Source organism: Somniosus microcephalus, chromosome 22 (assembly GCF_052327205.1).
Source record: "Somniosus microcephalus isolate GS21.2 chromosome 22, FLI_Smic_1.0, whole genome shotgun sequence".
Classification (NCBI taxonomy): Eukaryota; Metazoa; Chordata; class Chondrichthyes; order Squaliformes; family Somniosidae; genus Somniosus; species Somniosus microcephalus.
Window position 1 is genome coordinate 2,354,721 of NC_141008.1, and position 71,732 is coordinate 2,426,452.

Genomic DNA, 71,732 nt, shown 5'->3' on the forward strand with positions numbered 1-71,732 from the left:
GGCTTCCAGGGATCCGGTGAGTGATTTGGAGTCTCTTTTTGATATCTCCGTTCGTGTGGATAATCGTCTCCGGGAGAGGCGAAGAGAACGCCACTCCTTTTGCACTCCGTTTCCAAAGACCAGAGCTTTTTCTGCTTTGAAGCCATCTGAGAACCTCTGAGTCATCCCGAGTCCATCTTCGACCGATCCAGAGAAGCCCATGCGAGTGGGAGTAACCCGCCTCTCACAGCCCGACCCCACTGTTTCTAGGGTTTTGCTGGCATCCTCCCTTTTCTGGGACAATCAACAATATGACCTTAAGGCCATGGTGGATTCGGGGTCTGATGGTAACTTCCTTAATCTGGGGTTAGCTAAACAGCTCAAGATTCCCCTGACTCATCCTGATCACCCCCTCACTGTTGTTGCCCTGGATGGAAGACCCCTGGACTCTGGAACTGTTCATCATTATACTGCCCCTCTGTGTTTGGGCGTGGAAGGACAACATTTTGAGACCATCCAATTCTCCCTTATCCACTCTTCCCAGTTTCCATTAATTCTGGGTTACCCTTGGTTGGCCTGCCATAATCCTCGCTTAGATTGGGCCACCGGCCGGCTTACAGAATGGGGCTCCGCCTGCCATACTACCTGTCTTCGCGCAAAGTCTCCTTCCCAGCCCCAGGAGTTCCCATCACATTCTGAACTGTTCCGAGTGCCACCCGAGTATGAGGATCTAAAAGAGGTCTTCAGTAAGGTTCGAGCCACATCACTTCCCCCTCATAGGCCATATGACTGTGCCGTTGACCTCCTGCCTGGGACATGCCCACCTAGGGGTAGGATTTTTTCCCTTTCTGCTCCTGAGACCGCCGCCGTGGAGGAGTGCATCCATGATGCCCTCGCCGCTGGCTTCATCCGTCCGTCCACCTCTCCTGCTGGTGCCGGTTTTTTCTTCGTGAGTAAGAAAGATGGAGGTCTCCGTCCCTGCATCGACTACCATGGCCTTAACCGGATTACCATAAAGAACCGTTATCCTCTTCCACTCATGTCTACGGCCTTCGAGCTACTTCAGGGAGCCACGATCTTCACTAAATTGGACCTCCGCAATGCCTACAACCTCATCCGCAACCGCGAAGGGGACGAGTGGAAGACGGCATTCAACACACCCACTGGGCACTATGAGTACCTGGTCATGCCTTTTGGATTGACCAACGCCCCTGCTGTGTTCCAGGCGCTCATCAACGACGTTCTCCGAGACATGCTGAATCGCTTTGTTTTTGTCTACCTGGATGACATTCTCATATTCTCCAAAACTCGTCGCGATCATGTCCAGCATGTAAGACAAGTCCTGCAACTTTTGTTTAACAACCTCTTGTTTGTCAAGGCGGAGAAGTGTGAATTTCACGTTTCCACAGTTTCATTTCTGGGCTTCATCATCTCCAGCGGCAACATCCAAATGGACCCTGGCAAGACCCAAGCCGTCCGAGATTGGCCACCACCCACCTCTCTCAAACAGGTGCAACGTTTCTTGGGGTTTGCTAACTTCTATCGAAGATTCATCAGAAACTTTGGCACCATTGCTGCCCCTCTTAACGCCCTCACCAGGATCGCCTCTACCCGGTTCACCTGGTCCGCTGAGGCTGCGCAGGCTTTCGAGGATCTCAAGCGGCGCTTCACGTCTGCTCCTGTCCTCGTTATTCCGGATCCCTCACTCCCCTTCATTGTTGAGGTGGATGCCTCGGATATAGGAGTGGGCGCCGTTTTATCCCAATGGTCTAACGACAACAAACTGCACCCTTGCGCCTTTTTCTCTCGCCGACTCACTCCCGCTGAACGAAACTACGATATTGGGAATAGGGAGTTACTGGCAGTCAAGTTGGCACTCGAGGAATGGAGACATTGGTTGGAGGGGTCTAAACACCCGTTCATTGTCTGGACTGACCATAAGAATCTGGCCTATATCCAGGGGGCCAAACGACTTAACTCTCGTCAAGCTCGCTGGGCACTGGTTTTTAATCGGTTTGACTTTGTCCTGTCATATCGTCCAGGTTCCAAGAATCTCAAGCCTGATGCTCTCTCCAGGCAATTTGATCCACCCGAGCGGGAGGGACAACCAGAACCTATTATTTCTACTTCCCAAATTGTAGCACCGGTTTGCTGGGGAATCGAGACGCTAGTCAGAAAGGCGCAACAGAGGGAGGCAGACCCTGGCAACGGCCCACCCGGTCGCCTTTTTGTCCCCAACACGACTCGCTCACAAGTCCTGCAGTGGGGGCATTCGTAGCGACTCACCGGTCATCCAGGCACATCCAGGACACTGGAGTTCCTTCGCAGAAGGTTCTGGTGGCCCACCATGGAGAAGGACGTAAAGGCGTTTGTGGCAGCTTGTGCCATTTGTGCTCGAAACAAGAACCCTCGATCTCACCCCCAGGGTTTGCTGCATCCTCTCCCCATTCCCACTCGCCCCTGGTCCCACCTCTCGGTGGATTTCATCACAGGCCTTCCACCATCTCAAGGCAACACTGTCATCCTGGTCATCATAGATCGCTTCTCCAAAGCCTGTCGTTTTCTGCCCTTGCCCAAGCTTCCCTCAGCCCAAGAGACAGCCGAGCTCATGGTCCAGCATGTTTTCAGGTTATTCGGTTTGCCCCTTGATATCGTTTCTGACCATGGTCCACAATTCGCCTCCCGGTTTTGGAAAGCCTTCTACAAACTCATTGGAGCTACTGTCAGTCTTTCCTCGGGTTTCCACCCTCAGTCGAACGGTCAAACAGAAAGGATCAACCATGACCTGGAGACAACCCTGAGGTGTCTCGTGTCCGCTAACCCTGCAACCTGGAGTCGTCACATTGTCTGGGCGGAGTACGCTCACAACACGTTGCGCTGCTCCCCCACAGGACTGTCGCCGTTCGAGTGCCAGTTCGGTTTTCAACCTCCTCTATTCCAGGAGCAGGAACTCGAGGTGGGGGTTCCGTCCGTGGAGAAGTTTGTCCAACGTTGTCGGCGGACCTGGAGGAGAGCGCGTCAGGCCTTGCAACGAGCTTCTCGACAACGGCAGATCCAGGCCAACAAGCGGCGCAGACCGGCTCCTTCATTCCGTCCTGGTCAGAGGGTCTGGCTTTCTACGCAGGATCTTCCGCTGTGAGTGGAGTCCCGCAAGCTGGCACCCCGTTTCATCGGTCCCTTCATGGTGTTGAGGAAGGTCAACCCGGTGTCCTACCGTCTACAGCTACCCCGCTCCATGCGGATTCATCCTACCTTCCATGTCTCCCGGCTTCGACCAGTGGCCAGCAGTTCCCTGGTTCCCGCTACGAGGCCTCCTCCTGCTCCCCGCATCATCGACGGCCAGCCTGCTTACACGGTCCGTCGCCTGATGGACTCTCGCCGGGTTCGCGGGGGCCTCCAGTTCCTGGTGGACTGGGAGGGATATGGTCCGGAGGAACGCTCTTCGGTCCCGGACCGGGACATCCTAGATCGCGATTTAGTACGGAACTTTTTTCGTCGTCACCATGGACCTTCTGGGGGAACGTCAGGGGCCGTTCCTAGCGGGGGGGGGTCCTGTAAGGAATGACTCTGCCTCGCCTCGCCACCAGGGGGCTCCATGAACTCTCTTAATTGTGTTCTGCTTTATTCATTATTGTATTCACCTGTGCATTGTTAGATGCTTACTATTTAAGTGGTGTTCACCTTATGTTCTTTGCTCAGTCTTGAGTTGCACTGCCTGGAGATACCTCTTGCTGGTTTGCTTGCCTGTACTCTGTACTGTTTGTTATTTTGTTTATGTCAAGTAAAGTCTACCTTTATTGTGCAACCTTACCTCTGTCTCAGTTTGCCTTACTGCAGTTGGGTCCACCGAGTTCCGATCCTTACACTTTGTTGCACTTGGTTCTTACAGCAACGGGCATAATGGTTGTTTTTGTTGCAACTATTGCATGTTTTACCATATGCTGGACACTTTGTTGGTGGATGCTGTGTACTGCATCGACTACATGACTTTCGATTGCCCCTTTCATTTTTGTTCGCTGGCCACGCCTCTTTCTTCACATTGGCGCTCTTTTTGTTAAATGGTTTGTGTCCGTTCTTTCTCACTGCATCCACGTTGCAGCTATTGTCACTGAACAGCTCCTTTACCTGCAACTTCACAGTCTCTGTAGCCCTACACAGTGCTATGGCTTTTCCCAGGTCTAGATCTTGCTCTCTTAGCAGTCTTTCCCTTAGACCATTATCTGGAATACCACACACCAGTCTGTCTTTTATCAGCGAGTCTGTCAGTCCCCCAAATTCACATGTTTTGCTTCGGTTTCTCAGTTCAGTCACATACTGATCAATAGTCTCACCCATTTTCTGTACACATGTGAAAAATCTGTGCCTCTCAAATGTTACGTTTAGGTATGCAGTAGGCCTCAAACTGTTCCATTATTTTATCTAACTTCATTTTGTCTCCATCAGCAGCGAATGTGAAGTTATTATACACCTCCAGCGCTTCATCACCCACGACATGTAAGAACAGTGACGATTTCTTTTTATTACTTTTCTCGTCAGCTCCGATTGCTGATAAATACAACCCCAAACGTTGTTTGAACCTCCTCCAATTTTCAGCCACATTACCTGTCAACTGAAGCGTCGCCGGTGGGTGTAAACCTTCCATTTTTTCACTTCGTTAGCTATTCTCTAATGGTAAGTAACGATGTTCTCTTTTGGCTTGCTAATTTGTGGAGAGCTGATTTAACTTCAGATTTTTTCTCTTCATCTCTTTCAATCACTTCTGACACCATGTATTGATTTCTTTGTGGGTTCAATGACGAGACATTTATGAAAGAGAATGTCTTTTAATCTAAAGTCTGTTCAACTCTTTATACAGCATTTTAGGAGACACCGTGCTAGTGATGCCTCTAAAGCGAAACTGAAACTAAACTCCTTTCTGCCTCTGTCACATGTCCTCTGCTGGTCAGGCATAAGTAATCAATCAAACAAACATGCTGGTAAGGCATGATAATCAAACAGGCAAATAACATCACTATTTGCTGATATCATTACAGTCACTGCCGGCACTACAGTATACAGGAGCTGTAAAAAGTAATTCTGACTTAACGCACATACACTACAATTCCTCCCTTTTTAGATTAATAATACCCACTTAATATTCAAATAACAATTACATTTTTACATGTATATTCAATATCAAAAGTCCATTTATAGATTCAGTCTTTGGGGTGGCTTCCTGACCCTTTCGGGATAGTGCCTTTCCGGAGGTTCTTGTTCTTGGTGCAGAGGCAATTCTGACCCCCTTTCATCAGGTAGTTCATCGGGTTCCACTGCTACTGGGTCTGAAGTAGATGCTAACGGTATGTCGGGTTCATCCCCAGGTACTCGAGACATGGGGTTGATGCATTCCTGTGATGCTAAGATCTGATCGACGTGGCATCTCACAATGTTCTCCCCGACATCCACTGTGTACATTAATGGCCCCTGCCTTGTACATATCATTCCGGGTTGCCACGTCTCTGTTCGATAGTCCCGGGCCAAGACTGGTTGCCCTACATTGAAGCTCCTTGTCGGCTTCTCGTTGATGTGCTGGAATTGTTTGTCCTCAACATTTCTTCGCACATTTGGTCTGAGCAAGTGCAGACGAGATCTCAACCTTCGGTTAAAGAACATCATGGCCGGGGTCTGGTTGGTAACTGCATGTGTCGCATTTCAGTAGGCTAATAAGAAATTGTCCATCTTATGCTGTAGTGGAATTTCCTCGTCGCATATGGCCTTTATCGCCTTCTTAAAGGTTTGTACGAACCTCTCAGCCAATCCATTGGTGGCTGGATGATACGGGGCGGATGTGTAATGCCTTACCCCATTCCTTTTCATGAATTTTTGGAACTCATCGGACACAAACTTTGGTCCATTATCAGAGCAGATCTGCTCTGGCAAACCGTTTCTGGCAAATATGGTCCGTAGGACTGCAATCATTTTCTCTGTAGTGGTTGAAGACATTTTTATCACCTCAGGCCACTTTGAATGAGCATCCACTGCTCTTAAGAACATTGAATCCATGAATGGACCAGCGAATTCAATGTGCACCCATTGCCATGGAGAGGAGGGCCACTCCCATAGGTGTAGAGGGGCATGTGGTGGTGCATTTTGGACCTTCTGGCATCCTAAGCAGCTCTTAGTTAGGTCTTCGATTTGTTGTCGATTCCCGGCCACCGCACATAAGCCCTAGCTAGGCTTTTCATTTTCACTCCCCCCAGATGACCTTCATGTAGCTCATTTAGCACTCTCTCCCTTAACTTGGGTGGAATCACCACTCTGGATCCACACATCACTGTCCCCTGGCATACTGACAGCTGTTCTCTTCTAGATGAGAATGCTGGCAACAGTGAGTCGCCATGTGTTGGCCATCCCCTCACCGTCAATTCATATACCCGTGACAGTGTCGGATCATTGCGGGTCTCCTTCTCTATATAAGAACATAAGAACATAAGAAATAGGAGCAGGAGTAGGCCAATCGGCCCCTCGAGCCTGCTCCACCATTCAATAAGATCATGGCTGATCTGATCCTAACCTCAAATCTTCTATCACTCTGCATCCACCCGAACCCATGTGATCTCCCGGGAGAGGCGAAAAACCAGATAAAGACCCAATGGCCAATTTGGGAGAAAAAAATCTGGGAAATTCCTCTCCGACCCATCTAGGCGATCGAAATTCTTCCAGGAGATCACTCTGTCCCTATATTTTCTACAGTACTTACCTTCTGTAAAGGCGATCTCCACCCCAGCCAGGAACAGGAATAAAACCATCTCCTGAAATCTAACACAGAATTAGAACACAGTAGGAGCAGAACAAGGCTACACGGCCCCTGGGCCCACTCCGCTACCCACAGGGCCATGACCATTCCGAACCTAGACTCATGTCCAATTTCCTGCCCGCTCCCCGTAACCCTTAATTCCCTTTACTTCTAGGAAACTATCTATTTCTGTTTTAAATTTATTTAATGATGCAGCTTCCACAGCTTTCTGGGGCAGCAAATTCCACAAACCTACCACCCTCTGAGTGAAGAAGTTTCTCCTCATCTCAGTTTTGAATGAGCAGCCCCTTATTTTAAGATTGTGCCCCCTAGTTCTAGTTTCACCCATCATTGGGAACATCCTCACCGCATCCACCCGATCAAGCCCCTTCACAATCTTATATGTTTCAATAAGATCGCCTCTCATTCTTCTGAACTCCAATGAGTAGAGTCCCAATCTACTCAACCTCTCCTCATATGTCCATCCCCTCATCCCCGGGATTAACCGAGTGAACCTTCTTTGTACTGACTCGAGAGCAAGTATGTCTTTTCTTAAGTATGGACACCAAAACTGTATGCAGTATTCCAGGTGCGGTCTCACCAATACCTTGTACAACTGCAGCAATACCTCCCTGTTTTTATATTCCATCCCCCTAGCAATAAAAGCCAACATTCCATTGGCCTTCTTAATCACTTGCTGCACCTGCATACTAACTTTTTGGGTTTCGTGCACCAGGACCCCCAGATCCCTTTGTACTACAGTACTTTCCAGTTTCTTGCCATTAAGATAATAACTTGCTCTATGATTTTTCCTGCCAAAGTGCATAACCTCACACTTTCCAGTATTGTATTCCATCTGCCAAATCTCTGCCCACTTACTTAGCCTGTCTATATCCCTTTGCAGGTTTTTTATGTCCACCTCACTCACTACTTTCCGTCCCATCTTTGTATCATCTGCAAACTTTGATATGTTACACTCGGTCCCCTCCTCCAAATCGTTAATATAGATTGTAAAGAGTTGGGGACCCAGCACTGACCCCTGCGGAACACCACTAGTTACTGGTTGCCAATCTGAGAACGAACCATTTATCCCAACTCTCTGCTTTCTGTTAGAGAGCCAATCCTCCACCCACGCCAGAATATTACCCCCAATCCCGTGATTTTTTATCTTGAGCAATAATCTTTTGTGTGGCACCTTGTCAAATGCCTTCTGGAAGTCAAAATACACTACGTCCACTGGTTCCCCTTTATCCACCCTGTATGTTACTTCCTCAAAAAACTCAAGCAAATTTGTCAAACATGACTTCCCCTTCATGAAACCATGCTGAGTTTGTCCTATTAAATTATGTTTATCCAAATGTCCCGTTACTGTCTCCTTAATAATGGACTCTAACATTTTACCAACCACAGATGTTAGGCTAACAGGTCTATAGTTTCCAGCCTTCTGCCTACTACCCTTTTTAAATAAGGGTGTTACATTAGCAGTTTTCCAATCTGCTGGGACCTTTGCTGAGTCCAGTGAGTTTTGGAAAATTATTACCAATGCATCCACAATCCCTACTGCTACTTCCCTCAAGACCCTAGGATGCAAGCCATCAGGTCCAGGGGATTTATCCGGCTTAAGTCCCATTATTTTACCAAGTACCACTTCCTTAGTGATTTTAATCGTATTTAGTTCCTCCCCCCCTAGAACCCCCTATTTGTCCAGTGTTGGGATATTCTTAGTGTCCTCCACTGTAAAGACTGATACAAAATAATTGTTCAGTGTTTTTGCCATCTCCATGTTTCCCACCATTAATTTCCCAGTCTCATCCTCTAAGGGACCAACATTTACTTTAGCCACCCTTTTTCTTTTTATATAACTATAGAAACTTTTACTGTCTGTTTTTATATTTTTTGCTAATTTACTTTCATAATCTATCTTCCCTTTCTTAATCAATCTTTTAGTTATTTTTTGCTGTCTTTTAAAGACTTCCCAATCTTCCATCCTCCCACTAGATTTGGCTACCTTATATGCCCTTGTTTTTAGTCGGATACTATCCTTAATTACTTTACTTAGCCACGGATGGCTATCTTTTCTTTTACATACTTTTTTCCTCAGTGGAATATATTTTTTTTGGAAGTTGTAAAATAACTCCTTAAATGTACACCACTGGTCATGTACCGTCTTACCCTTTAATCTATTTTCCCAGTCCACTCTAATTAAATCCGCTCTCATACCTTCATAGTCTCCTTTATTCAAGCTTAGCACGCTTGTTTGAGATCCAACCTTCTCACCCTCCAATTGAATATGGAATTCAACCATGTTATGGTCACTCATTCCAAGGGGATCCTTTACTAGGACATTTTTAATTAATCCTGTCTCATTACACAGGACCAAATCTAAGGTTGCTTGCCCCCTGGTCGGTTCAGTTACATACTGCTCAAGAAACCCATCCCTAATACACTCAATGAACTCATCCTCAAGGCTGCTCTGCCCAATATGATTTGTCCAGTTAATATGATAATTAAAATCCCCCATAATTATAGCTGTTCCCTTATTACAAGCCTCAACTATTTCCTGATTAATACTCCGTCCAACAGAGTTGCAACTGTTCGGAGGCCTATAGACTACACCCACTAGTGTTTTTTTCCCCTTATTATTCCTTATCTCCACCCAAACTGTTTCACTATCCTGCTCCTTTGACCCAATATCATTTCTCTGTATTATAGTGATTCCTTCCTTTATTAACATAGCCACCCCACCACCTCTCCCTTCCTGCCTGTCCTTCCTGATTGTTAAATAACCTGGTATGTTTAATTCCCAGTCATGGTCACCCTGCAGCCATGTTTCTGTAATGGCCACAAGATCATACCCATATGTCATTATTTGTGCCGTTAACTCATTCATTTTGTTACGAATGCTACGTGCATTCAGATAAAGAACTTTCAAATATGTTTTGTAACACTTAGTTCCTGTTTTTTCCCTTTTTAGTACTTTACTTTTTACTCCATACTTTCTGTCCCTTCCTGACACGTTCTGTTTTTTAATTCCCCCACTGCTACCTAAGTCTATGACCTTCTCTGTTGTCATTTCTATTATTTGCTCTCTTGAAACCTCCCCCCCACTGATAAGTTTAAAGCCCTCTCTACAGCCCTAGTTATATGATTCGCCAGGACTCTAGTCCCAGCACTGGCCAAGTGGAGTCCGTCCCAACAGAACAGCTCCCTCCTGTCCCAGTACTGGTGCCAGTGTCCTAAGAAGCAAAACCCATTTCTCCCACACCAGTCTTTGAGCCACGCATTTAACTCTTTAATTTTATTTATCCTAGCCAAATTCGCTCGTGGCTCAGGTAATAATCCAGAGATTATTACCCTTGAGGTTCTGTTTTTTAATTTGACCCCTAGCTGCTCATACTCCTTTAACAGAACCGTCTTCCTTGTCCTATCTATGTCGTTTGTACCAACATGGACCACGACAACTGGATCCTCCCCCTCCCACTCCAAGTTTCTTTCCAGCCCAGAAGAGATGTCCTTAACCCTGGCACCAGGCAGGCAACACAGCCTTCGGGACTCCCGCTCTTGACTGCAGAGAACCCTATCTATCCCCCTAATGATACTATACCCTACCACTACAACATTTCGTTTTACTCCCTCCACTTGAATGGCCCCCTGTACCATGGTGCTGTGGCCAGGTTGCTCATCCTCCCTGCAGTCCCCACTCCCGCCCTCACAGGGAGTAAGAACCTCGATCCTGCTGGACAAGAACAAGGGCTGCGTCTCCTTCAACACTACATCCTGGATCCCTGTACCTTCCTCACTCGTAGTCACACCGTCCTGTCCCTGACCACGGACTACATCTGCAGTAATTAACTTCATAGGTGTGACCATCTCCTGAAACATAGAGTCCAGGAACTTCTCCCCCTCCCTGATGTGTCGCAGTGTCTGAAGCTCGGTCTCAAGCTCCATAACATGGACCTTGAGTTCCTCTAGCAGCAAACACTTGTCGCAGATGTAATCACCGTGAGCCTCAATGGGGTTCAGCGGCTCCCACATCTCGCAACAGTAACACATCACCTGCCCCATTCTATATAATTAATTAAATTTCTTATTGCTAGTTATGAAGACCCTACCCAGATATATATGATAATATCACACCACTATTCAATAGGACTTACCAATTTAAAGGTATAAAAGAGAAGAGAAGGAAGAAAACCAACCAACCAGCTGATCACCAACCTCCTCCTTGAATACTGTCTGTGGGGCTTGTTGGTTGACTCGTCTCGCTGCTCCGCCTCCGCAGTGCTGTCTAAGCCTGGGAGTGGGGAACAAAACAGAGCAAAAAACACACCCTCACCTCCCACTTATCCGAACTCTCCCACTTAACAAAACTCCAACAGCACTCAATGCACAAATCACTCCGTGCACTGCACTAGCCCCTCCCCTTTTATACCCGGATTCTACTTCCTGTTTAAACTGCCCAAGAGTTTAAAAAACCCTTAAAAAATTAAACTTACTTCAAATAATTGACTTCTTAACACACTAAAATTCATAAAATACACTTAAATGATTTTTCTCCCACTTAGCAAAACTCCAACAGCACACAAATCACTCCGTGCACTGCACTAGCCCCTCCCCTTTTATACCCGGATTCTACTTCCTGTTTAAACTGCCCAAGAGTTTAAAAAACCCTTAAAAAATTAAACTTACTTCAAATAATTGACTTCTTAACACACTAAAATTCACAAAATACACTTAAATGATTTTTCTCCCACTTAGCAAAACTCCAACAGCACACAAATCTGCGCTTGTTACTGGCAATCGTTCAATTATCGACGAATAAAATATCTCGATAGGATCCACTGCTGGTGCTTCCTCCACAGTAGGCAGTGGCAGGCGCGATAGCCCATCAGCATTCCCATGCTGTCTCATGCCTTTATATTCTATTTCATATTGATTCGCCCCTAGAAGCAGGGATCATCTTTGTAACCGCTGTGCAGTCATTAATGGCACGCCCTTCTTAGGATTAAAGATGGAGACATGTGGTTGGTGGTCAGTCAGCAAGGTGAACTTCTGTCCATGCAGATAGTGGTTGAATTTTTTACTCCCCATACTAGGCTCAGGGCCTCCCTGTCAATCTGGGCATAGTTGCGCTCGGCTGAGGTTAGTGACCGAGACGCAAAGGCTTCTGGCCTCTCCAACCCATCTGGGAATTTGTGCGACATCACCGCTCCAATGCCGTAGGGTGATGTATCACATGCCAAATGAATTGCTAGTGCTGGGTTGAAATGGGCCAACACCTCTTTTGATGTGATCAATTCTTTACACTTCTGGAAAGCTCATCTACGTTCGTCATCCCACTTCCAAGGTACCCCTGTTTGCAGTAGGAAGGTCAGTGGGTGTAATACCGTAGACAAATTTGGTAAGAACTTGTGGTAATAGTTTACCAGCCCGAGGAACGACCTCAGTTGTGATACATTTTCCGGTGCTGGAGCCTTGACTACTGCCTCAATCTTGTCAGGGTACTTATGTAACCCCTCTTCATCGATGACGTGGTCGCAATACGAGATCTATTTCTGGAAAAACTCGCACGTGTGGCGATTAGCTCGTAGCCCATATTCCTTTAATCTGGCGAGCACCTTCTCCAAGTTAGCGAGGTGATCACCGTCATTTTCGCCCGTGACCAAGATGTCGTCCAAATAACACTGGGTCCCTGGAATCCCTTGCAGGACCTGATCCATCGCACTTTGCCAGATAGCCGGAGCCGAGGCTACTCCAAATACCAGCCGGTTGTATTGATAGAGACCTTTACGGGTGTTGATCATAAGGTAATTTTTCGAAGCTTCTTCTACCTCCATTTGCAAGTACGCCTGGGCTAGATCAATTTTGGTGAAGCGTTTACCACCAGATAGCGAGGTGAAAATATCCTCAATTCGTGGAAGCGGATATTGCACCGTGTGAAGGACTGGGTTCACTGTCACCTTAAAATCCCCACAGATGCGGACCTTCTTTAGTTCCCCAGGCGTATTACTCAACGACCTCTTCATTACAGGAACGATGGGTGTAGCCCACTCACTCCAGTCCACTTTGGACAGTACTCCTGAACGTTCCAACCCTTCCAGCTCTGCTTCAACCGCTGGTCTGATCGCATAAGGCACTGGTCTGGCCTTCAGAAACTTTGGGCTTGCATTATCCTCTATTTTAATTGTTGCTGTTATTCCTTTTAGTGTTCCTAGTCCCTCCTGGAACACTTCTTTTGCTTCAGTTAACATTTTTGACGGTCATCCAGGTGTGACGTCGTCATCCTTTTTGGCCTCCACCTTCAGTGCCTGTATGGAATGCCAATCTAAATGTATCTTCCGGATCCATTCACATCCTAGCAGTGGTGGTCCTCCATTTGGCAATACGTATATATCCATTTTAGGTATTTCCTGACCTTGATATGTCACCTTCGCCCTTATTTTCCCTTTGGGGTAGACTTTTTGCCCCGTATACGTCTTCAAGACAATCTCTGTAGCTTTCAAGGGTATGTGTGAAAATAGCCGCTTGTAGTGTCTTTGATTTATGACTGTTAGAGCTGACCCTGTGTCCAATTCCATTTCCACTTGGACTCCGTCTATCTTGAGTTTAACCCAGATAGTCTGGTGATCCTCCATTTCAGTTACATTATGTAGTTTCAGACAACCCAGCTCCTTGCTTTCGGAGTCTGTGTCACTTTTCTGTTCGTCTGAACCACTGTCCATCACCTGGTGTACCTTTTTGTACTTCTCCTGTGGAGATTTCTTACTGTTGGTTTTCTTCCCAGACCTGCAGACTCTTGCTATGTGTCCTGCTTTCCCACACTGTCTGCACACTTGGTCCTTGAACCAACAATCTTTCTGGTCATGCGTTGTTCTGCCGCAGCGATAGCACTTCCCTGTTCCATAGGTCATTTCGTTGGTGCCATATTATTGCGGTCTCCATTGTATCTCTGCAGCGCCCCTTGCGGCTGCTTCGTGTGATACTGCCATACTGAAAGCTTTGTCCAGCGTAAGGTCCTTTTCTGACAGAAGCTGTTTCTGGGTTCCTTCACTTTGTAGCCCATACACAATCTTGTCCCTTAACGTGTCTGCTAGTCCCGCTCCAAACTGGCAGTATTTCGATAGCTTGTGCAGTTCCGTTAGGTACTCAGCATTGCTTTCGTCTTTGTGTTGGTTCCTTTTATAGAACTTAAATCGTTCTGCTATCAGCAGCGGTATGGGGTTTAAGTGGTCCTGTAGGATTTCTACTATGCTTTCAAAATTCTTGTTTACCGGCTTCTCTGGGGTTATTAGAATTTGCAGTAACCCATAAGTTTTTGCACCCATGGAATTTAACAGAACCAGTGCTTTATTAGCATCTGGCACTTCATTCGCCCTGCAGTACACCTCAATACGTTCCACATATGTCGCTAAATCTTCGACGTCATTGTCGAACGTAGAGATACTGCCACTCTTCTGCATCCTTGGTTGTGCGTTAACTATCACCAATGGCGCCTCCCGCGCTTCCCCTTCTTCTCCGCTGGCACAAAATGGCGTCTCCCGCGCTTTCCTTCCTTCCCGCGCTAACCCGTCTTCTCCGCTGCGGCTTCGCAAAATGGCGTCTCCCGCGCTCTTCCTTCTTCTCCGCGGCTCAATGGCACCTCCCGCGCTCTCCCTGCTTCTCTGTGGCTCAATCGCATCTCACGTACTCTCCCTGCTTCTCCGCGGCTCAATGGCATCTCCCCTTGCTTCGCCCCACGGACCCTGATCAGCCCGTGATCCCTGCCTGTGCTCTGCGCATTCCTCTCTTGATATTTGTGGACGCCGCTCAGTCTAGAACCCGGCTGTTTCTTACCCTCTCTCTCTCCGGTTTGCAGTATTTTTCCTCGATGCCGCTCGATGATCAACCCCCGGCTGCGCCCTGCGCTCTTCACCCTCTTTCTTACCCCATCGACGCTGCTCGGCTCTCTCTCTCTGCCGTCGGTCGGCTCCAGCCGCCGCTGCTCGGGAAGGGTCTACTCTGGACCTGTCGTCGGTCTCTTACTGCTCGTTGTGGCTGGGGAACCAAGCCTGGCTCTCCACAGCCTCCCCAGCGAAGTTGGATCTCTGCCTGACTGCTGGGTGGTTGCTCGCGGTCGACGCCCGTGTTCCTGGACTTGACTTTTTTTTTTTATGTTGCAGGTAGATTTGCATCGACACTCGTCGCCACTGTCAGATCCGTGGTTCAGTGGATAAATAATTACACGGATGCTGTACATAAACAAATAACAGGTCTTTACTGGAGGAGGGTAATCTCTAGACTGGGGTACAGAGGCATGCGCACAGCTTATATACCGGTGTGGTCACTGCCGGTACTACAATATACAGGAGCTGAAAAAGTAGTTCTGACTTAAAGCACATACACTACAGTTCTGGTGTCTGGGGCGGGTGGGGACTCCGAACCGCCGCCGTCTTCTGGCCCGGCGCCCCTAGCAGAGCCCAGGGAGGAATCCTCTGCCGCCGATCCTGGGGGTGGGATCTGGGCGGAGGCGGGGCCGGCTGGTGTGGCCGAGCCATTCGCTGCGCACTGCGCGACGGACGGGTCGGTTGATGGTGACAACCCCCTGGAGGAGGATGGGGACTCGGTGATGGGCACGGAGGGCGATTTGGACTCCACCACCGATGAGGCACTGGATGACCTTGCGCCCCTCGCCGAGTCTCCCCTCATTCCCGTAAGGGAACTCCGGGACTTTATAGCCACGTGCCTGGGTCGGCACAATAAGATCCGGCTGGCCCTCGACAGGTGGTCGGAGCAGGCGCTGCTCGTCGTATCCGTCCGCGCCACCATTAAAATCATGGGCGCGGACGAGGGCGTGGACCCGTTCGAGCTGCGTCGGCTCAGAGCGTTCCTCACTGAGCTGCTGAGGGAGTGGCGGCTGACCAGCGGCTGCGCTCCCTCCCCCCGTTAGGTGTAGGTAGAGGTTGCACTATGCTTCTGACATGAAGATAACCATAGCCAGCCTCAACATCAACGGCAGCAGGGAGGCACGCCGCAGATTCAATGACTTCTCGGTCCTTCAGGACGGGAAGTATACGGTGTGCTTCCTGCAAGAAACCCACACCGTTCCGGGAGACAAAGCCACATGGCTCCTGGAGTGGCAAGGAGGGGTCAGCATGAGTCACCTCTCCAACAATTACAGCGGGGTGGCTATCTTGGTGGCCCCGCATTTTCAGCCGGAGTTCTTGGGGGTCAAGGAGCACGTGCCGGGCTGCTTGCTCCAGGTCACTGTTCGCCTGGGGGGTGTGCCGCTCCATCTAGTGAACGTGTACGCCCCTCAGACCGGTGCGCAGCAAGTGCGCTTCTTCGAAGAAGTGTCCGCTCTTTTTGGCTCCGTCGACGCGGGTGAGTGCGTCATCATCGGGGGGGATTTTAACTGCACCCTCGAGGGGAGGGAATGTTCGGGTCCCCGAGAAGCCCGGCGGCGTTGGAGAAGTTGAGGGACCTGGTCGGGTCCTTCGACTTGGTGGACGTCTGGCGAAATCTCCACCCCGACTCCAGCGCCTTCACTAGCGTGAGGTCTGGGGGAGGAAGGTCCAGAATTGACCGCCTCTCCATTTCCCGGGCGTACGTCTCCTGCATTCCGGTGGCTTCCATACGGCCGGTGCCGTGCACGGACCACCACCTGGTGTGGGCGGAGCTTGCTCCGCTGCGCGCGCGGGGGTGGTCCGCATACTGGCATTTTAACAACCTGCTGCTGGAGGATGCGTGGTACCGGGAGTCATTTCGTCGGTTCTGGGCCGACTGGAGTAGGAAGCGGGGGGGCTTCCCCTCCTTGAGGCTATGGTGGGATGTGGGCAAGGCTCACGTCCGTCTCTTCTGTCAGGAGTACGTGAAGGGGTCGACCAAGAGGTGGGAGGCCCGGGTCGGGCGGTTGGAGAAGGAGGTGTTCGACCAGGAGTCCCGTCTCGGTCAGGTCGTCGAGGACCCGGCCCTGTGGAAGGTGTACGAAGAGAAGAAGGGTGCGCTGAAGGACCTGCAGCTCATCGGGTCCTGAGACGTGCACATGAGGTCGCGGATCCAGCTCCTGCGGGACCTGGACCGCGGCTCCCCCTTCTTCTACTCGCTGGAAAAAAGACGGGGGTCCGCAAGCAGCTCTTCGGGCTGTTGGCCGATGACGGATCTCTGGTCTCGGTTCCGGAGGGAATCAGCGCGGAGAACCGTGCCTATTACGGGGCTCTGTTCTCTCCGGATCCGTCCAGCGAGGATGCACGCAGAGTTTTGTGGGAGGACCTGCCGAAGGTCAGCCCGGAGGGCACTGAAAAATTGGACGCTCCGCTAAGCCTGGCGGAGCTGACCGGCGCCCTCCGCCAGCTCTCCGGGGGATAGTCCCCGGGGCTGGACGGGCTGACCGTGGAGTTCCACAGGGCATTCTGGGATGTCTTGGGGGGCGACTATGCGCGGGTCGTGGGGGAATGTTTGGCGACCGGGGAGATGCCCCTCTCTTGGCGCAGGGCGGTCATTGTCCTGCTGCCTAAGAAGGGCGATCTCCACCTCCTTAAGAACTGGCGCCCGGTCTCCCTCCTCAGCACGGACTACAAAATCTTTGCCAGGGCCATGGCTGCTCGCCTTGGCACCGTGCTGGCCCACATGATCCACCCCGACCAGTCCTACACGGTCCCGGGCCGGACCATCCACGATAACATCCATCTGGTCTGGGACCTTGTCCACCACTCCCAGAGGGCTGGTCTGTCGGTCGCCTTCCTTTCCCTGGATCAGGAGAAGGCGTTCGACAGGGTGGATCACGAGTATCTCTTCGGGACTCTGCGCGCATTCGGGTTCGGGACGCATTTCGTCGCCCGGATCTGACTTCTGTACACCGCCGCGGAGTGTCTGATTAAAGTTAACTGGTCCTTGACAGCACCCCTTCGCTTCGGGAGGGGGGTGCGTCAGGGATGCCCCATATCCGGTCAGTTATACGCCGTTTGCGTTGAGCCTTTCCTGCGCCTCCTGCAGAAGAGGTTGACGGGACTGGCTCTGCAAGGGCCGGGCATGGAGGTGGTCCTCTCGGCTTACGCTGATGATGTGCTCCTCACGGTCACGGATCCCGCTGACTTGCGGACGATGCGGGAATGCCAGCAGATTTACTCGGACGCATCCTCCGCCAAGATCAACTGGGAGAAATGTTCCGGACTCCTGGTGGGTCAGTGGCGGGTGGACTCCCTGCCGGAGGAGTTCAGGGCCTTCGCCTGGAGCACCACGCACCTCCTCTATTTGGGAGTCTACCTTAGCCCTGCCGAGTCACCGCTCACCTAGGACGCTGGACAGGACTGCTCCGAGTGTTGTCCTACAGGGGTCGAGCGCTGGTCTTAAACCAGCTGGTGGCCGCCACGTTGTGGTACTGGTTGGTCACTTTGATCCCTCCCCCTGCGTTTGTCACCAAGATGCAGAAGAAGCTCATCGACTTCTTCTGGGTCAAAAGGAAGCACTGGGTCTCTGCCGCGTTTCTGAGTCTCCCGCTTAGGGAGGGCGGTCAGGCGCTGGTGTGCCTTCGCACACAGGCTGCGACTTTCCATCTTCAGACGCTGCAGAGATACCTGTACGTCGAGAATCCTCCGAGATGGTGTGCGCTGGCGACGTATTTCTTCCGCCAGCTGCACGGCCTCAATTACGACACGCAGCTCCTGTTTGTGAAAGTGGGCGGCAGGCATGCCGGCCTGCGGGAGCTGCCTGTCTTCTACCAGGAACTGCTATGGGTTTGGAACTACATCGCTTCCAGGCGGAGCTCTCCCCAGTCAGGAGCGGTGGCTCTCCTTCGGGAGCCGCTGCTCAGGAATCTGCACCTCTATGACCGCGGGTTTGGGCGGCTGGCGGAGGGCAGGGCCGTGCCTGGCAAGGTGACCAGAGTCGGGGACCTGCTTGATGGCGGAGGAGCGGGCTGGATGGCGCCGGAGGAGCTGGCGCGGCGCATGTCTAGGTCCAACGTGCAGCTCGCGGTCAATGCCATCGAGTCGATGAAAGCGACACTGGGCCCCGGCTCCACTCGGTGTATCAAGGTGACTCAAGCATGTGGGGCGATCCCACCCGAGCTTTCCCCCGTTTGGAAGGAATTCCTCATAGACGCCTTGCCCCGAAACTCCCCTTGCAAGCTGGCACCTCACAACTTGAGCCGTCTCGGGGAAATACCCTCCGTGCCTTTTCATTCCGCACGGAGGTGAATCCTGTACGGGCTGCTCCTGCACACTCTCCACTTTGCCATCTTCACCTGCCGTCCGGACACGCCTTGGCGTGCCGTCTTGCCTTCCGGCGGAGGTGGAGGTCCCCATTGGAGGGCTCTCTATGCGGAAGTCTTCCCTTGTTCTATTGGGGACTTGGCCTGGTGGGTGTTGCACGGAGCAGTCCCGTGCAATATATTTTTAAGTAGGTTCACGGACTCCCAGGCCACCTGTCTTTTCTGCGGCCTGGAGGAGTCCGTGGTTCATATATATACGGAGTGTGAGAGGTTGCAGCCCCTCTTCCATTATTTGAAGGGGCTGCTCCTCGATTTTTGGTTGCACTTCAGTCCCACGCTCTTGATCTACAGTCAGCCGGTGCGGAGGGGAGCGGGCAGGTTGGAGGACCTCCTTGTGTGTCTGCTCCTGGGCCTGGTTAAAAAAGCCATCAATTGGTCGAGGCAGCGGGCGGTCGAGGGGGTCGTCCAGCCAGATTGCCTCCCTCTCTTCCGCGGCCATGTCGCGCCCGGGTGGCCCTGGAGATGGAGCATGCAGTGTCCGCCGGCTCGCTCGAGTACTTCCGCGACCGGTGGGCGCCACGGGGACTGGAGTGCATAATTGATTTGGACAACCAAATTTTAATTTGATTTGTTAAGGTTTACTTAATGTTTAATTAGTTACAGTCTATTTGTTTACGTTTGGTTGGTTCAACCAAAAGAGTGCCGTTGGAGAGGAGCTCCCTTAGTGTGTTAGGGACTTGTCTTGTTTCTTTACTCTACAGGTGCTGCTGGAGAGGAGAGAGAGAGAGAGAGTGAGAGCGAACATGCTCCTCATGGTCACGGATCCCGTCGACCTGCGGAGGATGCGAGAATGCCAGCAGATTTACTCGGACGCATCCTCCGCCAACTGGGAGAAAAGTTCTGGACTCCTGGTGGGCCAGTGGCAGGTGGACTCCCTGCCGGATGAGTTCAGGCCCTTCGCCTGGAGCACCACGCGCCTCCTCTACTTGGGAATCTGCCTCTGCCCTGCCGAGGATGCCTGGCCGGCGAACTGGCAAGAGCTGGAGGCCAAAGTCACCGCTCGCCTAGGATGCTGGACAGGATTGCTCCGAGTGTTGTCCTACAGGGGTCGAGCGCTGGTCATAAACCAGCTGGTGGCCGCCATGTTGTGGTACCGGTTGGTCACTTTGATCCCTCCCCCTGCGTTTGTCGCCAAGATGCAGAAGAAGCTCATCGACTTCTTCTGGGACAAAAGGAAGCACTGGGTCTCTGCCGCGGTTCTGTGTCTCCCGCTTAGGGAGGGCGGTCAGGCGCTGGTGTGCCTTCGCACCCAGGCTGCAACTTTCCGTCTTCAGACGCTGCAGAGATACCTGTACGTTGAGAATCCTCCGAGATGGTGTGCGCTGGCGACGTATTTCTTCCGTCAGCTGCACGGCCTCAATTATGACATGCAGCTCCTGTTTGTGAAAGTGCGCGGCATGCATGCCAGCCTGCGGGAGCTGCCTGTCTTCTACCAGGAACTGCTATGGGTTTGGAACTATGTCGCTTCCAGGCGGAGCTCTCCCCCGTCAGGAGCGGCGGCTGTCCTTCGGGAGCCGCTGCTCAGGAATCCGCACTCCACGACCGCGGGATCGGGTGGCTGGCGGAGCACAGGGCTGTGCCTGGCAAGGTGTCTAGAGTTGGGGACCTGCTCGATGGCGGAGGAGCGGGCTAGATGGCGCCGGAGGAGCTGGCACGGCGCCTGTCCTGGGCCAACGTCCGGCTCGCGGTCAAAGCCATCGAGTCGGTGAAAGTGGCACTGGGCCCCGGCTCCACTAGGTGTATCGAGGCGGCTCAAGCACGTGGGGAAATCCCGTCCGAGCTTACCCCTGTTCCGACGGAATTCCTCATCGGCGCCCGGCCCCAAAACTCCCCTTGGGAACCGGCACCTCACAACTTGAGCCATCTCGAGGAAATACCCTCCATGCCTTTTCATTCCGCGCGGAGGGGTTTCCTGTACGGGCTGCTCCTGCACACCCTCCACTTTGCCATCTTCGTCTGCCGTCTGGACACGCCTTGGCATGGCGTCTTGCCGACCGGCGGAGGCGGAGGTCCCCAATGGAGAGCTCTCTATGTGGGAGTCCTCCCTTGTTCTATCGGGGACTTGGCCTGGAGGGTGTTGCATGGAGCGGTCCCGTGCAATATGGTTTTAAATAGGTTCACGGACTCCCAGGCTGCCTGTATTTTCTGCAGCCTGGAGGAGTCTGTGTTTCACGTATATATGGAGTGTGAGAGGTTGCAGCCCCTCTTTCATTACTTGAAGGGGCTGCTCCTCGATTTTTGGTTGCACTTCAGTCCCACGCTCTTTTGCTCTACGGTCACCCGGTGCAGAGGGGAGCAGGCAGGCTGGAGGACCGCCTTATAGGCCTGCTCCTGGGCCTGGCTAAAAAAGCCATCAATTGGTCCAGGCAGCGGGCGGTCGAGGGGGTCGTTCAGCCGGATTGCCTGCCTCTCTTCTGCGGCCATGTTCGCGCCCGGGTGGCCCTGGAGTTGGAGCACGCGGTGTCCACCAGCACGCTTGAGTATTTCCGCGACCGGTGGGTGCTGCGCGGACTGGAGTGCGTCATCAATTCGGAAAACACAATTTTAATTTGATTTGTTAAGGTTTATTTAAAATTTGATTAATTTACAGACAATTTGTTTTTGGTCCAATCAGAAGAGTACACGGAGATATTGGGGCCTGGAGGAGGCCGTGTTGGCTGTCCATCTCCTGGCTGCAGAGCTCTGGAGCAGTTGGCCTTGGAGAGGAGCTCCCTTAGTGTGTTAGGGACTTGTCTTGTTTCTTTACTCTACAGGTGCTGCTGGAGAGGAGAGAGAGAGAGAGAGTGAGAGCGAACATGCTCCTCATGGTCACGGATCCCGTCGACCTGCGGAGCATGCGAGAATGCCAGCAGATTTACTCGGACGCATCCTCCGCCAACTGGGAGAAAAGTTCTGGACTCCTGGTGGGCCAGTGGCGGGTGGACTCCCTGCGGAGGAGTTCAGGCCCTTCGCCTGAACCACCACGCACCTCCTATACTTGGGATTCTACCTCAGCCCTGCCGAGGATGCCTGGCCGGCGAACTGGCAAGAGTTGGAGGCCAAAGTCACCGCTCGCCTCGGACGCTGGACAGGACTGCTCCGAGTGTTGTCCTACAGGGGTCGAGCGCTGGTCATAAACCAGCTGGTGGCCGCCATGTTGTGGTACCGGTTGGTCACTTTGATCCCACCCCCTGCGTTTGTCGCCAAGATGCAGAAGAAGTTCATCGACTTCTTCTGGGCCAAAGGGAAACACTGGGTCTCTGCCGCGGTTCTGAGTCTACCGCTTAGGGAGGGCGGTCAGGCGCTGGTGTGCCAATGCACCCGGGCAGCAACTTTCCATTTTCAGACCCTGCAGAGATACCTGTACGTGGAGAATCCTCCTCGATGGTGTGCGCTGGCGACGTATTTCTTCCGCCAGCTGCACGGCCTCAACTACGACGCGCAGCTCCCGTTTGTGAAATTGGGCCGTACGCATGCCTCCCTGCGGGAGCTGCCTGTCATCTACCACGAACTGCTATGGGTTTGGAACGACGTCGCTTCCAGGCAGAGCTCTCCTCCGTCAGGAGTGGTGGCTGTCCTTTGGGAGTCGCTGCTCAGGAATCCGTACCTCCGCGACCGCGGGTTCGGGTGGCTGACGGAGCACGGGGCTGTGCCTGGCAAGGTAACTAGAGTCGGGGACCTGCTCGATGGCGGAGGAGCGGGCTGGATGGCGCCTGTGGAGCTGGTGCGGCGCCTGTCTTGGGCCAACGTCCGGCTCGCAGTCAAAGCCATCGAGACGCTGAAAGCGGCACTGGGCCCCAACTCCACTAGGTGTATTGAGGAGGCTCAGTCACGTGGGGCGATCCCATCCGAACTGACCCCTGCTCGGACGGAAATCCTCATCAGCGCGCAGCCCCGAAACCCCTCTGGGGAACAGGCACCTCACAACTTGAGCCTTCTCGGGGAAATACCCTCCCTGCCTTTTCATTCCGCATGGAGGCGTTTCCTGTACGGGCTGCTCCTGCACACTCTCCACTTTGCCATCTTCGTCTGCCATCCGGACACGCCTTGGCGTGGCGTCTTTGCGACCGGCGGAGGCGGAGGTTCCCAATGGAGGGCTCTCTATGCGGGAGTCCTCCCTTGTTCCATCGGGGACTTGGCCTGGAGGGTGTTGCATGGAGCAGTCCCGTGCAATATGATTTTAAACAGGTTCACGGACTCCCAGGCCGCCTGCATTTTCTGCGGCCTGGAGGAGTCCGTTTTTCACATTTATACAGAGTGTGAGAGGTTGCAGCCCCTCTTTCATTACTTGAAGTGGCTGCTCCTCGATTTTTGGTTGCACTTCAGTCCCACGCTCTTGATCTATGGTCACCCGGTGCGGAGGGGAGCGGGCAGGTAGGAGGACCTCCTCGTAGGACTGCTCCTGGGTCTGGTAAAAAAAGCCATTAATTGGTCCAGGCAGCGGGTGGTCGAGGGGGTCGTCCAGCCAGATTGCCTGCCTCTATTCTGCGGCCATGTTCGCGCCCGGGTGGCCCTGGAGATGGAGCACGCGGTGTCCGCTGGCACGCTTGAGTATTTCCGCGATCGGTGGGCGCCGCGGGGACTGCAGTGCATCATCAATCCGGACAATATAATTTTAATTTGGTTTGTTTAAGTTCCATTTGAAGTTTGTTTAATTTACAGATAAATTGTTTTTGGTCCAATCAAAAGAGTACACTGGCTGCCATGTGACCGGGGTTACATTGACTGCCATGTGATTGGGGTTACATTGACTGCCATGTGACTCTGGATTTGTTGTGTCATGTGTTACCTACAGTGCCTCACCCTCAGTGTGTGAGTGAAGAGATGACTGCGGCAATGTAGACAATGGAGTTTAGTAATTAATCCATAGACAGGAGAAGTGTGTTATCTGACTGAGTTTATTCAGCACATTGCAGTGTACAGTCAGGACAAGCTTTGTTTCAACAATTCAAATCACACACTTTAAGCAAAAGCCAGTAATTATAATAATTAGACTCAAAGAGTGCAAGATATCAGAGTGGAATCAGTGAGTGTTCCTGTTACAGAGGGACCTTCAACATTACACACTGAGTGACAGAGATCAGATTATTACAGGTCTATTGATCAGAAATGAAAGCTCCATCATTGTATTAGTGAGTTATTGCAATACATGCTCATTGCTTACACAACCATGAGACACTGTATTGTATAATGTTCAGTTTTATCTGCAGTTAGGACAATCTCCTTTGTCCATTTTAATATCTTTATATCTTCCCTCAGCCACTCCACTCGTCATAAATTTCAGCAGGTTTGGAAAGTCTTTGAGATTGATGGGGTTAAAACACATCAACTGGAGCAGTGCAAACGTGACCTGATCCAATTACTGTATCTAGTTATCTGGCAGAACACCATCCCGGAGAAGGAATCATCCAGGTTTAGAACAAACCCTGCAGCTCCAGACTAACCCAGACCGTGCTCCGAGCTTTATAAATCACCCGCAGACACGTTCTCCATCAGACTGTCCCACTGTGGGGTCAGACTAACCCAGACCGTGCTCCGAGCTTTATAACTCACCCGCAGACACGTTCTCCATCAAACTGTCCCACTGTGTGTCAGACCATCCCAGACTGTGCTCCGAGCTTTATAAACCACCCACAGACACATTCTCCATCAGACTGTCCCACTGTGGGGTCAGACTAACCCAGACTGTGCTCCGAGCTTCATAACCCACCCACAGACACGTTCTCCATCATCTATCTGTATCTCTTACTGTCTTTCTTAGAGTTTTTTGAGGTTTTAACTAGCAGGGTAGATAATGGAGAACCAGTGGATGTAGTATATTTGGATTTCAGAAGGCTTCCCAAAAGATGCCACACAGGAGGTTGTTACACAAGATTAGTGCTCAGGAAATTAGGGGTAATGGAGAGAGGATTGGTTAATGGACAGAAAACAGAATATGAATAAATGGGCCATTTGCGGGATGGCAGGCTGTAACTAATGGAGTGCCGCAAGGATCAGTGCTTGGGCCTCAGCTATTTACAATCTACATCAATGACTTTGATGAGGGGATCAAGTATAAAATATCCACGTTTGCTGACAATAAAAAATAGATGGGACAGTGAGCTGTGAGGAGGACACAAAGAGGCTGCAAAGGGATCTAGACCGGTTAAGTGATTGGGCAAGAAGGTAGCAGAGGGAGTATAATGTGGGGAAGTGTGAAATTATCCACTTTGGTAGGAAGAATGGAAGAGCAGAATATTTTTTTAAAGGTGAGAGACTAGTAAATGGTGGTATTCAGAGGGACCTGGGTGACCTTGTACACAAATCACAGGAAGTCAGCCTGCAGGTACAGCAAGAAATTAGGAAGGCAAATGGCATGTTAGCTTTTATTGTCAGTGGGTTGCAGTATAAGAGTTAGGAAGTCTTGCTGCAATTATACAGGGCCCTGGTGAGACCACACCTGGAGTACTGGGCACAGTTTTGGTCTCCTTACCTAAGGAAGGATTTACTTGCCACAGAGGAGGTGCAACAAAGGTTCACTGGATTGATTCCTGGGATGAGAGGGATGATGTATAAGGGGAGATTGGGCCTATACTCTCTGGAGTTTAGAAGAATGAGAGGTGATCTCATTTAAACATATACAATTCTTACAGGGCTTGAGAGGGTGGATGCTGAGAGGCTGTTTCCCCCGCTGGAGAGTCTAGAACGAGGGGCCTAGTCTCAGGATAAGGGGTGGGCCATTTAAGACCTGAGATGAGGAGGAATTCCTTCATTGAGTTGTGAATTTTTGGAATTCTCTGCCCCAGAGGGCTGTGGGGACTCAGTCATTGAGTATATTCAAGACTGAGATCGATGGAGTTCAGGGCACGAAGAGAATCAAGGGATGTGGGGATCGGGCGGGAAGGTGGAGTTGAGGTGAATGATCAGCCATGATCTTATTGAATAGCGGAGCAGGCTCGAGGGGCCGTATGACCTACTCCTGCTCCTATTTCGCATCTTATATTTTTATTTCAGTCCAATATTTAACAGGGAGGGAAGGTGCTGGGAAGGGATTGTGGATGAATTGTAAGATAGTGTGGGGCTTTCTAGTGGAGCTTTGTCATTTAGCAGTGATGGACTCTCTGAGCTCTGTCTGTTGTCTATATTCTCTACACTGGCTGATGGTTCCACTAAATGAGAACCGGGACTGGTTCATGACAAACGGACCCAACTGAAGGCCCAATCCCCGAGTGTGTGAGCAGCACATCTGTCACTGAGAATCATTGCCCAATCTGTCCCCTTGCTCCCTGCTGAATGAGGCGGCTCACGTGGGGCGGCCTGCAGTAGGCTCCGTGTGCCCATTCATTCCGTGTGATCCCTGACAGGTCTCCTTGCTCTGTACCTCAGCTCGGGCTGTTCACACACTGGACCCAGCTGGCCCAACACACTGGAGCCGCCTGCCGCCCCTCACAGTTCCAGACCGTGGCTTCTGGAGGGAGAGACTGAGCTGGTTTCTGATTGGATTTCATTGGCTGCTCCGTTTTCAGTACAGGTGGGTTCAGTATCAGAATCAGGTTAATTTGTATTAATTCATTAGAAGTAGAACAGATGGTGTATTGTATCCAAAAATCAAAAGCACACATTCCCCCGTGAACAGCAGCATGGACTCGAGGGAAGAGGGACTGGGAAGACCAGCAGGAGGGTCATGTAGAGTGGACACACAGGGTGACTCCACTATAGTTTTCCCAGAAATGGCAACTGCTGGGTAAGTTCCAGAATCCCCACAGCCCCTTTAAGCGTCTCACCGTGTGTACAACATGGCCAGAGGGGAGGTTATGGTACACGTGTTTAGCAACTTCCCTTGCATCACGCCAGCCATCCTTTCCATCCATTAACTGCCGAATGAGCCCTTCATTAATTGGGGCTGGATCAATGGCATAGGAGACAACAGCATTAACACCATGGTGTCGGAAAAAGCTAAACCAATGATAACCAATTACACAGTGATTGTCGAACCCACCGACAGGATCATAGACCCGCACAGACCATTTAACCCAGTCATATTTCTCCTTTAAAAAGTCTCCTATGTAAGATACACATTCCTGGTTATCTCTCCCACCCTTTTCACTTATCATTCTTTTAACATCTATTTCTGCCTGCTCTGCAAACTCCTTTATGCACCGATCTATCATGGATGTCATTTTACTCTCAACATTGGCCATTTTCTCATTCCATTCTCTCGTTAACGCCTCTACATCAGTCCCGGTGATGGCAGCGTGACCCATCAGGGCAATCAGGCCAATACAGAAGAGCTCCTTCAGACGGCAGCAGAGACCTTCCATGAGGCGCCGATTCTTGTGGTCATAATCCATGGCGGTTTCCAGGATGGGTTTACCAAAGATGGCAGAATATCCCATCACAGCACCAAAGAGAGTGTGAAGATTCTGGTCACCTTTAGTCACGTCGAAGTGAGTCAGGAACTCTTCTTTCTCCTTCTCCCGGAACTCTGGCGCTGCATTGAGGATCTCCATGTACTTCCTGAACTGGTTTTTCAGGTTCTCTTCAATGTTGAAATATTGAATTTCAGTCGTGCTATTCGCTATCTCGGTAATCACATCCTTAATCTGATCTGAAATGATATCTAGCTGGTTCCTGACTATCTGGAACTGCTCCTTCATATATGTCATCTCCTCACTGTCCACATTGCCTAAAGCAAGTTTAAGAATTGCTGCGGCCACTCCAATAACAGCACCCACTGCTCCAGCTGCAGCACCCACTGTTCCTAAACCGCTAACTGCTGACAAGGCAGCTTGCACAGCAGCCGCGGCCTCGACAAGCTCGGCGGTGCATTGTGCCAGTTCCAAAGCATCTTCAGCAGTGTCAGCCATATTGGGGATCCCAGCACCGTGTGTGGTTGATTGATTCCTTCAGTAGTCCCTGAAAAGAAAGCAACAACATTTGATTTATGAATCTACATGTTATTAGGGGGAGTTCTGTGCTCACAGCCCACATCCATGTGTTTCTAGGGAAGTTGGTAAGATGACCCAGCGAGTGTAGTCGGGGATTTTGTACTTGGTGTCTCTCCACAGTGAATACATTCCGGCTCTTGTCTCCCTTCCTTATAGCAGAGATGTGCATCGGAGCTTTTAGTATCGAGCACTTTTCCTTTATACGGCGCATGGCAAAGTCAGCCGTTTAACAGACAGGTTCCTGTTTGAGATCCGCTGACTCGCCACAGACCCAGACTAAACCTTGTGACTAACCCAAGGCTGTACAGATGTCTTGATAGCAAAATACTGCAGATGCTGGAAATCCAAAATAACAACAGAAAATGCTGGAAAAACCCAGCAGGCCAGGCAACATCCGTGGAGAGAAAATAGAGTCAATGTTTCGAGTCAAACCCTTTGTCGAGACTGGAGAGGCACAGGAAATGAAATAGATTAAAAGGCCAGGCTGGGTGAGAGCAAAAGAGAAGTGAAGAGACATTAAGAGGTATTCAAAACGAGACAAGATGGTGATAGGACTAGTGGAGACAAAAGACGGCTCCAGATTAGGTGTGGAATGTGCTGGCAGAATGGGAGACAGCTGCCATGTGGGAGAGAGAAAAAAAGGAAAGGTGGGGTGGGGGGGAAGGGCCAAGACAAAGGTGTGGATAAAAAATAAGCAAAAATGTAATGGGGGGGCTGAGGTTATGATCTGAAATTGCTGAACTCGATATTGAGTCGATAAGGCTGTAAAGTGCCTAATTGGAAGATGAGGTGCTGTTCCTCGAGTTTAAGTTGAGCTTCTGTGGAACAACGCAAGAGCCTGAGTACAGTGACGTTTGAGTGGGAATGGAGCGGTGAATTAAAATGACAGGCGACTGGAAGCTCGGGGTCATCCTTACGGACTGAACGGAGGTGTTCCGCAAAGCAATCACCCAATCTGCGTTTGGTCTCCCCAATGTAGAGGAGACCACATCGTGAGCAGCGAATACAGTATACTAAATTGCAAGAAGTACAAGTAAATCGCTGTTTCACCTGGAAGGGGTGTTTGTGGCCCTGGACAGTGGGAAGGGGAGAGGTGTAAGGGCATGTGTTGCATCTCCTGCGCTTGCACGGGAAGGTGTCAGGGGAAGGGATGCTGGGGGTGATAGAGGAGTGGACTAGGGTTTCTCAGAGGGAGCAGTCCCTACAGAATGTTGGGAGGGGAGGGGAGGGGAAGATGCATTTGGTGGTGGGATCACGTTGGAAGTGGTGGAAATGGCGGTGGATGATCCGTTGAATGTGGAGGCTGGTGGGGTGAAAGGTGAGGAAAGGAGGGGCATGGGTGAGGGCAGAAGTGCGGGAGATAGAATGGACACAGTCGAGGGCCGTGTCAACACGGTGGAGGGGAATCCTCGGTTGTGGAAAAAGGAAGACATGTCGGAAGCACTGGTGTGGAACGTGGCATCATCGGAGCAGATGCGGCGGAGACTTCTCCGTCTCCATCTCTGGGGATTGGTTATTGACCAACATTCCCTACAAGCCCACTGACTCCCACACTGGACTACACTTCCTCCCACCCCGCTTCCTGTAAGGACTCTATTTCATTCTCCCAGATTCTCCATCTCCGCCGCATCTGTACAGATGTCTTTATCAGTCACCCTCAGCCCTGGCCAACTAGCCTGAATCTCGTCATCCTCTGGTGTTCATCTAATTTGTCAAATGTTTATTTGGGAGGAGGCCGCGGCCCTGGGCGAGACCGGAGCGTAACAGAGCGAGAGAGGCAGCAACCCTGGGCGAGACCAGAGCAGAACAGAGCGAGAGAGGCAGCGGCCCTGGGCGAGACCAGAGTAGAACAGAGCGACAGAGGCAGCGGCCCTGGGCGAGACCAGAGTGGAACAGAGTGAGAGAGGCAGCGGCCCTGGGTGAGACCAGAGCGCAACAGAGCGAGAGAGGCAGCGGGCCTGGGCGAGACCGGAGCAGAACTGAGCGAGAGAGGCCGCGGCCCTGGGCGAGACCAGTGCGGAACAGAGCGAGAGAGGCAGCGGCCCTGGGCGAGACCAGAGTGGAACAGAGCGAGAGAGGCAGCAGCCCTGGGTGAGTCCAGAGCGGAACAGAGTGAGAGAGGCAGCAGCCCTGGGTGAGACCAGAGCGTAGCAGAGCGAGAGAGGCAGCAGCCCTGGGTGAAACCAGAGCAGAGCGAGAGAGCAAGCGGCCCTGGGCGAGACCAGAGTGGAACAGAGCGAGAGAGGCAGCGGCCCTGGGCGAGACCAGAGCAAGAGAGGCAGCAACTCAACAGAGGCAGAATCCGAAAGAGTGACGTCAGTAGAAAAAGTGACGTCAGCACAAGGGAAGGAGGTGATTGGCGAGTAGCTGCTGAGTGTGTTTTGTTAATTTTTAAGTTTATTTCTGCTATGTTAGTTCTCAGTCTATTAAATAGAGGCATGGCAGGGCACCTCCATCCCATGGAGTGCACATCCTGTGCCATGTGGGATGACCTGGATGCTTCGCGTAGCCTGGGCAACCACATGCAGGAAGTGTCGCCAGCTGCAGGAAAGAGTGGAAGAGCAATAGTGATAGGGGATTCAATAGGGGAGCAGACAGGCATTTCTGCAGCTGTAGACATGACTCCAGAATGATCTGTTGTCTCCCTGGTGCCAGGGTCAAGGATGTCACTGAACGGCTGCAGGACACTATTGAGGGGCCAGAGGTTGTTGTCCATATCGGTGCCAATGACATAGGCAGAAATAGGGATGAGCTCCTGCAGGCAGAGTTTAAGGAGCTAGGAGAGAGATTAAAGAGCAGGACCTCAAAGGTAGTAATCTCCGGATTACTCCCGGTGCCACGTGCTAGTGAGTACAGGAATAGAAGGATAGAACAGATGAATGCGTGGCTGGGGAGATGGTGCAGGAGGGAGGTTCTTTACATTCCTGTGGCATTGGGATAATTTCTGGGGAAGGTGGGACCTGTGCAAGCCAGACAGGTTAAATTTCAACAGAGTTGGGATCAATATTCTCGTGGGAGGTTTGTTCGTGCTGTTGGGGAGGATTTAAATTAGCTTGGCAGAGGGATAGGCACCAGCATATTGGAGTAGAAAAGAAGAATAAGGTGCATAAAAGAGTGAGTGTGTTGGATAGTACTAGGGAAGATAGTACTAGAGGCGGAGGAAGTACCAGATTAGTTAGGTACAGACTAAGAAAAACTACAAAAAATTAAATAATGGGTTTAGAATGCATGTACGTAAACAAACAGTTTGGTGACTAAGGTTGGTGAGCTACAAGCACAATTAGCCATGTGGCAATATGATGTTGTGGCAATAACAGAAACGTGCCTTAAAAACGGTGAGGACTGGGCACTTAATATTCAAGGGTACAAGGTGTTCAGAAAAGATAGGGAAGGAAAAAAGGGAGGTGGGGTGGCAGTGCTGATTAAGGAAGACATTGTAGTGTTGGAAACGGAGGATGTTCTTGCAGGGACAAGGACAGAATCCATTTGGTTAGAGTTGAGGAGCAAAAAGGGTATGATCACGCTATTGGGGGTATTCTATTGGCCTCCAAATAGTGAGAGGGAGGTAGAGGAGAAAATCTGCTGGAAAATCGCAGAGATATGCAAGATCTATAGAGTGGTGATATTGGGGGACTTTAATTACCCAAATATTGATTGGGATAATGCTAAGGTAAAGGGAAAGGAGGAGGAGGAATTTCTGAAATGTGTTCAGGAGAATTTCCTTGACCAATATGTTCTTGGCCCAACTAGGAAGAAGGCATTGCTGGATCTGGTGTTGGGGAATTAGGTGAGCCAGGTTGACCAAGTGTCTGTGGGAGAACACTTTGGTACGAGTGATCATTGTATCATAAGATTTAGATTAGCAATGGAGAGGAGCAAGGAACAATCTAGAGTGGAACTTCTAAACTGGAATAGGGCTAACTTCAATGGGATGTGAAAGGATCTAGCCAGGGTAAAATGGAACCAAAGACTGATACGGAACAATGGGTGATTTTTTTAGGAGGAGATATTTCAAGTACAGCTTAGGTACATTCCAACAATAGGGAAGGGTAAGGAAACCAAAGCGAGGGCTCCTTGGATGATGAGGGAGATAGAGAAGATGATGAAACAAAAAATGAGGATGTATGATGCATGTCAGGTCAATTCTTCAAGGGAGAACCAGACCAAATACAATAAATTGAGAGTGGATGTGAAGATGAAAATAAGATTGGCAAAGTGAGAATATGAGAGTAGAATGGCGGTTAACATATAAGGGAACCCAAAAATCTTCCACTGGCATGTAAACAGTAAGTGGGTAGTAAGAGGCAGGGTGGGGCCTATTAGGGACAAAGAAGGTGATATATGCTTAGAGGTGCAGGGCAAAGCTAGAATACTCAATGAGTACATTGTATCAGAGTTTACTCCAGAGATGGATGTGGACAAAATATCGTTAGAAGTGGAAAAGGTAGAAGCAATGGAAGGGGTGAAAATTGATAGGCAGGATATACTAGAAAGGCTGGGTATGATTAGAGTGGATAAGTCGCCTGGTCCAGATGGCTTGCATCCCAGGTTGCTAAGGGAATTGGGGGAGGAGATAGCAGAAGGGCTTGCCATAATTTTCCAATCTTCCCTAGATGTGGGGGAGGTACCTGAGGATTGGGAAGTGGCAAATGTGACACCATTGTTCAAGAAAGGGTGTAAGGACAATCCTAGTAACTACAGACCGGTCAGTTTAACATCAGTGATGGGTAAAGTTTTAGAAACAATAATCAAGGAAAAAATTAACGGGCACTTGGAGAGGTTTAAACTAATTAAGGAGAACCAACATGGATTTGTAAAAGGCAGATTGTGTCAACTAATCTAATTGAATTTTTTGATAAAATAACAGAGGATTGATGAAGGGAATGCAATGGATGTTGGCTACATGGATTTTCGGAAGGCGTTTGACAATGTATCACATAGAAGGCTGGTTTACAAAATTGAGGCTCATGGAATAGGTGGGTCAGTGGCAGCTTGGATATGGAATTGGCTTAAGGACGCAGCGAATGGTGATGACCTGGAATTCGCTGCCGACGGAAGTGGTGGAAGCGGAGACGCAATGTTTTCAATGGGAGCCTGGATAGGCACTTGGGCAAAATTAACTTGCAGGGCTCCGGGGATAGAGCGGGGGAACGGGACTGACTGGTTTGCTCCACAGAGAACCGGCACGGACTCTTCTGTGACATAATGGACTCTTTCTGAGCCGTATGACTCGATGCCTCTTCAAGACAACCACTTACAGCTGACTGAGGGTTAACTGCCACTGACAGGCAGCTTCTGTTAACCAGTTTTTAAAGTTCTAAAACAAAAACTTAAACTAAATTTCACTTTTTACAGCTTCTACTTGCCCAATACTTCACAGAATCACAGAAACCCCACAGTGCAAATAGAGGCCATTTCGGCCCATCGAGCCTGCACCGACACATATCCCACCCGATCCCCGTAACCCCCACACCAACACATATCCCACCCTATCCCCGTAACCCCACATATTTAATCCCCCTAACACTAAGGGTCAATTTTCATAGCCAATCATCCTTTCCAGAAATTCCCACTCTATCCAAATTTCCAAACAAAACACTCTGTCTAATCTAACTCTGGGCTCTGCAGCAATGTTTATCTAATACACTAGGCACCTTGCCCAATTTACAAGTGATGACTCAGCTCCCTGCTCCTGGAGATTAGTGCCTAATCAAGACCAGCACTTACAGCTGACCGTTAACTGCCACTGACAGGCAGCTTCTGTTAACCACAGTTTTTAAAGTTTTAGGTTAAAAACAGGATCTTAAACTAACTTTCACTTTTTACAGCTTCTACTGCCCCAATACTGTGAGCCTCGCTGTCCTATTCTCAGGCTTGTATTTTGTTTTGACCCATGAATTACAAGGGAAATAATTAATGAATCACCCAAAAACTCTTAAATTAAAGAAGGTCGTTTGTTAAAGGAAAAGAGAAAAGAAAACAAAAACACTTCGAGATTTAAATGGCAATTCAATGCCCTTCTTACTCTACTAATGTGCACAATTAAAGATGCTCTAGCAATACAATGCCCAAATATGTTGTAAGTAAATGTTCATACAATCACCCCGGAGTGGCCAGCTCCTGTTGATTGCAGCTCTCTCCTTCTGACGCTCGGTCGGGATTGTTTCTTATTGACGTACTAATCAGCAGTCTCCGAGCTCAGAGGGAGGGAGAGAGGTATAAAGTCATCGAAGTGTGATGTCACCAGAAAGCAAGTAAGTGATTGGTGAGTTTTTCTCTCTTTTTAAACTTTAACTCTGTAGTTTATAGTTGCTAAGGTCTCTGTGGTGTAGCAGGGACTGTTGGTAAACCATTTAACTGTAGTGTAATTGGTGGGATTGATTTGATTTAACTTAATTTCAATTAATTAAAGGGTAAGTAATGGCAGGAGAGCCCGGCTGCGTGGTATGCTCCTCCTGCGATATGTGAGAACTCAGGGACACTTCCTGTGTACCTGACAACTATATGTGCAGGAAGTGTATCCAGCTGAAGCTACTGACAGACCGCATTGTGGTGCTGGAGCCGCGATTGGATGCATACTGGAGTGTTTGCGATGCTGAGGACATCGTGAATAGCATTTTTAGGGAGTTGGATACACCACAGGTAGAGCTTGGACAGGCAGAAAGGGAAGGGGTGACCAACAGGCAGAGTACTAGGCGCAGGCAGGTAGTGCAGGGGTTCCCTGTGGATATCCCCCTCTCAAAAAGATACACCACTTTGAGTAATGTTGGGGGGGATGGGTTATCAGAGGAAGGCAGCAGCAGCCAACTTCCTGGCACCAGGGGTGACTCTGCTGCACAGGACGGGAGGAAAAAGAGGGGTAGAGCTATAGTAATAGGGGATTCTATTGTAAGGGGAATAGATAGGCATTTCTGCGGCCGCAAACGAGACTCCAAGATGGTGTGTTGCCTCCCTGGTGCAAGGGTCAAGGATGTCTCAGAGCGGCTGCAGAACGTTTTGGAAGGGGAGGGTGAACAGCCAGTTGTCATGGTGCATATAGGTACCAACGATATAGGTAAAAAATGGGATGAGGTCCTAAAAGCTGAATATAGGGAGTTAGGAGGTAAATTAAAAGATAGGATCACGAAGGTAGTAATCTCAGGATTGCTACCAGTGCCACGTGCTAATCAGTAGAAATAGGATATTTCAGATGAATACATGGCTAGAGGAATGGTGCGAGGGGGAGGGATTGAAATTCCTGGGATATTGGAACCAGTTCTGGGGGAGGTGGGACCAGTTCAAACTGGACGGTTTGCACCTGGGCAGGGCCGGGACCGATGTCCTAGGGTGAATGTTTGCTAGTGCGCTGGGGGAGGGTTTAAACTAAAATGGCAGGGGGTTGGGAACCTGAACAGGGGGACAGAGCAAAGGGAAACAAGGATTAAAGCAAAAGATAGGAAGGAGAAAAACAAAAGTGGCAGTTAGAGAAATCAGGGCCCAGAAATTCAGTTTGGGCCCGCCAGCTGGTTTGCGCCCAAAAGTTAGCGCTGAGCGCGGAGCCAGTTGCGCCCGTCAGATATTCAGCTTTTGCGCCCCAAGTCAGAACCGGGCGCTATTCCAGGCTGTGCCCGCCCCCGCTTGGGGCGCTGAAACTGAATTTCAGCGCTGTCGGCGCCGCTGCGCCACCCGATGCGGTGCGGCAGGCTGTGGTACTGCAGGCCTCCTCCTTCTCTTAAGGTGGAGGTGCCTGCAACGGGGAGATCACCGCTGGATTGTGCCGGCAAATGAGCCCGGCACCACGGAGAAGTGCCGGGCTCGCAGAAAGCAGCTGGCCATGCCGCGGGGGGGGTGTTGGAGGAGGCCGGGGAAGGAGGTGCGGGCAGGCGGCCGCCGAAAAAGCGGCCGGCCGCACCTCCACCTTTATGCGCCCCACTAAGGCTGCAGTAAGGCCCTGGTCTCCGGGTGTAAGTAGCGGCCACCACGGAGGAGGCGGCGGCAACTGAAAATGGGATTCGGGCCGGCATCGGGGCGGAACCGGGGCACTGCGCACACCGATGATGTCATCGGTGCCGGCGCAGCGCTACCGGCTACCGCCGCCATTACCGCAGCACTGAATATCAGCGCGAACTCCTCTATTGGCGCAAAAGCCCTCTTTGGGCGAAAACTGGGCGCAAAGCCAACCGAATTTCTAGGTCCAAGGGTTTAAATCAAACATGGCCACACTAAATAATAATTCTAATAGTTCTAAGAGCGTTTAAAAAACAAGCCTGAAGACTTTGGGGGAGAAATTCGGTTGGTAGTGTTGCGTCGGTGTATAATAAGACACAGACTGCGGAGAACGGTACTACAGGTGTTTACTCAACGTGGCTCACACTGCAACTGAACTGTACAGATTACTACTCAGTGTTATATACAGGTGTGGTCACTGCCGGTACTGCAGTATACATGAGCTGTAAAACATAGTTCCCCCACTTAAAGGTATATACATTACAATTCCACCCCTTTTAGATTAACAGTACCACTCATTTAACAATTAAATAGCAAACTAATTACAAAGATGGGATGGAAAGTAGTGAGTGAGGAGGACATAAAAAACCTGCAAAGGGATATAGACAGGCTAAGTAAGTGGGCAGAGATTTGGCAGATGGAAAGTGTGAGGTTATGCACTTTGGCAGGAAAAATCATAGAGCAAGTTATTATCTTAATGGCAAGAAACTGGAAAGTACTGTAGTACAAAGGGATCTGGGGGTCCTGGTGCACGAAACCCAAAAAGTTAGTATGCAGGTGCAGCAAGTGATTAAGAAGGCCAATGGAATGTTGGCTTTTATTGCTAGGGGGATGGAATATAAAAACAGGGAGGTATTGCTGCAGTTGTACAAGGTATTGGTGAGACCGCACCTGGAATACTGCATACAGTTTTGGTGTCCATACTTAAGAAAAGACATACTTGCTCTCGAGTCAGTACAAAGAAGGTTCACTCGGTTAATCCCGGGGATGAAGGGATGGACATATGAGGAGAGGTTGAGTAGATTGGGACTCTACTCATTGGAGTTCAGAAGAATGAGAGGCGATCTTATTGAAACATATAAGATTGTGAAGGGGCTTGATCGGGTGGATGCGGTGAGGATGTTCCCAATGATGGGTGAAACTAGAACTAGGGGGCATAATCTTAAAATAAGGGGCTGCTCATTCAAAACTGAGATGAGGAGAAACTTCTTCACTCAGAGGGTGGTAGGTTTGTGGAATTTGCTGCCCCAAAAAGCTGTGGAAGCTACATCATTAAATAAATTTAAAACAGAAATAGATAGTTTCCTAGAAGTAAAGGGAATTAAGGGTTACGGGGAGCGGGCAGGAAATTGGACATGAGTCTAGGTTCGGAATGGTCATGGCCCTCTGGGTAGCGGAGTGGGCCCAGGGGCCGTGTAGCCTTGTTCTGCTCCTACTCCTACTGTGTTCTAATTCTGTGTTAGATTTCAGGGATGGTTTTATTCCTGTTCCTGGCTGGGGTGGAGATCGCCTTTACAGAAGGTAAGTACTGTAGAAAATATAGGGACAGAGTGATCTCCTGGAAGAATTTCGATCGCCTAGATGGGTCGGAGAGGAATTTCCCAGATTTTTTCTCCCAAATTGGCCATTGGGTCTTTATCTGGTTTTTCGCCTCTCCCGGGAGATCACATGGGTTCGGGTGGATGCAGAGTGATAGAAGATTTGAGGTTAGGATCAGCTCAGCCAAGATCTTATTGAATGGTGGAGCAGGCTCGAGGGGCCGATTGGCCTACTCCTGCTCCTATTTCTTATGTTCTTATGTATGTTAATACTACACCCACTGAACACCCGACTGCAAACTGGGGTGCCATGGAAGTGGAGTGACGAATGTAGACGAGCTTTCCAGGAGAGCAAAACACTAATCACATCGAAAGAGGTATTGGCCCATTACAACCAGGCATTACCAATTCAGTTGGCATGTGATGCGTCGCCCCACGGCATTGGAGCGGTGCTGTCGCACAAATTCTCGGACGGCTCAGAGAGGCCAATAGCCTTTGCGTCACGATCACTAACCTCAGCCGAGCGTAACTACGCCCAGATTGACAGGGAGGCCCTCAGCCTAGTTTGGGGAGTGAAAAAGTTCAATCACTATCTGCACGGGCAGAAATTCACCTTGCTGACTGATCACCAGCCTCTTGTCTCCATTTTTAATCCGAAGAAGGGCGTTCCGGTGATGACTGCACAACGACTACAAAGATGGTCACTTTTTCTAGGGGCGCACCACTATGAGATTGAATATAAGGGCACGAAACAACATGGAAACGCTGATGGGCTATCACGCCTGCCACTGCCTACTGTGGAGGAAGCACCAGCAGTGGATCCTGTCGAAATATTCCATTCGACTATAGTTGAATACCTACCGGTAACTAACGCTTGTATCGAAAAGGAAACCCGAAATGACCCGACACTGTCTCGGGTATATGATTTGACGGTGAAGGGACTGCCAGCACATGGTGACTCACTGTTGCCAGCATTCTCGACAAGGAGAGAACAGCTGTCAGTGTGCCGGGGGACCTTGATGTGTGGATCCCGAGTGGTAATTCCACCCAAGTTAAGGGATAGAGTGCTCAATGAGCTTCATGAGCGTCATCTGGGAGGGGTAAAAATGAAAAGCCTAGCCAGGGCTTATGTGTGGTGGCCGGGAATCGATAAACAAATTGAGGACCTGACCAAGAGCTGCTCAGGATGCCAGAAAGTCCAAAATGCACCACCACAGGCCCCTCTACACCCATGGGAGTGGCCCTCATCTCCATGGCAACGGGTGCATATTGATTTTGCTGGTCCATTCATGGACTCAATGTTTTTAATAGCCGTGGATGCGCACTCGAAATGGCCTGAGGTCATCAAAATGTCCTCCACCACCACGGAGAAAACTATTGCAGTCCTACGGACCATTTTTGCCAAGAATGGCTTGCCAGAACAGATTTGCTCCGACAACGGACCACAGTTTGTGTCCGAAGTGTTCCGGAGGTTCTTGAAAAAGAATGGGGTAAGGTATTACATATCCGCCCCGTATCATCCAGCCACAAATGGATTGGCTGAGAGGTTCGTACAAACCTTTAAGAAGGCAATAAAGGCTATGTACAATGACAACATTCCACTGCAGCACAAGGTGGACAATTTCCTGTTAGCCTACCGGAATGTGACACATGCAGTCACCAACCAGGCCCCAGCCATGATGTTCTTTAACCGAAGGTTAAGATCTCGCCTGGATTTGCTCAGACCAAACGTACGAAGAGATGTTGAGAGTAAGCAATTCCAGCACATCCATGAGAAGCCAACAAGGAGCTTCAATGTAGGGCAACCAGTCTTGGCCCGCGACTACTGAACAGAAAAATGGCAGCCCGGAACGATATGCACACGGCAGGGCCCACTAATGTACACAGTGGACGTTGGGGAGAGCGTCGTGAGGCACCATGCTGACCAGATCCTAGAGTCATAGGAATAAGTCAACCCCATGCCTTGCCTATACGTACCTGTTGATGAACCCGGCATACAGGTCGCATCTACCCCAGAAACAGTAGCATCGGAAGCTGATGAACCATCCGACGACAGGGCGCCAGAATCGCCTCCGCAGCAAGAGCAAGACACTCGGGAAAGGCGCTATCCAGAAAGGATCAGGAAGCCTCCCCAAAGACTGAATATATAAATAGACTATTTTAAGCTAATGTTGCATGTTACAAGTGTTAATTGTAATTAGTTTGCTATTTAATTGTTAAATGAGTGGTACTGTTAAACTAAAAGGGGTGGAATTGTAATGTATATACCTTTAAGTGGGGGAACTATGTTTTACAGCTCATGTATACTGCAGTACCGGCAGTGACCACACCTGTATATAACACTGAGTAGTAATCTGTACAGTTCAGTTGCAGTGTGAGCCACGTTGAGTAAACACCTGTAGTACCGTTCTCCGCAGTCTGTGTCTTATTATACACCGACGCAACACTACCAACCGAATTTCTCCCCCAAAGTCTTCAGGCTTGTTTTTTAAATGCTCTTAGAACTATTAGAATTATTATTTAGTGTGGCCATGTTTGATTTAAACCCTTGGACCTAGAAATTCGGTTGGCTTTGCGCCCAGTTTTCGCCCAAAGAGGGCTTTTGCGCCAATAGAGGAGTTCGCGCTGATATTCAGCGCTGCGGTAATGGCGGCGGTAGCCGGTAGCGCTGCGCCGGCACCGATGACATCATCGGTGTGCGCAGTGCCCCGGTTCCGCCCCGATGCCGGCCCGAATCCCATATTCAGTTGCCGCCGCCTCCTCCGTGGCGGCCGCTACTTACACCCGGAGACCAGGGCCTTACTGCAGCCTTAGTGGGGCGCATAAAGGTGGAGGTGCGGCCGGCCGCTTTTTCGGCGGCCGCCTGCCCGCAACTCCTTCCCCGGCCTCCTCCACCACCCCCCCCGCGGCATGGCCAGCTGCTTTCTGCGAGCCCGGCACTTCTCCGTGGTGCCGGGCTCATTTGCCGGCACAATCCAGCGGTGATCTCCCCGTTGCAGGCACCTCCACCTTAAGAGAAGGAGGAGGCCTGCAGTACCGCAGCCTGCCGCACCGCATCGGGTGGCGCAGCGGCGCCGACAGCGCTGAAATTCAGTTTCAGCGCCCCAAGCGGGGGCGGGCACAGCCTGGAATAGCGCCCGGTTCTGACTTGGGGCGCAAAAGCTGAATATCTGACGGGCGCAACTGGCTCCGCGCTCAGCGCTAACTTTTGGGCGCAAACCAGCTGGCGGGCCCAAACTGAATTTCTGGGCCCTGATTTCTCTAACTGCCACTTTTGTTTTTCTCCTTCCTATCTTTTGCTTTAATCCTTGTTTCCCTTTGCTCTGTCCCCCTGTTCAGGTTCCCAACCCCCTGCCATTTTAGTTTAAACCCTCCCCCAGCGCACTAGCAAACATTCACCCTAGGACATCGGTCCCGGCCCTGCCCAGGTGCAAACCGTCCAGTTTGAACTGGTCCCACCTCCCCCAGAACTGGTTCCAATATCCCAGGAATTTCAATCCCTCCCCCTCGCACCATTCCTCTAGCCATGTATTCATCTGAAATATCCTATTTCTACTGATTAGCACGTGGCACTGGTAGCAATCCTGAGATTACTACCTTCGTGATCCTATCTTTTAATTTACCTCCTAACTCCCTATATTCAGCTTTTAGGACCTCATCCCATTTTTTACCTATATCGTTGGTACCTATATGCACCATGACAACTGGCTGTTCACCCTCCCCTTCCAAAACGTTCTGCAGCCGCTCTGAGACATCCTTGACCCTTGCACCAGGGAGGCAACACACCATCTTGGAGTCTCGTTTGCGGCCGCAGAAATGCCTATCTATTCCCCTTACAATAGAATCCCCTATTACTATAGCTCTACCCCTCTTTTTCCTCCCGTCCTGTGCAGCAGAGTCACCCCTGGTGCCAGGAAGTTGGCTGCTGCTGCCTTCCTCTGATAACCCATCCCCCCCAACATTACTCAAAGTGGTGTATCTGTTTGAGAGGGGGATATCCACAGGGGACCCCTGCACTACCTGCCTGCGCCTAGTACTCTGCCTGTTGGTCACCCCTTCCCTTTCTGCCTGTCCAAGCTCTACCTGTGGTGTATCCAACTCCCTAAAAATGCTATTCACGATGTCCTCAGCATCGCAAACACTCCAGTATGCATCCAATCGCGGCTCCAGCACCACAATGCGGTCTGTCAGTAGCTTCAGCTGGATACACTTCCTGCACATATAGTTGTCAGGTACACAGGAAGTGTCCCTGAGTTCTCACATATCGCAGGAGGAGCATACCACGCAGCCGGGCTCTCCTGCCATTACTTACCCTTTAATTAATTGAAATTAAGTTAAATCAAATCAATCCCACCAATTACACTACAGTTAAATGGTTTACCAACAGTCCCTGCTACACCACAGAGACCTTAGCAACTATAAACTACAGAGTTAAAGTTTAAAAAGAGAGAAAAACTCACCAATCACTTACTTGCTTTCTGGTGACATCACACTTCGATGACTTTATACCTCTCTCCCTCCCTCTGAGCTCGGAGACTGCTGATTAGTACGTCAATAAGAAACAATCCCGACCGAGCGTCAGAAGGAGAGAGCTGCAATCAACAGGAGCTGGCCACTCCGGGGTGATTGTATGAACATTTACTTACAACATATTTGGGCATTGTATTGCTAGAGCATCTTTAATTGTGCACATTAGTAGAGTAAGAAGGGCATTGAATTGCCATTTAAATCTCGAAGTGTTTTTGTTTTCTTTTCTCTTTTCCTTTAACAAACGACCTTCTTTAATTTAAGAGTTTTTGGGTGATTCATTAATTATTTCCCTTGTAATTCATGGGTCAAAACAAAATACAAGCCTGAGAATAGGACAGCGAGGCTCACAGTATTGGGGCAGTAGAAGCTGTAAAAAGTGAAAGTTAGTTTAAGATCCTGTTTTTAACCTAAAACTTTAAAAACTGTGGTTAACAGAAGCTGCCTGTCAGTGGCAGTTAACGGTCAGCTGTAAGTGCTGGTCTTGATTAGGCACTAATCTCCAGGAGCAGGGAGCTGAGTCATCACTTGTAAATTGGGCAAGGTGCCTAGTGTATTAGATAAACATTGCTGCAGAGCCCAGAGTTAGATTAGACAGAGTGTTTTGTTTGGAAATTTGGATAGAGTGGGAATTTCTGGAAAGGATGATTGGCTATGAAAATTGACCCTTAGTGTTAGGGGGATTAAATATGTGGGGTTACGGGGATAGGGTGGGATATGTGTTGGTGTGGGGGTTACGGGGATCGGGTGGGATATGTGTCGGTGCAGGCTCGATGGGCCGAAATGGCCTCTATTTGCACTGTGGGGTTTCTGTGATTCTGTGAAGTATTGGGCAAGTAGAAGCTGTAAAAAGTGTAATTTAGTTTAAGTTTTTGTTTTAGAACTTTAAAAACTGGTTAACAGAAGCTGCCTGTCAGTGGCAGTTAACCCTCAGTCAGCTGTAAGTGGTTGTCTTGAAGAGGCATCGAGTCATACGGCTCAGAAAGAGTCCATTATGTCACAGAAGTGTCCGTGCCGGCTCTCTGTGGAGCAAACCAGTCAGTCCCGTTCCCCCGCTCTATCCCCGGAGCCCTGCAAGTTAATTTTGCCCAAGTGCCTATCCAGGCTCCCATTGAAAACATTGCGTCTCCGCTTCCACCACTTCCGTCGGCAGCGAATTCCAGGTCATCACCATTCGCTGCGTCCTTAAGCCAATTCCATATCCAAGCTGCCACTGACCCACCTATTCCATGAGCCTCAATTTTGTAAACCAGCCTTTTATGTGGTACATTGTCAAACGCCTTCCGAAAATCCATGTAGCCAACATCCATTGCATTCCCTTCATCAATCCTCTGTTATTTTATCAAAAATTTCAATTAGATTAGTTGACACAATCTGCCTTTTACAAATCCATGTTGGTTCTCCTTAATTAGTTTAAACCTCTCCAAGTGCCCGTTAATTTTTTCCTTGATTATTGTTTCTAAAACTTTACCCATCACTGATGTTAAACTGACCGGTCTGTAGTTACTAGGATTGTCCTTACACCCTTTCTTGAACAATGGTGTCACATTTGCCACTTCCCAATCCTCAGGTACCTCCCCCACATCTAGGGAAGATTGGAAAATTATGGCAAGCCCTTCTGCTATCTCCTCCCCCAATTCCCTTAGCAACCTGGGATGCAAGCCATCTGGACCAGGCGACTTATCCACTCTAATCATACCCAGCCTTTCTAGTATATCCTGCCTATCAATTTTCACCCCTTCCATTGCTTCTACCTTTTCCACTTCTAACGATATTTTGTCCACATCCATCTCTGGAGTAAACTCTGATACAATGTACTCATTGAGTATTCTAGCTTTGCCCTGCGCCTCTAAGCATATATCACCTTCTTTGTCCCTAATAGGCCCCACCCTGCCTCTTACTACCCACTTACTGTTTACATGCCAGTGGAAGATTTTTGGGTTCCCTTATATGTTAACCGCCATTCTACTCTCATATTCTCACTTTGCCAATCTTATTTTCATCTTCACATCCACTCTCAATTTATTGTATTTGGTCTGGTTCTCCCTTGAAGAATTGACCTGACATGCATCATACATCCTCATTTTTTGTTTCATCATCTTCTCTATCTCCCTCATCATCCAAGGAGCCCTCGCTTTGGTTTCCTTACCCTTCCCTATTGTTGGAATGTACCTAAGCTGTACTTGAAATATCTCCTCCTAACAAAATCACCCATTGTTCCGTATCAGTCTTTGGTTCCATTTTACCCTGGCTAGATCCTTTCACATCCCATTGAAGTTAGCCCTATTCCAGTTTAGAAGTTCCACTCTAGATTGTTCCTTGCTCCTCTCCATTGCTAATCTAAATCTTATGATACAATGATCACTCGTACCAAAGTGTTCTCCCACAGACACTTGGTCAACCTGGCTCACCTCATTCCCCAACACCAGATCCAGCAATGCCTTCTTCCTAGTTGGGCCAAGAACATATTGGTCAAGGAAATTCTCCTGAACACATTTCAGAAATTCCTCCTCCTCCTTTCCCTTTACCTTAGCATTATCCCAATCAATATTTGGGTAATTAAAGTCCCCCAATATCACCACTCTATAGATCTTGCATATCTCTGCGATTTTCCAGCAGATTTTCTCCTCTACCTCCCTCTCACTATTTGGAGGCCAATAGAATACCCCCAATAGCGTGATCATACCCTTTTTGCTCCTCAACTCTAACCAAATGGATTCTGTCCTTGTCCCTGCAAGAACATCCTCCGTTTCCAACACTACAATGTCTTCCTTAATCAGCACTGCCACCCCACCTCCCTTTTTTCCTTCCCTATCTTTTCTGAACACCTTGTACCCTTGAATATTAAGTGCCCAGTCCTCACCGTTTTTAAGGCACGTTTCTGTTATTGCCACAACATCATATTGCCACATGGCTAATTGTGCTTGTAGCTCACCAACCTTAGTCACCAAACTGTTTGTTTACGTACATGCATTCTAAACCCATTATTTAATTTTTTGTAGTTTTTCTTAGTCTGTACCTAACTAATCTGGTACTTCCTCCGCCTCTAGTACTATCTTCCCTAGTACTATCCAACACACTCACTCTTTTATGCACCTTATTCTTCTTTTCTACTCCAATATGCTGGTGCCTATCCCTCTGCCAAGCTAATTTAAATCCTCCCCAACAGCACGAACAAACCTCCCACGAGAATATTGATCCCAACTCTGTTGAAATTTAACCTGTCTGGCTTGCACAGGTCCCACCTTCCCCAGAAATTATCCCAATGCCACAGGAATGTAAAGAACCTCCCTCCTGCACCATCTCCCCAGCCACGCATTCATCTGTTCTATCCTTCTATTCCTGTACTCACTAGCACGTGGCACCGGGAGTAATCCGGAGATTACTACCTTTGAGGTCCTGCTCTTTAATCTCTCTCCTAGCTCCTTAAACTCTGCCTGCAGGAGCTCATCCCTATTTCTGCCTATGTCATTGGCACCGATATGGACAACAACCTCTGGCCCCTCAATAGTGTCCTGCAGCCGTTCAGTGACATCCTTGACCCTGGCACCAGGGAGACAACAGATCATCCTGGAGTCATGTCTACAGCTGCAGAAATGCCTGTCTGCTCCCCTATTGAATCCCCTATCACTATTGCTCTTCCACTCTTTCCTGCAGCTGGTGACACTTCCTGCATGTGGTTGCCCAGGCTACGCGAAGCATCCAGGTCATCCCACATGGCACAGGATGTGCACTCCATGGGACGGAGGTGCCCTGCCATGCCTCTATTTAATAGACTGAGAACTAACATAGCAGAAATAAACTTAAAAATTAACAAAACACACTCAGCAGCTACTCGCCAATCACCTCCTTCCCTTGTGCTGACGTCACTTTTTCTACTGACGTCACTCTTTCGGATTCTGCCTCTGTTGAGTTGCTGCCTCTCTTGCTCTGGTCTCGCCCAGGGCCGCTGCCTCTCTCGCTCTGTTCCACTCTGGTCTCGCCCAGGGCCGCTTGCTCTCTCGCTCTGCTCTGGTTTCACCCAGGGCTGCTGCCTCTCTCGCTCTGCTACGCTCTGGTCTCACCCAGGGCTGCTGCCTCTCTCACTCTGTTCCGCTCTGGTCTCACCCAGGGCTGCTGCCTCTCTCGCTCTGTTCCACTCTGGTCTCGCCCAGGGCCGCTGCCTCTCTCGCTCTGTTCCGCACTGGTCTCGCCCAGGGCCGCGGCCTCTCTCGCTCAGTTCTGCTCTGGTCTCGCCCAGGCCCGCTGCCTCTCTCGCTCTGTTGCGCTCTGGTCTCACCCAGGGCCGCTGCCTCTCTCACTCTGTTCCACTCTGGTCTCGCCCAGGGCCGCTGCCTCTGTCGCTCTGTTCTACTCTGGTCTCGCCCAGGGCCGCTGCCTCTCTCGCTCTGTTCTGCTCTGGTCTCGCCCAGGGTTGCTGCCTCTCCCGCTCTGTTACGCTCCGGTCTCGCCCAGGGCCGCGGCCTCCTCCCAAATAAACATTTGACAAATTAGATGAACACCAGAGGGTGACGAGATTCAGGCTAGTTGGCCAGGGCTGAGGGTGACTGATAAAGACATCTGTACAGATGCGGCGGAGATGGAGAATCTGGGAGAATGAAATAGAGTCCTTACAGGAAGCGGGGTGGGAGGAAGTGTAGTCCAGTGTGGGAGTCAGTGGGCTTGTAGGGAATGTTGGTCAATAACCAATCCCCAGAGATGGAGACAGAGAAGTCTCCGCCGCATCTGCTCCGATGATGCCACGTTCCACACCAGTGCTTCCGACATGTCTTCCTTTTTCCACAACCGAGGATTCCCCTCCACCGTGTTGACACGGCCCTCGACTGTGTCCATTCTATCTCCCGCACTTCTGCCCTCACCCATGCCCCTCCTTTCCTCACCTTTCACCCCACCAGCCTCCACATTCAACGGATCATCCACCGCCATTTCCACCACTTCCAACGTGATCCCACCACCAAATGCATCTTCCCCTTCCCTCCCCTCCCAACATTCTGTAGGGACTGCTCCCTCTGAGAAACCCTAGTCCACTCCTCTATCACCCCCAGCATCCCTTCCCCTGACACCTTCCCGTGCAAGCGCAGGAGATGCAACACATGCCCTTACACCTCTCCCCTTCCCACTGTCCAGGGCCACAAACACCCCTTCCAGGTGAAACAGCGATTTACTTGTACTTCTTGCAATTTAGTATACTGTATTCGCTGCTCACGATGTGGTCTCCTCTACATTGGGGAGACCAAACGCAGATTGGGTGATCGCTTTGCAGAACACCTCCGTTCAGTCCGTAAGGATGACCCCGAGCTTCCAGTCGCCTGTCATTTTAATTCACCGCTCCATTCCCACTCAAACGTCACTGTACTCAGGCTCTTGTGTTGTTCCACAGAAGCTCAACTTAAACTCGAGGAACAGCACCTCATCTTCCAATTAGGCACTTTACAGCCTTCCGGACTCAATATCGAGTTCAGCAATTTCAGATCATAACCTCAGCCCCCCCATTACATTTTTGCTTATTTTTTATCCACACCTTTGTCTTGGCCCTTCCCCCCCACCCCACCTTTCCTTTTTTTCTCTCTCCCACATGGCAGCTGTCTCCCATTCTGCCAGCACATTCCACACCTAATCTGGAGCCGTCTTTTGTCTCCACTAGTCCTATCACCATCTTGTCTCGTTTTGAATACCTCTTAATGTCTCTTCACTTCTCTTTTGCTCTCACCCAGCCTGGCCTTTTAATCTATTTCATTTCCTGTGCCTCTCCAGTCTCGACAAAGGGTTTGACTCGAAACATTGACTCTATTTTCTCTCCACGGATGTTGCCTGGCCTGCTGGGTTTTTCCAGCATTTTCTGTTGTTATTTTGGATTTCCAGCATCTGCAGTATTTTGCTATCAAGACATCTGTACAGCCTTGGGTTAGTCACAAGGTTTAGTCTGGGTCTGTGGCGAGTCAGCGGATCTCAAACAGGAACCTGTCTGTTAAACGGCTGACTTTGCCATGCGCCGTATAAAGGAAAAGTGCTCGATACTAAAAGCTCCGATGCACATCTCTGCTATAAGGAAGGGAGACAAGAGCCGGAATGTATTCACTGTGGAGAGACACCAAGTACAAAATCCCCGACTACACTCGCTGGGTCATCTTACCAACTTCCCTAGAAACACATGGATGTGGGCTGTGAGCACAGAACTCCCCCTAATAACATGTAGATTCATAAATCAAATGTTGTTGCTTTCTTTTCAGGGACTACTGAAGGAATCAATCAACCACACACGGTGCTGGGATCCCCAATATGGCTGACACTGCTGAAGATGCTTTGGAACTGGCACAATGCACCGCCGAGCTTGTCGAGGCCGCGGCTGCTGTGCAAGCTGCCTTGTCAGCAGTTAGCGGTTTAGGAACAGTGGGTGCTGCAGCTGGAGCAGTGGGTGCTGTTATTGGAGTGGCCGCAGCAATTCTTAAACTTGCTTTAGGCAATGTGGACAGTGAGGAGATGACATATATGAAGGAGCAGTTCCAGATAGTCAGGAACCAGCTAGATATCATTTCAGATCAGATTAAGGATGTGATTACCGAGATAGCGAATAGCACGACTGAAATTCAATATTTCAACATTGAAGAGAACCTGAAAAACCAGTTCAGGAAGTACATGGAGATCCTCAATGCAGTGCCAGAGTTCCGGGAGAAGGAGAAAGAAGAGTTCCTGACTCACTTCGACGTGACTAAAGGTGACCAGAATCTTCACACTCTCTTTGGTGCTGTGATGGGATATTCTGCCATCTTTGGTAAACCCATCCTGGAAACCGCCATGGATTATGACCACAAGAATCGGCGCCTCATGGAAGGTCTCTGCTGCCGTCTGAAGGAGCTCTTCTGTATTGGCCTGATCGCCCTGATGGGTCACGCTGCCATCACCGGGACTGATGTAGAGGCGTTAACGAGAGAATGGAATGAGAAAATGGCCAATGTTGAGAGTAAAATGACATCCATGATAGATCGGTGCATAAAGGAGTTTGCAGAGCAGGCAGAAATAGATGTTAAAAGAATGATAAGTGAAAAGGGTGGGAGAGATAACCAGGAATGTGTATCTTACATAGGAGACTTTTTAAAGGAGAAATATGACTGGGTTAAATGGTCTGTGCGGGTCTATGATCCTGTCGGTGGGTTCGACAATCACTGTGTAATTGGTTATCATTGGTTTAGCTTTTTCCGACACAATGGTGTTAATGCTGTTGTCTCCTATGCCATTGATCCAGCCCCAATTAATGAAGGGCTCATTCGGCAGTTAATGGATGGAAAGGATGGCTGGCGTGATGCAAGGGAAGTTGCTAAACACGTGTACCATAACCTCCCCTCTGGCCATGTTGTACACACGGTGAGACGCTTAAAGGGGCTGTGGGGATTCTGGAACTTACCCAGCAGTTGCCATTTCTGGGAAAACTATAGTGGAGTCACCCTGTGTGTCCACTCTACATGACCCTCCTGCTGGTCTTCCCAGTCCCTCTTCCCTCGAGTCCATGCTGCTGTTCGCGGGGGAATGTGTGCTTTTGATTTTTGGATACAATACACCATCTGTTCTACTTCTAATGAATTAATACAAATTAACCTGATTCTGATACTGAACCCACCTGTACTGAAAACGGAGCAGCCAATGAAATCCAATCAGAAACCAGCTCAGTCTCTCCCTCCAGAAGCCATGGTCTGGAACTGTGAGGGGCGGCAGGCGGCTCCAGTGTGTTGGGCCAGCTGGGTCCAGTGTGTGAACAGCCCGAGCTGAGGTACAGAGCAAGGAGACCTGTCAGGGATCACACGGAATGAATGGGCACACGGAGCCTACTGCAGGCCGCCCCACGTGAGCCGCCTCATTCAGCAGGGAGCAAGGGGACAGATTGGGCAATGATTCTCAGTGACAGATGTGCTGCTCACACACTCGGGGATTGGGCCTTCAGTTGGGTCCGTTTGTCATGAACCAGTCCCGGTTCTCATTTAGTGGAACCATCAGCCAGTGTAGAGAATATAGACAACAGACAGAGCTCAGAGAGTCCATCACTGCTAAATGACAAAGCTCCACTAGAAAGCCCCACACTATCTTACAATTCATCCACAATCCCTTCCCAGCACCTTCCCTCCCTGTTAAATATTGGACTGAAATAAAAATATAAGATGCGAAATAGGAGCAGGAGTAGGTCATACGGCCCCTCGAGCCTGCTCCGCTATTCAATAAGATCATGGCTGATCATTCACCTCAACTCCACCTTCCCGCCCGATCCCCACATCCCTTGATTCTCTTCGTGCCCTGAACTCCATCGATCTCAGTCTTGAATATACTCAATGACTGAGTCCCCACAGCCCTCTGGGGCAGAGAATTCCAAAAATTCACAACTCAATGAAGGAATTCCTCCTCATCTCAGGTCTTAAATGGCCCACCCCTTATCCTGAGACTAGGCCCCTCGTTCTAGACTCTCCAGCGGGGGAAACAGCCTCTCAGCATCCACCCTCTCAAGCCCTGTAAGAATTGTATATGTTTAAATGAGATCACCTCTCATTCTTCTAAACTCCAGAGAGTATAGGCCCAATCTCCCCTTATACATCATCCCTCTCATCCCAGGAATCAATCCAGTGAACCTTTGTTGCACCTCCTCTGTGGCAAGTAAATCCTTCCTTAGGTAAGGAGACCAAAACTGTGCCCAGTACTCCAGGTGTGGTCTCACCAGGGCCCTGTATAATTGCAGCAAGACTTCCTAACTCTTATACTGCAACCCACTGACAATAAAAGCTAACATGCCATTTGCCTTCCTAATTTCTTGCTGTACCTGCAGGCTGACTTCCTGTGATTTGTGTACAAGGTCACCCAGGTCCCTCTGAATACCACCATTTACTAGTCTCTCACCTTTAAAAAAATATTCTGCTCTTCCATTCTTCCTACCAAAGTGGATAATTTCACACTTCCCCACATTATACTCCCTCTGCTACCTTCTTGCCCAATCACTTAACCGGTCTAGATCCCTTTGCAGCCTCTTTGTGTCCTCCTCACAGCTCACTGTCCCATCTATTTTTTATTGTCAGCAAACGTGGATATTTTATACTTGATCCCCTCATCAAAGTCATTGATGTAGATTGTAAATAGCTGAGGCCCAAGCACTGATCCTTGCGGCACTCCATTAGTTACAGCCTGCCATCCCGCAAATGGCCCATTTATTCATATTCTGTTTTCTGTCCATTAACCAATCCTCTCTCCATTACCCCTAATTTCCTGAGCACTAATCTTGTGTAACAACCTCCTGTGTGGCATCTTTTGGGAAGCCTTCTGAAATCCAAATATACTACATCCACTGGTTCTCCATTATCTACCCTGCTAGTTAAAACCTCAAAAAACTCTAAGAAAGACAGTAAGAGATACAGATAGATGATGGAGAACGTGTCTGTGGGTGGGTTATGAAGCTCGGAGCACAGTCTGGGTTAGTCTGACCCCACAGTGGGACAGTCTGATGGAGAATGTGTCTGTGGGTGGTTTATAAAGCTCGGAGCACAGTCTGGGATGGTCTGACACACAGTGGGACAGTTTGATGGAGAACGTGTCTGCGGGTGAGTTATAAAGCTCGGAGCACGGTCTGGGTTAGTCTGACCCCACAGTGGGACAGTCTGATGGAGAACGTGTCTGCGGGTGATTTATAAAGCTCGGAGCACGGTCTGGGTTAGTCTGGAGCTGCAGGGTTTGTTCTAAACCTGGATGATTCCTTCTCCGGGATGGTGTTCTGCCAGATAACTAGATACAGTAATTGGATCAGGTCACGTTTGCACTGCTCCAGTTGATGTGTTTTAACCCCATCAATCTCAAAGACTTTCCAAACCTGCTGAAATTTATGACGAGTGGAGTGGCTGAGGGAAGATATAAAGATATTAAAATGGACAAAGGAGATTGTCCTAACTGCAGATAAAACTGAACATTATACAATACAGTGTCTCATGGTTGTGTAAGCAATGAGCATGTATTGCAATAACTCACTAATACAATGATGGAGCTTTCATTTCTGATCAATAGACCTGTAATAATCTGATCTCTGTCACTCAGTGTGTAATGTTGAAGGTCCCTCTGTAACAGGAACACTCACTGATTCCACTCTGATATCTTGCACTCTTTGAGTCTAATTATTATAATTACTGGCTTTTGCTTAAAGTGTGTGATTTGAATTGTTGAAACAAAGCTTGTCCTGACTGTACACTGCAATGTGCTGAATAAACTCAGTCAGATAACACACTTCTCCTGTCTATGGATTAATTACTAAACTCCATTGTCTACATTGCCGCAGTCATCTCTTCACTCACACACTGAGGGTGAGGCACTGTAGGTAACACATGACACAACAAATCCAGAGTCACATGGCAGTCAATGTAACCCCAATCACATGGCAGTCAATGTAACCCCGGTCACATGGCAGCCAGTGTACTCTTTTGATTGGACCAAAAACAATTTATCTGTAAATTAAACAAACTTCAAATGGAACTTAAACAAACCAAATTAAAATTATATTGTCCGGATTGATGATGCACTGCAGTCCCCGCGGCGCCCACCGGTCGCGGAAATACTCAAGCGTGCCAGCGGACACCGCGTGCTCCATCTCCAGGGCCACCCGGGCGCGAACATGGCCGCAGAATAGAGGCAGGCAATCTGGCTGGACGACCCCCTCGACCACCCGCTGCCTGGACCAATTAATGGCTTTTTTTACCAGACCCAGGAGCAGTCCTACGAGGAGGTCCTCCTACCTGCCCGCTCCCCTCCGCACCGGGTGACCATAGATCAAGAGCGTGGGACTGAAGTGCAACCAAAAATCGAGGAGCAGCCACTTCAAGTAATGAAAGAGGGGCTGCAACCTCTCACACTCTGTATAAATGTGAAAAACGGACTCCTCCAGGCCGCAGAAAATGCAGGCGGCCTGGGAGTCCGTGAACCTGTTTAAAATCATATTGCATGGGACTGCTCCATGCAACACCCTCCAGGCCAAGTCCCCGATGGAACAAGGGAGGACTCCCGCATAGAGAGCCCTCCATTGGGAACCTCCGCCTCCGCCGGTCGCAAAGACGCCACGCCAAGGCGTGTCCGGATGGCAGACGAAGATGGCAAAGTGGAGAGTGTGCAGGAGCAGCCCGTACAGGAAACGCCTCCATGCGGAATGAAAAGGCAGGGAGGGTATTTCCCCGAGAAGGCTCAAGTTGTGAGGTGCCTGTTCCCGAGAGGGGTTTCGGGGCTGCGCGCTGATGAGGATTTCCGTCCGAGCAGGGGTCAGTTCGGATGGGATCGCCCCACGTGACTGAGCCTCCTCGATACACCTAGTGGAGTTGGGGCCCAGTGCCGCTTTCAGCGTCTCGATGGCTTTGACTGCGAGCCGGACGTTGGCCCAAGACAGGCGCCGCACCAGCTCCACAGGCGCCATCCAGCCCGCTCCTCCGCCATCGAGCAGGTCCCCGACTCTAGTTACCTTGCCAGGCACAGCCCCGTGCTCCGTCAGCCACCCGAACCCGCGGTCGCGGAGGTACGGATTCCTGAGCAGCGACTCCCAAAGTACAGCCACCACTCCTGACGGAGGAGAGCTCTGCCTGGAAGCGACGTCGTTCCAAACCCATAGCAGTTCGTGGTAGATGACAGGCAGCTCCCGCAGGGAGGCATGCGTACGGCCCAATTTCACAAACGGGAGCTGCGCGTCGTAGTTGAGGCCGTGCAGCTGGCGGAAGAAATACGTCGCCAGCGCACACCATCGAGGAGGATTCTCCACGTACAGGTATCTCTGCAGGGTCTGAAAATGGAAAGTTGCTGCCCGGGTGCATTGGCACACCAGCGCCTGACCGCCCTCCCTAAGCGGTAGACTCAGAACCGCGGCAGAGACCCAGTGTTTCCCTTTGGCCCAGAAGAAGTCGATGAACTTCTTCTGCATCTTGGCGACAAACACAGGGGGTGGGATCAAAGTGACCAACCGGTACCACAACATGGCGGCCACCAGCTGGTTTATGACCAGCGCTCGACCCCTGTAGGACAACACTCGGAGCAGTCCTGTCCAGCATCCGAGGCGAGCGGTGACTTTGGCCTCCAACTCTTGCCAGTTCGCCGGCCAGGCATCCTCGGCAGGGCTGAGGTAGAATCCCAAGTATAGGAGGTGCGTGGTGGTCCAGGCGAAGGGCCTGAACTCCTCCGCAGGGAGTCCACCCGCCACTGGCCCACCAGGAGTCCAGAACTTTTCTCCCAGTTGGCGGAGGATGCGTCCGAGTAAATCTGCTGGCATTCTCGCATGCTCCGCAGGTCGACGGGATCCGTGACCACGAGGAGCATGTTCGCTCTCACTCTCTCTCTCTCTCTCCTCTCCAGCAGCACCTGTAGAGTAAAGAAACAAGACAAGTCCCTAACACACTAAGGGAGCTCCTCTCCAAGGGCAACTGCTCCAGAGCTCTGCAGCCAGGAGATGGACAGCCAACACGGCCTCCTCCAGGCCCCAATATCTCCGTGTACTCTGCTGATTGGACCAAAAACAAATTGTCTGTAAATTAATCAAATTTTAAATAAACCTTAACAAATCAAATTAAAATTGTGTTTTCCAAATTGATGACGCACTCCAGTCCGCGCAGCGCCCACCGGTCGCGGAAATACTCAAGCGTGCTGGTGGACACCGCGTGCTCCAACTCCAGGGCCACCCGGGCGCGAACATGGCCGCAGAAGAGAGGCAGGCAATCCGGCTGAACGACCCCCTCGACCGCCCGCTGCCTGGACCAATTGATGGCTTTTTTAGCCAGGCCCAGGAGCAGGCCTATAAGGAGGTCCTCCAGCCTGCCTGCTCCCCTCCGCACCGGGTGACCGTAGAGCAAAAGAGCGTGGGACTGAAGTGCAACCAAAAATCGAGGAGCAGCCCCTTCAAGTAATGAAAGAGGGGCTGCAACCTCTCACACTCCATATATACGTGAAACACGGACTCCTCCAGGCTGCAGAAAATACAGGCAGCCTGGGAGTCCGTGAACCTATTTAAAACCATATTGCACGGGACCGCTCCATGCAACACCCTCCAGGCCAAGTCCCCGATAGAACAAGGGAGGACTCCCACATAGAGAGCTCTCCATTGGGGACCTCCGCCTCCGCCGGTCGGCAAGACGCCATGCCAAGGCGTGTCCAGACGGCAGACGAAGATGGCAAAGTGGAGGGTGTGCAGGAGCAGCCGGTACAGGAAACCCCTCCGCGCGGAATGAAAAGGCATGGAGGGTATTTCCTCGAGACGGCTCAAGTTGTGAGGTGCCGGTTCCCAAGGGGAGTTTTGGGGCCGGGCGCCGATGAGGAATTCCGTCGGAACAGGGGTAAGCTCGGACGGGATTTCCCCACGTGCTTGAGCCACCTCGATACACCTAGTGGAGCCGGGGCCCAGTGCCACTTTCACCGACTCGATGGCTTTGACCGTGAGCCGGACGTTGGCCCAGGACAGGCGCCGTGCCAGCTCCTCCGGCGCCATCTAGCCCGCTCCTCCGCCATCGAGCAGGTCCCCAACTCTACACACCTTGCCAGGCACAGCCCTGCGCTCCGCCAGCCACCCGATCCCGCGGTCGTGGAGTGCGGATTCCTGAGCAGCGGCTCCCGAAGGACAGCCGCCGCTCCTGACGGGGGAGAGCTCCGCCTGGAAGCGACATAGTTCCAAACCCATAGCAGTTCCTGGTAGAAGACAGGCAGCTCCCGCAGGCTGGCATGTATGCCGCGCACTTTCACAAACAGGAGCTGCATGTCATAATTGAGGCCGTGCAGCTGACGGAAGAAATACGTCGCCAGCGCACACCATCTCGGAGGATTCTCAACGTACAGGTATCTCTGCAGCGTCTGAAGACGGAAAGTTGCAGCCTGGGTGCGAAGGCACACCAGCGCCTGACCGCCCTCCCTAAGCGGGAGACACAGAACTGCGGCAGAGACCCAGTGCTTCCTTTTGTCCCAGAAGAAGTCGATGAGCTTCTTCTGCATCTTGGCGACAAACGCAGGGGGAGGGATCAAAGTGACCAACCGGTACCACAACATGGCGGCCACCAGCTGGTTTATGACCAGCGCTCGACCCCTGTAGGACAACACTCGGAGCAATCCTGTCCAGCATCCTAGGCGAGCGGTGACTTTGGCCTCCAGCTCTTGCCAGTTCGCCGGCCAGGCATCCTCGGCAGGGCAGAGGCAGATTCCCAAGTAGAGGAGGCGCGTGGTGCTCCAGGCGAAGGGCCTGAACTCATCCGGCAGGGAGTCCACCTGCCACTGGCCCACCAGGAGTCCAGAACTTTTCTCCCAGTTGGCGGAGGATGCGTCCGAGTAAATCTGCTGGCATTCTCGCATCCTCCGCAGGTCGACGGGATCCGTGACCATGAGGAGCATGTTCGCTCTCACTCTCTCTCTCTCTCTCCTCTCCAGCAGCACCTGTAGAGTAAAGAAACAAGACAAGTCCCTAACACACTAAGGGAGCTCCTCTCCAACGGCACTCTTTTGGTTGAACCAACCAAACGTAAACAAATAGACTGTAACTAATTAAACATTAAGTAAACCTTAACAAATCAAATTAAAATTTGGTTGTCCAAATCAATTATGCACTCCAGTCCCCGCGGCGCCCACTGGTCGCGGAAGTACTCGAGCGAGCCGGCGGACACTGCATGCTCCATCTCCAGGGCCACCCGGGCGCGACATGGCCGCGGAAGAGAGGGAGGCAATCTGGCTGGACGACCCCCTCGACCGCCCGCTGCCTCGACCAATTGATGGCTTTTTTAACCAGGCCCAGGAGCAGACACGCAAGGAGGTCCTCCAACCTGCCCGCTCCCCTCCGCACCGGGTGACTGTAGATCAAGAGCGTGGGACTGAAGTGCAACCAAAAATCGAGGAGCAGCCCCTTCAAATAATGGAAGAGGGGCTGCAACCTCTCACACTCCGTATATATATGAACCACGGACTCCTCCAGGCCGCAGAAAAGACAGGTGGCCTGGGAGTCCGTGAAACTACTTAAAAATATATTGCACGGGACTGCTCCGTGCAACACCCACCAGGCCAAGTCCCCAATAGAACAAGGGAAGACTTCCGCATAGAGAGCCCTCCATTGGGGACCTCCACCTCCGCCGGAAGGCAAGACGGCACGCCAAGGCGTGTCCGGACGGCAGGTGAAGATGGCAAAGTGGAGAGTGTGCAGGAGCAGCCCGTACAGGATTCACCTCCGTGCGGAATGAAAAGGCACGGAGGGTATTTCCCCGAGACGGCTCAAGTTGTGAGGTGCCAGCTTGCGAGGGGAGTTTCGGGGCAAGGCGTCTATGAGGAATTCCTTCCAAACGGGGGAAAGCTCGGGTGGGATCGCCCCACGCGCTTGAGTCACCTCGATACACCGAGTGGAGCCGGGGCCCAGTGTCGCTTTCATCGACTCGATGGCATTGACCGCGAGCTGGACGTTGGACCTAGACATGCGCCGCGCCAGCTCCTCCGGCGCCATCCAGCCCGCTCCTCCGCCATCAAGCAGGTCCCCGACTCTGGTCACCTTGCCAGGCACGGCCCTGCCCTCCGCCAGCCGCCCAAACCCGCGGTCGTAGAGGTGCAGATTCCTGAGCAGCGGCTCCCGAAGGAGAGCCACCGCTCCTGACTGGGGAGAGCTCCGCCTGGAAGCGATGTACTACCAAACCCATAGCAGTTCCTGGTAGAAGACAGGCAGCTCCCGCAGGCCGGCATGCCTGCCGCCCACTTTCACAAACAGGAGCTGCGTGTCGTAATTGAGGCCGTGCAGCTGGCGGAAGAAATACGTCGCCAGCGCACACCATCTCGGAGGATTCTCGACGTACAGGTATCTCTGCAGCGTCTGAAGATGGAAAGTCGCAGCCTGTGTGCGAAGGCACACCAGCGCCTGACCGCCCTCCCTAAGCGGGAGACTCAGAAACGCGGCAGAGACCCAGTGCTTCCTTTTGACCCAGAAGAAGTCGATGAGCTTCTTCTGCATCTTGGTGACAAACGCAGGGGGAGGGATCAAAGTGACCAACCAGTACCACAACATGGCGGCCACCAGCTGGTTTAAGACCAGCGCTCGACCCCTGTAGGACAACACTCGGAGCAGTCCTGTCCAGCGTCCTAGGTGAGCGGTGACTCGGCAGGGCTAAGGTAGACTCCCAAATAGAGGAGGTGCGTGGTGCTCCAGGCGAAGGCCCTGAACTCCTCCGGCAGGGAGTCCACCCGCCACTGACCCACCAGGAGTCCGGAACATTTCTCCCAGTTGATCTTGGTGGAGGATGCGTCCGAGTAAATCTGCTGGCATTCCCGCATCGTCCGCAAGTCAGCGGGATCCGTGACCGTGAGGAGCACATCATCAGCGTAAGCCGAGAGGACCACCTCCATGCCCGGCCCTTGCAGAGCCAGTCCCGTCAACCTCTTCTGCAGGAGGCGCAGGAAAGGCTCCACGCAAACGGCGTATAACTGACCGGATATGGGGCATCCCTGACGCACCCCCCTCCCGAAGCGAAGGGGTGCTGTCAAGGACCAGTTAACTTTAATCAGACACTCCGCGGCGGTGTACAGAAGTCGGATCCGGGCGACGAAATGCGTCCCGAACCCGAATGCGCGCAGAGTCCCGAAGAGATACTCGTGATCCACCCTGTCGAACGCCTTCTCCTGATCCAGGGAAAGGAAGGCGACCGACAGACCAGCCCTCTGGGAGTGGTGGACAAGGTCCCGGACCAGATGGATGTTATCGTGGATGGTCCGGCCCGGGACCGTGTAGGACTGGTCGGGGTGGATCATGTGGGCCAGCACGGTGCCAAGGCGAGCAGCCATGGCCCTGGCAAAGATTTTGTAGTCCGTGCTGAGGAGGGAGACTGGGCGCCAGTTCTTAAGGAGGCGGAGATCGCCCTTCTTAGGCAGCAGGACAATGACCGCCCTGCGCCAAGAGAGGGGCATCTCCCCGGTCGCCAAACATTCCCCCACGACCCGCGCATAGTCGCCCCCCAAGACATCCCAGAATGCCCTGTGGAACTCCACGGTCAGCCCGTCCAGCCCCGGGGACTATCCCCCGGAGAGCTGGCGGAGGGCGCCGGTCAGCTCCGCCAGGCTTAGCGGAGCGTCCAATTTTTCAGTGCCCTCCGGGCTGACCTTCGGCAGGTCCTCCCACAAAACTCTGCGTGCATCCTCGCTGGACGGATCCGGAGAGAACAGAGCCCCGTAATAGGCACGGTTCTCCGCGCTGATTCCCTCCGGACCCGAGACCAGAGATCCATCATCGGCCAACAGCCCGAAGAGCTGCTTGCGGACCCCCGTCTTTTTTCCAGCGAGTAGAAGAAGGGGGAGCCGCGGTCCAGGTCCCGCAGGAGCTGGATCCGCGACCTCATGTGCACGTCTCAGGACCCGATGAGCTGCAGGTCCTTCAGCGCACCCTTCTTCTCTTCGTACACCTTCCACAGGGCCGGGTCCTCGACGACCTGACCGAGACGGGACTCCTGGTCGAACACCTCCTTCTCCAACCGCCCGACCCGGGCCTCCCGCCTCTTGGTCGACCCCTTCACGTACTCCTGACAGAAGAGACGGACGTGAGCCTTGCCCACATCCCACCATAGCCTCAAGGAGGGGAAGCCCCCCCGCTTCCTACTCCAGTCGGCCCAGAACCGACGAAATGACTCCCGGTACCACGCATCCTCCAGCAGCAGGTTGTTAAAATGCCAGTATGCGGACCACCCCCGCGCGCGCAGCGGAGCAAGCTCCGCCCACACCAGGTGGTGGTCCGTGCACGGCACCGGCCGTATGGAAGCCGCCGGAATGCAGGAGACGTACGCCCGGGAAATGGAGAGGCGGTCAATTCTGGACCTTCCTCCCCCAGACCTCACGCTAGTGAAGGTGCTGGAGTCGGGGTGGAGATTTCGCCAGACGTCCACCAAGTCGAAGGACCCGACCAGGTCCCTCAACTTCTCCAACGCCGCCGGGCTTCGCGGGGGACCCAAACATTCCCTCACCTCGAGGGTGCAGTTAAAATCCCCCCCGATGATGACGCACTCGCCCGCGTCGACGGAGCCAAAAAGAGCGGACACTTCTTCGAAGAAGCGCACTTGCTGCGCACCGGTCTGAGGGGCGTACACGTTCACTAGATGGAGCGGCACACCCCCCAGGCGAACAGTGACCTGGAGCAAGCAGCCCGGCACGTGCTCCTTGACCCCCAAGAACTCCGGCTGAAAATGCGGGGCCACCAAGATAGCCACCCCGCTGTAATTGTTGGAGAGGTGACTCATGCTGACCCCTCCTTGCCACTCCAGGAGCCATGTGGCTTTGTCTCCCGGAACGGTGTGGGTTTCTTGCAGGAAGCACACCGTATACTTCCCGTCCTGAAGGACCGAGAAGTCATTGAATCTGCGGCGTGCCTCCCTGCTGCCATTGATGTTGAGGCTGGCTATGGTTATCTTCATGTCAGAAGCATAGTGCAACCTCTACCTACACCTAACGGGGGGAGGGAGCGCAGCCACTGGTCAGCCGCCACTCCCTCAGCAGCTCAGTGAGGAACGCTCTGAGCCGACGCAGCTCGAACGGGTCCACGCCCTCGTCCGCGCCCATGATTTTAATGGTGGCGCGGACGGATACGACGAGCAGCGCCTGCTCCGACCACCTGTCGAGGGCCAGCCGGATCTTATTGTGCCGACCCAGGCACGTGGCTATAAAGTCCCGGAGTTCCCTTACGGGAATGAGGGGAGACTCGGCGAGGGGCGCAAGGTCATCCAGTGCCTCATCGGTGGTGGAGTCCAAATCGCCCTCCGTGCCCATCACCGAGTCCCCATCCTCCTCCAGGGGGTTGTCACCATCAACCGACCCGTCCGTCGCGCAGTGCGCAGCGAATGGCTCGGCCACACCAGCCGGCCCCGCCTCCGCCCAGATCCCACCCCCAGGATCGGCGGCAGAGGATTCCTCCCTGGGCTCTGCTAGGGGCGCCGGGCCAGAAGACGGCGGCGGTTCGGAGTCCCCACCCGCCCCAGACACCAGAACTGTAGTGTATGTGCTTTAAGTCAGAACTACTTTTTCAGCTCCTGTATACTGTAGTACCGGCAGTGACCACACCGGTATATAAGCTGTGCGCATGCCTCTGTACCCCAGTCTAGAGATTACCCTCCTCCAGTTATTTGTTTATGTACAGCATCCGTGTAATTATTTATCCACTGAACCACGGATCTGACAGTGGCGACGAGTGTCGATGCAAATCTACCTGCAACATAAAAAAAAAAAGTCGAGTCCAGGAACACGGGCGTCGACCGCGAGCAACCACCCAGCAGTCAGGCAGAGATCCAACTTCGCTGGGGAGGCTGTGGAGAGCCAGGCTTGGTTCCCCAGCCACAACGAGCAGTAAGAGACCGACGACAGGTCCAGAGTAGACCCTTCCCGAGCAGCGGCGGCTGGAGCCGACCGACGGCAGAGAGAGAGAGCCGAGCAGCGTCGATGGGGTAAGAAAGAGGGTGAAGAGCGCAGGGCGCAGCCGGGGGTTGATCACCGAGCGGCATCGAGGAAAAATACTGCAAACCGGAGAGAGAGAGGGTAAGAAACAGCCGGGATCTAGACTGAGTGGCGTCCACAAATATCAAGAGAGGAATGCGCAGAGCACAGGCAGGGATCACGGGCTGATCAGGGTCCGTGGGGCGAAGCAAGGGGAGATGCCATTGAGCCGCGGAGAAGCAGGGAGAGTACGTGAGATGCGATTGAGCCGCAGAGAAGCAGGGAGAGCGCGGGAGGTGCCATTGAGCCGCGGAGAAGAAGGAAGAGCGTGGGAGACGCCATTTTGCGAAGCCGCAGCGGAGAAGACGGGTTAGCGCGGGAAGGAAGGAAAGCGTGGGAGACGCCATTTTGTGCCAGCGGAGAAGAAGGGGAAGCGCGGGAGGCGCCATTGGTGATAGTTAATGCACAACCAAGGATGCAGAAGAGTGGCAGTATCTCTACGTTCGACAATGACGTCGAAGATTTAGCGACATATGTGGAACGTATTGAGGTGTACTGCAGGGCGAATGAAGTGCCAGATGCTAATAAAGCACTGGTTCTGTTAAATTCCATGGGTGCAAAAACTTATGGGTTACTGCAAATTCTAATAACCCCAGAGAAGCCGGTAAACAAGAATTTTGAAAGCATAGTAGAAATCCTACAGGACCACTTAAACCCCATACCGCTGCTGATAGCAGAACGATTTAAGTTCTATAAAAGGAACCAACACAAAGACGAAAGCAATGCTGAGTACCTAACGGAACTGCACAAGCTATCGAAATACTGCCAGTTTGGAGCGGGACTAGCAGACACGTTAAGGGACAAGATTGTGTATGGGCTACAAAGTGAAGGAACCCAGAAACAGCTTCTGTCAGAAAAGGACCTTACGCTGGACAAAGCTTTCAGTATGGCAGTATCACACGAAGCAGCCACAAGGGGCGCTGCAGAGATACAACGGAGACCGCAAGAATATGGCACCAATGAAATGACCTATGGAACAGGGAAGTGCTATCGCTGCGGCAGAACAATGCATGACCAGAAAGATTGTTGGTTCAAGGACCAAGTGTGCAGACAGTGTGGGAAAGCAGGACACATAGCAAGAGTCTGCAGGTCTGGGAAGAAAACCAACAGTAAGAAATCTCCACAGGAGAAGTACAAAAAGGTACACCAGGTGATGGACAGTGGTTCAGACGAACAGAAAAGTGACACAGACTCCGAAAGCAAGGAGCTGGGTTGTCTGAAACTACATAATGTAACTGAAATGGAGGATCACCAGACTATCTGGGTTAAACTCAAGATAGACGGAGTCCAAGTGGAAATGGAATTGGACACAGGGTCAGCTCTAACAGTCATAAATCAAAGACACTACAAGCGGCTATTTTCACACATACCCTTGAAAGCTACAGAGATTGTCTTGAAGACGTATACGGGGCAAAAAGTCTACCCCAAAGGGAAAATAAGGGCAAAGGTGACATATCAAGGTCAGGAAATACCTAAAATGGATATATACGTATTGCCAAATGGAGGACCACCACTGCTAGGATGTGAATGGATCCGGAAGATACATTTAGATTGGCATTCCATACAGGCACTGAAGGTGGAGGCCAAAAAGGATGACGACGTCACACCTGGATGACCGTCAAAAATGTTAACTGAAGCAAAAGAAGTGTTCCAGGAGGGACTAGGAACACTAAAAGGAATAACAGCAACAATTAAAATAGAGGATAATGCAAGCCCAAAGTTTCTGAAGGCCAGACCAGTGCCTTATGCGATCAGACCAGCGGTTGAAGCAGAGCTGGAAGGGTTGGAACGTTCAGGAGTACTGTCCAAAGTGGACTGGAGTGAGTGGGCTACACCCATCGTTCCTGTAATGAAGAGGTCGTTGAGTAATACGCCTGGGGAACTAAAGAAGGTCCGCATCTGTGGGGATTTTAAGGTGACAGTGAACCCAGTCCTTCACACGGTGCAATATCCGCTTCCACGAATTGAGGATATTTTCACCTCGCTATCTGGTGGTAAACGCTTCACCAAAATTGATCTAGCCCAGGCGTACTTGCAAATGGAGGTAGAAGAAGCTTCGAAAAATTACCTTATGATCAACACCCGTAAAGGTCTCTATCAATACAACCGGCTGGTATTTGGAGTAGCCTCGGCTCCGGCTATCTGGCAAAGTGCGATGGATCAGGTCCTGCAAGGGATTCCAGGGACCCAGTGTTATTTGGACGACATCTTGGTCACGGGCGAAAATGACGGTGATCACCTCGCTAACTTGGAGAAGGTGCTCGCCAGATTAAAGGAATATGGGCTACGAGCTAATCGCCACATGTGCGAGTTTTTCCAGAAATAGATCTCGTATTGCGACCACGTCATCGATGAAGAGGGGTTACATAAGTACCCTGACAAGATTGAGGCAGTAGTCAAGGCTCCAGCACCGGAAAATGTATCACAACTGAGGTCGTTCCTCGGGCTGGTAAACTATTACCACAAGTTCTTACCAAATTTGTCTACGGTATTACACCCACTGACCTTCCTACTGCAAACAGGGGTACCTTGGAAGTGGGATGACGAACGTAGATGAGCTTTCCAGAAGTGTAAAGAATTGATCACATCAAAAGAGGTGTTGGCCCATTTCAACCCAGCACTAGCAATTCATTTGGCATGTGATACATCACCCTACGGCATTGGAGCGGTGATGTCGCACAAATTCCCAGATGGGTTGGAGAGGCCAGAAGCCTTTGCGTCTCGGTCACTAACCTCAGCCGAGCGCAACTATGCCCAGATTGACAGGGAGGCCCTGAGCCTAGTATGGGGAGTAAAAAATTCAACCACTATCTGCATGGACAGAAGTTCACCTTGCTGACTGACCACCAACCACATGTCTCCATCTTTAATCCTAAGAAGGGCGTGCCATTAATGACTGCACAGTGGTTACAAAGATGATCCCTGCTTCTAGGGGCGAATCAATATGAAATAGAATATAAAGGCATGAGACAGCATGGGAATGCTGATGGGCTATCGCGCCTGCCACTGCCTACTGTGGAGGAAGCACCAGCAATGGATCCTATCGAGATATTTTATTCGTCGATAATTGAACGATTGCCAGTAACAAGCGCAGATTTGTGTGCTGTTGGAGTTTTGCTAAGTGGGAGAAAAATCATTTAAGTGTATTTTGTGAATTTTAGTGTGTTAAGAAGTCAATTATTTGAAGTAAGTTTAATTTTTTAAGGGTTTTTTAAACTCTTGGGCAGTTTAAACAGGAAGTAGAATCCGGGTATAAAAGGGGAGGGGCTAGTGCAGTGCACAGAGTGATTTGTGTGCTGTTGGAGTTTTGCTAAGTGGGAGAAAAATCATTTAAGTGTATTTTGTGAATTTTAGTGTGTTAAGAAGTCAATTATTTGAAGTAAGTTTAATTTTTTAAGGGTTTTTTAAACTCTTGGGCAGTTTAAACAGGAAGTAGAATCCGGGTATAAAAGGGGAGGGGCTAGTGCAGTGCACGGAGTGATTTGTGCATTGAGTGCTGTTGGAGTTTTGTTAAGTGGGAGAGTTCGGATAAGTGGGAGGTGAGGGTGTGTTTTTTGCTCTGTTTTGTTCCCCACTCCCAGGCTTAGACAGCACTGCGGAGGCGGAGCAGCGAGACGAGTCAACCAACAAGCCCCACAGACAGTATTCAAGGAGGAGGTTGGTGATCAGCTGGTTGGTTGGTTTTCTTCCTTCTCTTCACTTTTATACCTTTAAATTGGTAAGTCCTATTGAATAGTGGTCTGATATTATCATATATATCTGGGTAGGGTCTTCATAACTAGCAATAAGAAATTTAATTAATTATATAGAATGGGGCAGGTGATGTGTTACTGTTGCGAGATGTGGGAGCCGCTGAACCCCATTGAGGCTCACGGTGATTACATCTGCGACAAGTGTTTGCTGCTAGAGGAACTCAAGGTCCATGTTATGGAGCTTGAGACCGAGCTTCAGACACTGCGACACATCAGGCAGGGGGAGAAGTTCCTGGACTCTATGTTTCAGGAGATGGTCACACCTATGAAGTTAATTACTGCAGATGTAGTCCGTGGTCAGGGACAGGACGGTGTGACTACGAGTGAGGAAGGTACAGGGATCCAGGATGTAGTGTTGAAGGAGACGCAGCCCTTGTTCTTGTCCAGCAGGATCGAGGTTCTTACTCCCTGTGAGGGCGGGAGTGGGGACTGCAGGGAGGATGAGCAACCTGGCCACAGCACCGTGGTACAGGGGGCCATTCAAGTGGAGGGAGTAAAACGAAATGTTGTAGTGGTAGGGTATAGTATCATTAGGGGGATAGATAGGGTTCTCTGCAGTCAAGAGCGGGAGTCCCGAAGGCTGTGTTGCCTGCCTGGTGCCAGGGTTAAGGACATCTCTTCTGGGCTGGAAAGAAACTTGGAGTGGGAGGGGGAGGATCCAGTTGTCGTGGTCCATGTTGGTACAAACGACGTAGATAGGACAAGGAAGACGGTTCTGTTAAAGGAGTATGAGCAGCTAGGGGTCAAATTAAAAAACAGAACCTCAAGGGTAATAATCTCTGGGTTATTACCTGAGCCACGAGCGAATTTGGCTAGGATAAATAAAATTAAAGAGTTAAATGCGTGGCTCAAAGACTGGTGTGGGAGAAATGGGTTTTGCTTCTTAGGACACTGGCACCAGTACTGGGACAGGAGGGAGCTGTTCTGTTGGGACGGACTCCACTTGGCCAGTGCTGGGACTAGAGTCCTGGCGAATCATATAACTAGGGCTGTAGAGAGGGCTTTAAACTTATCAGTGGGGGGGAGGTTTCAAGAGAGCAAATAATAGAAATGACAACAGAGAAGGTCATAGACTTAGGTAGCAGTGGGGGAATTAAAAAACAGAACGTGTCAGGAAGGGACAGAAAGTATGGAGTAAAAAGTAAAGTACTAAAAAGGGAAAAAACAGGAACTAAGTGTTACAAAACATATTTGAAAGTTCTTTATCTGAATGCACGTAGCATTCGTAACAAAATGAATGAGTTAACGGCACAAATAATGACATATGGGTATGATCTTGTGGCCATTACAGAAACATGGCTGCAGGGTGACCATGACTGGGAATTAAACATACCAGGTTATTTAACAATCAGGAAGGACAGGCAGGAAGGGAGAGGTGGTGGGGTGGCTATGTTAATAAAGGAAGGAATCACTATAATACAGAGAAATGATATTGGGTCAAAGGAGCAGGATAGTGAAACAGTTTGGGTGGAGATAAGGAATAATAAGGGGAAAAAAACACTAGTGGGTGTAGTCTATAGGCCTCCGAACAGTTGCAACTCTGTTGGACGGAGTATTAATCAGGAAATAGTTGAGGCTTGTAATAAGGGAACAGCTATAATTATGGGGGATTTTATTTATCATATTAACTGGACAAATCATATTGGGCAGAGCAGCCTTGAGGATGAGTTCATTGAGTGTATTAGGGATGGGTTTCTTGAGCAGTATGTAACTGAACCGACCAGGGGGCAAGCAACCTTAGATTTGGTCCTGTGTAATGAGACAGGATTAATTAAAAATGTCCTAGTAAAGGATCCCCTTGGAATGAGTGACCATAACATGGTTGAATTCCATATTCAATTGGAGGGTGAGAAGGTTGGATCTCAAACAAGCGTGCTAAGCTTGAATAAAGGAGACTATGAAGGTATGAGAGCGGATTTAATTAGAGTGGACTGGGAAAATAGATTAAAGGGTAAGACGGTACATGACCAGTGGTGTACATTTAAGGAGTTATTTTACAACTTCCAAAAAAAATATATTCCACTGAGGAAAAAAGGGTGTAAAAGAAAAGATAGCCATCCGTGGCTAAGTAAAGTAATTAAGGATAGTATCCGACTAAAAACAAGGGCATATAAGGTAGCCAAATCTAGTGGGAGGATGGAAGATTGGGAAGTCTTTAAAAGACAGCAAAAAATAACTAAAAGATTGATTAAGAAAGGGAAGATAGATTATGAAAGTAAATTAGCAAAAAATATAAAAACAGACAGTAAAAGTTTCTATAGTTATATAAAAAGAAAAAGGGTGGCTAAAGTAAATGTTGGTCCCTTAGAGGATGAGACTGGGAAATTAATGGTGGGAAACATGGAGATGGCAAAAACACTGAACAATTATTTTGTATCAGTCTTTACAGTGGAGGACACTAAGAATATCCCAACACTGGACAAACAGGGGGTTCTAGGGGGGGAGGAACTAAATACGATTAAAATCACTAAGGAAGTGGTACTTGGTAAAATAATGGGACTTAAGCCGGATAAATCCCCTGGACCTGATGGCTTGCATCCTAGGGTCTTGAGGGAAGTAGCAGTAGGGATTGTGGATGCATTGGTAATAATTTTCCAAAACTCACTGGACTCAGCAAAGGTCCCAGCAGATTGGAAAACTGCTAATGTAACACCCTTATTTAAAAAGGGTAGTAGGCAGAAGGCTGGAAACTATAGACCTGTTAGCCTAACATCTGTGGTTGGTAAAATGTTAGAGTCCATTATTAAGGAGACAGTAACGGGACATTTGGATAAACATAATTTAATAGGACAAACTCAGCATGGTTTCATGAAGGGGAAGTCATGTTTGACAAATTTGCTTGAGTTTTTTGAGGAAGTAACATACAGGGTGGATAAAGGGGAACCAGTGGACGTAGTGTATTTTGACTTCCAGAAGGCATTTGACAAGGTGCCACACAAAAGATTATTGCTCAAGATAAAAAATCACGGGATTGGGGGTAATATTCTGGCGTGGGTGGAGGATTGGCTCTCTAACAGAAAGCAGAGAGTTGGGATAAATGGTTCGTTCTCAGATTGGCAACCAGTAACTAGTGGTGTTCCGCAGGGGTCAGTGCTGGGTCCCCAACTCTTTACAATCTATATTAACGATTTGGAGGAGGGGACCGAGTGTAACATATCAAAGTTTGCAGATGATACAAAGATGGGACGGAAAGTAGTGAGTGAGGTGGACATAAAAAACCTGCAAAGGGATATAGACAGGCTAAGTAAGTGGGCAGAGATTTGGCAGATGGAATACAATACTGGAAAGTGTGAGGTTATGCACTTTGGCAGGAAAAATCATAGAGCAAGTTATTATCTTAATGGCAAGAAACTGGAAAGTACTGTAGTACAAAGGGATCTGGGGGTCCTGGTGCACGAAACCCAAAAAGTTAGTATGCAGGTGCAGCAAGTGATTAAGAAGGCCAATGGAATGTTGGCTTTTATTGCTAGAGGGATGGAATATAAAAACAGGGAGGTATTGCTGCAGTTGTACAAGGTATTGGTGAGACCGCACCTGGAATACTGCATACAGTTTTGGTGTCCATACTTAAGAAAAGACATACTTGCTCTCGAGTCAGTACAAAGAAGGTTCATTCGGTTAATCCCGGGGATGAGGGGATGGACATATGAGGAGAGGTTGAGTAGATTGGGACTCTACTCATTGGAGTTCAGAAGAATGAGAGGCGATCTTATTGAAACATATAAGATTGTGAAGGGGCTTGATCGGGTGGATGCGGTGAGGATGTTCCCAATGATGGGTGAAACTAGAACTAGGGGGCACAATCTTAAAATAAGGGGCTGCTCATTCAAAACTGAGATGAGGAGAAACTTCTTCACTCAGAGGGTGGTAGGTTTGTGGAATTTGCTGCCCCAGAAAGCTGTGGAAGCTGCATCATTAAATAAATTTAAAACAGAAATAGATAGTTTCCTAGAAGTAAAGGGAATTAAGGGTTACGGGGAGCGGGCAGGAAATTGGACATGAGTCTAGGTTCGGAATGGTCATGGCCCTGTGGGTAGCGGAGTGGGCCCAGGGGCCGTGTAGCCTTGTTCTGCTCCTACTGTGTTCTAATTCTGTGTTAGATTTCAGGAGATGGTTTTATTCCTGTTCCTGGCTGGGGTGGAGATCGCCTTTACAGAAGGTAAGTACTGTAGAAAATATAGGGACAGAGTGATCTCCTGGAAGAATTTCGATCGCCTAGATGGGTCGGAGAGGAATTTCCCAGATTTTTTTCTCCCAAATTGGCCATTGTGTCTTTATCTGGTTTTTCGCCTCTCCCGGGAGATCACATGGGTTCGGGTGGATGCAGAGTGATAGAAGATTTGAGATTAGGATCAGATCAGCCATGATCTTATTGAATGGTGGAGCAGGCTCGAGGGGCCGATTGGCCTACTCCTGCTCCTATTTCTTATGTTCTTATGTTCTTATATAGAGAAGGAGACCCGCAATGATCCGACACTGTCACGGGTATATGAATTGACGGTGAGGGGATGGCCAACACATGGCGACTCACTGTTGCCAGCATTCTCATCTAGAAGAGAACAGCTGTCAGTATGCCAGGGGACAGTGATGTGTGGATCCAGAGTGGTGATTCCACCCAAGTTAAGGGAGAGAGTGCTAAATGAGCTACATGAAGGTCATCTGGGGGGAGTGAAAATGAAAAGCCTAGCTAGGGCTTATGTGTGGTGGCCGGGAATCGATCAACAAATCGAAGACCTAACTAAGAGCTGCTTAGGATGCCAGAAGGTCCAAAATGCACCACCACATGCCCCTCTACACCTATGGGAGTGGCCCTCCTCTCCATGGCAATGGGTGCACATTGAATTCGCTGGTCCATTCATGGATTCAATGTTCTTAAGAGCAGTGGATGCTCATTCAAAGTGGCCTGAGGTGATAAAAATGTCTTCAACCACTACAGAGAAAATGATTGCAGTCCTACGGACCATATTTGCCAGAAACGGTTTGCCAGAGCAGATCTGCTCTGATAATGGACCAAAGTTTGTGTCCGATGAGTTCCAAAAATTCATGAAAAGGAATGGGGTAAGGCATTACACATCCGCCCCGTATCATCCAGCCACCAATGGATTGGCTGAGAGGTTCGTACAAACCTTTAAGAAGGCGATAAAGGCCATATGCGACGAGGAAATTCCACTACAGCATAAGATGGACAATTTCTTATTAGCCTACTGAAATGCGACACATGCAGTTACCAACCAGACCCCGGCCATGATGTTCTTTAACCGAAGGTTGAGATCTCGTCTGCACTTGCTCAGACCAAATGTGCGAAGAAATGTTGAGGACAAACAATTCCAGCACATCAACGAGAAGCCGACAAGGAGCTTCAATGTAGGGCAACTAGTCTTGGCCCGGGACTATCGAACAGAGACGTGGCAACCCGGAACGATATGTACAAGGCAGGGGCCATTAATGTACACAGTGGATGTCGGGGAGAACATTGTGAGATGCCACGTCGATCAGATCTTAGCATCACAGGAATGCATCAACCCCATGTCTCGAGTACCTGGGGATGAACCCGACATACCGTTAGCATCTACTTCAGACCCAGTAGCAGTGGAACCCGATGAACTACCTGATGAAAGGTGGTCAGAATTGCCTCTGCACCAAGAACAAGAACCTCCGGAAAGGCACTATCCCGAAAGGGTCAGGAAGCCGCCCCAAAGACTGAATCTATAAATGGACTTTTGATATTGAATATACATGTAAAAATGTAATTGTTATTTGAATATTAAGTGGGTATTATTAATCTAAAAAGGGAGGAATTGTAGTGTATGTGCGTTAAGTCAGAATTACTTTTTACAGCTCCTGTATACTGTAGTGCCGGCAGTGACTGTAATGATATCAGCAAATAGTGATGTTATTTGCCTGTTTGATTATCATGCCTTACCAGCATGTTTGTTTGATTGATTACTTATGCCTGACCAGCAGAGGGCATGTGACAGAGGCAGAAAGGAGTTTAGTTTCAGTTTCACTTTAGAGGCATCACTAGCACGGTGTCTCCTAAAATGCTGTATAAAGAGTTGAACAGACTTTAGATTAAAAGACATTCTCTTTCATAAATGTCTCGTCATTGAACCCACAAAGAAATCAATACATGGTGTCAGAAGTGATTGAAAGAGATGAAGAGAAAAAATCTGAAGTTAAATCAGCTCTCCACAAATTAGCAAGCCAAAAGAGAACATCGTTACTTACCATTAGAGAATAGCTAACGAAGTGAAAAAATGGAAGGTTTACACCCACCGGCGACGCTTCAGTTGACAGGTAATGTGGCTGAAAATTGGAGGAGGTTCAAACAACGTTTGGGGTTGTATTTATCAGCAATCGGAGCTGACGAGAAAAGTAATAAAAAGAAATCGTCACTGTTCTTACATGTCGTGGGTGATGAAGCGCTGGAGGTGTATAATAACTTCACATTCGCTGCTGATGGAGACAAAATGAAGTTAGATAAAATAATGGAACAGTTTGAGGCCTACTGCATACCTAAACGTAACATTTGAGAGGCACAGATTTTTCACATGT

General features: G+C 50.3%; 2 protein-coding genes across 2 annotated transcripts; one reads left to right on the forward strand and one right to left on the reverse strand.

Moving 5' to 3' along the window:
• Positions 1-23,860: 23,860 nt before the first annotated feature.
• On the reverse strand, positions 23,861-34,127 carry LOC147101988 (uncharacterized). The gene is made up of 2 exons (XM_085964126.1): positions 34,005-34,127; positions 23,861-27,875 (listed from the first exon to the last, which is right to left on the reverse strand). Exon 2 carries the CDS (start codon positions 27,824-27,826, stop codon positions 26,642-26,644), a length of 1,185 nt encoding a protein of 394 aa, XP_085820252.1. The 5' UTR covers positions 27,827-27,875; positions 34,005-34,127; the 3' UTR covers positions 23,861-26,641.
• A 7,809-nt stretch (positions 34,128-41,936) lies between these two features.
• LOC147101989 (uncharacterized) lies at positions 41,937-52,203 on the forward strand. The gene is made up of 2 exons (XM_085964127.1): positions 41,937-42,059; positions 48,189-52,203. Exon 2 carries the CDS (start codon positions 48,238-48,240, stop codon positions 49,420-49,422), a length of 1,185 nt encoding a protein of 394 aa, XP_085820253.1. The 5' UTR covers positions 41,937-42,059; positions 48,189-48,237; the 3' UTR covers positions 49,423-52,203.
• Positions 52,204-71,732: the final 19,529 nt, after the last annotated feature.

What these genes read in the sequence shown, in the direction of transcription:
- LOC147101989 (XM_085964127.1), top strand. Translation starts at nt 48,238, where the DNA reads ATGGCTGACACTGCTGAAGATGCTTTGGAACTGGCACAATGCACCGCC.
- LOC147101988 (XM_085964126.1), bottom strand. Translation starts at nt 27,826, where the DNA reads ATGGCTGACACTGCTGAAGATGCTTTGGAACTGGCACAATGCACCGCC.